Source organism: Misgurnus anguillicaudatus, chromosome 22 (assembly GCF_027580225.2).
Source record: "Misgurnus anguillicaudatus chromosome 22, ASM2758022v2, whole genome shotgun sequence".
NCBI lineage: Eukaryota > Metazoa > Chordata > Actinopteri > Cypriniformes > Cobitidae > Misgurnus > Misgurnus anguillicaudatus.
Genome location: NC_073358.2, coordinates 13,775,736 through 13,847,824, shown reverse-complemented (window position 1 = coordinate 13,847,824; position 72,089 = coordinate 13,775,736). Strand labels below are relative to the sequence as shown.

At 39.0% G+C, this 72,089-nt stretch overlaps 1 long non-coding RNA gene across 4 annotated transcripts; it reads right to left on the bottom strand.

Annotated features, from left to right (window-relative positions):
- Nucleotides 1-48,708: 48,708 nt before the first annotated feature.
- On the bottom strand, nt 48,709-56,377 carry LOC129452087 (uncharacterized). 4 transcript variants are annotated; one of them, XR_012365529.1, is made up of 4 exons: nt 54,802-56,377; nt 51,674-51,695; nt 51,393-51,414; nt 48,709-49,743 (listed from the first exon to the last, which is right to left on the bottom strand). It is a non-coding gene; the product is annotated as an uncharacterized lncRNA (long non-coding RNA). The 4 variants fall into 4 exon arrangements; XR_012365528.1 differs by having other exon boundaries at nt 51,393-51,695; nt 54,802-54,906; nt 55,015-56,377; XR_012365530.1 differs by having other exon boundaries at nt 51,393-51,695; nt 54,802-55,557; nt 55,796-56,377.
- Nucleotides 56,378-72,089: the final 15,712 nt, after the last annotated feature.

Genomic DNA, 72,089 nt, shown 5'->3' with positions numbered 1-72,089 from the left:
CATCATGCTAGCTTCATGCTAATCATGCTAATATCATGCTAGCTTCATGCTAATCATGCTAGCATCATGCTAGCTTCATGCTAATCATGCTAGCATCATGCTAGCTTCATGCTAATCATGCTAGCATCATGCTAGCTTCATGCTAATCATGCTAGCATCATGCTAGCTTCATGCTAATCATGCTAGCATCATGCTAGCTTCATGCTAATCATGCTAGCATCATGCTAGCTTCATGCTAATCATGCTAGCATCATGCTAGCTTCATGCTAATCATGCTAACATCAGGCTAACTTCATGCTAATCATGCTACCTTCATACTTAAACATTCTAACAGCCAGATAGCCTACTAAACTAAACTTCTGTCAAACCATTTTAAACGTTCAAGCTACGCTTTTTCAAGCCAACATAAAGTTTGTCTTCAAACTTTAATATCTAGTTATTATTATGTTGGCTTTGAAAAAGCCAATATATTGTTATTGCTATTAAACTTATATCTTATTATTATTCTACCCCAAATTTCTGACACTAACTCGTCCTAGGGCTTTCAAGCTACATGCACCAAATTTTCCACAGACCTTCAGACTGGTCTGACTTAGTGTGCTATATCTTTTCTAACTGATGGGACCTTCCGAATTCCTAAACGGGGGGCTCGAACACCCCAAAATTTCCATTGACTTAACATTGAGACAAACTTTGACGGGTCATAACTGTGAGTGAGAAACTTGTAGAAACTTGTGGCTTACCACATTTAAGGAGGCTGACAGGCTCTATAAGAACATACCTCACAATGGGGTGTAAGCTATACCCCTGGGGTGTAAGAGGCCCCCAAAATTTCCCATTGACTTATAATGGGGCAGGAAACATGCCCATATAAGGGAATAAAAGCGTCCCAGATAGAATATCTTTACTTTAGAGTGTCGTAGAGACATGGGGGTGGGCTCATTTTACTCAGTCATCCTATCAGTCTCTTAGGATCGCCCCAAAGCTATTTAGCCACGCCCCTAGCAACAATTTTGGGTACCCTAGCAACATCTCCCATAGACTACCATTATAAAAAGCCCAGATGGATATCTTTGCACCAGAGTGTCATAGAGACATAGGGGTGGGCTCATTTTACTCAGGCATCCAATCAGTCTTAATAGGATTCTTATTGAGGTATTAAGCCACGCCCCTAGCAACCAAATATGAGCACCCTAGCAACATAATAAACAAAGCCTTATATCTCTGGATCTGAACATCATAGAGACATGGGGTTGGGTCTTTGGGTCATGTTAGCTTCATGCTAGCTCCATGCTAAGTCATACTAGGTTCATGCTAGTTTCATGCTAGCTTTATGCTAATTTCATAATATAGCTTGCTAACTTCATGGTAGATCATGCTAGCTTCATGTTAAATCTTGTTAGCTTCACGGTAAATAGTGCTAGCTTCATGCTAATCATGCTAACATCATGCTAATCATGCTAACTTCACGTTAAATCATGTTAGCTTCACGTTAATCATGCTAACCTCATGTTTACTTCATGCTAATCATGCTAGCTTCATGCTAGCTTCATGCTAATCATATTAGCATTATGCTAGCTTCATGCTAATCATGCTAGCTTCATGCTAGCTTCATGCTAATCATGCTAGCTTCATGCTAATCATGTTAGCATCATGCTAGCTTCATGCTAATCATGCTAACATTATGCTAGCTTCATGCTAATCATGCTAGCTTCATGCTAACTTCATGCTAATCATGCTAGCATCATGCTAGCTTCATGCTAATCATGCTAGCATCATGTTAGCTTCATGCTTATCATGCTAGCATCATGCTAATCGTGCTAACATCATGCTAGCTTCATGCTAATCATGCTAACATCATGTTATCTTCACGCTAATTATGCTAGCTTCATGCTAATCATGCTAACATAATGCTAGCTTCATGCTAATCATGCTAATCATGCTAGCTTCATGCGAATCATGCTAGCTTCATGCGAATCATGCTAGCTTCATGCAAATCATGCTAGCTTCATGCTAATCATGCAACTTCATGCTAGCTTCATGCTTATCATGCTAACATCATGCTAGCTTCATGCTAATCATGTTAGCATCATGCTTATCATGCTAGCATCATGCTAATCATGCTAACATCATGCTAATTATGCTAGCATCATGCTAATCAAGATAGCATCATGCTAGCTTCATGCTAATCATGCTAGCATCATGCTAGCTTCATGCTAATCATGCTAGCATCATGCTAGCTTCATGCTAATCATGCTAGCTTCATGCTAGCTTCATGCTAATCATGCTAGCATCATGTTAATCATGCTAGCATCATGTGGCTTACCACATTTAAGGAGGCTAATCAAGATAGCATCATGCTAGCTTCATGCTAATCATGCTAGCATCATGCTAGCTTCTGGCTAATCATGCTAGCATCATGCTAGCTTCATGCTAATCATGCTAACTTCATGTTAGCTGCATGTTAATCATGTTAGCATCATGCTAGCTTCATGCTAATCATGTTAGCTTCATGCTAATCATGCTAGCATCGTACTAGCTTCATGCTAATCATGCTAGCTTCATTCTAATCATGCTAGCTTCATGCTAATCATGCTAACTTCATTCCAATCATTTTGTCTTCATGATAAATCAAGCTGTATTCATTCTTAATCATGCAAACAACCAGCTAGACTAAATTGACGGTCTAAACTTTACGTTTATCCTGTGAAACTGTTCAGGCCACGCTTTTTCAAGCCAACATAAAGTTTGTTTTCAAACTTTAATATCTAGTTATTATTCTTTTTCTGAGACCAAAATTACGAACAGTAACTCGTCCTAGAGCTTTCAAGCTACATGCACCAAATTTTCCACGGACCTTCAGACTGGTCTGACGGAGTGTGCTATATCTTTTCTAACTGATGGGACCTTCCAAATTCCTAAACGGGGGGCTCGAACACCCCAAAATTTCCATTGACTTAACATTGAGACAAACTTTGACGGGTCATAGCTGCGAGTGAGAAACTTGTAGAAACTTGTGGCTTACCACATTTAAGGAGGCTGACAGGCTGTGTAAGAACATACCTCACAATGGGGTGTAAGCTGTACCCCTGGGGTGTAAGAGGCCCCCAAAATTTCCCATTGACTTATAATGGGGCAGGAAACATGCCCATATAAGGGAATAAAAGCGTCCCAGATGGAATATCTTTACTTTAGAGTGTCGTAGAGACATGGGGGTGGGCTCATTTTACTCAGTCATCCAATCAGTCTCTTAGGATCGCCCCAAAGCTATTTTGCCACGCCCCTAGCAACAATTTTGGGTACCCTAGCAACATCTTCCATAAACTACCATTATAAAAAGCCCACATGGATATCTTTGGACCAGAGTGTCATAGAGACATAGGGGTGGGCTCATTTTACTCAGGCATCCAATCAGTCTTAATAGAATTCTTATTGAGGTGTTAAGCCACGCCCCTAGCAACCAAATATGAGCACCCTAGCAACATAATAAACAAAGCCTTATATCTTTGGATCTGAACATCATAGAGACAAGGGGGTTGGGTCTTTGGGTCATGTTAGCTTCATGCTAGCTCCATGCTAAGTCATACTAGCTTCATGCTAGTTTCATGCTAGCTTTATGCTAATTTCATAATATAGCTTGCGAACTTCATGCTAAATCATGCTAGCTTCATGTTAAATCTTGTTAGCTTCACGCTAAATAGTGCTAGCTTCATGCTAATCATGCTAGCATCATGCTAATCATGCTAACTTCACTTTAAATCATGCTAGCTTCATGCTAATCATGCTAGCATCATGCTAGCATCATGCTAGCTTCATGCTAATCATGCTAGCTTCATGCTAATCATGCTAGCTTCATGCTAGCTTCATGCTAGCTTCATGCTAATCATGCTAGCTTCATGCTAGCTTCATGCTAATCATGCTACCATCATGCTAGCTTCATGCTAATCATGCTAGCATCATGCTAGCTTCATGCTAATTATGCTAACGTCATGTTAGCTTCATGCTAATAATGCTAGCATCATGGTAGCTTCATGCTAATCATGCTAGCTTCATGCTAATCATGCTAGCATCATGCTAGCTTCATGCTAATCATGCTAGCATCATGCTAGCTTCATGCTAATCATGCTAGCTTCATGCTAATCATGCTAGCATCATGCTAGCTTCATGCTAATCATGCTAACATCATGCTAGCTTCATGCTAATCATGATTGCATCATGCTAGCTTCATGGTAATCATGTTAGCATCATGTTAGCTTCATGCTAATCATGCTAGCATCATGCTAGCTTCATGCTAATCATGCTAGCATCATGCTAGCTTCATGCTAATCATGCTAGCTTCATGCTAGCTTCATGCTAATCATGCTAGCATCATGCTGGCTTCATGTTAGCTTCATGTTAGCTTCATGTTAGCTTCATGCTAATCATGCTAGCTTCATGCTAATCATGCTAGCATCATGCTAGCTTCATGCTAATCATGCTAGCTTCATGCTAATCATGCTAGCTTCATGTTAGCTTCATGCTAATCATGCTAGCATCATGCTAGCTTCATGCTAATCATGCTAGCATCATGCTAGCTTCATGCTAATCATGCTAGCATCATGCTAGCTTCATGCTAATCATGCTAGCTTCACGCTAAATAGTGCTAGCTTCATGCTAATCATGCTAACATCATGCTAATCATGCTAACTTCACTTTAAATCATGCTAGCTTCATGCTAATCATGCTAGCATCATGCTAACTTCATGTTAATCATGCTAGCTTCATGCTAATCATGCTAACTTCATGCTAGCTTCATGCTAATCATGCTACCATCATGCTAGCTTCATGCTAATCATGCTAGCATCATGCTAGCTTCATGCTTATGATGCTAACGTCATGTTAGCTTCATGCTAATCATGCTAGCATCATGCTAGCTTCATGCTAATCATGCTAACATCATGCTAGCTTCATGCTAATCATGATAGCATCATGCTAACTTCACGCTAATCATGCTAGCTTCATGCTAGCTTCATGCTAATCATGCTAGCTTCATGTTAGCTTCATGCTAATCATGCTAGCATCATGCTAGCTTCATGCTAATCATGCTAGCATCATGCTAGCTTCATGCTAATCATGCTAGCTTCATGCTAATCATGCTAGCTTCATGCTAACTTCATGCTAATCATGCTAGCTTCATGCTAGCTTCATGCTAATCATGCTAGCTTCATGTTAGCTTCATGCTAATCATGCTAGCATCATGCTAGCTTCATGCTAATCATGCTAGCATCATGCTAGCTTCATGCTAATCATGCTAGCTTCATGCTAATCATGCTAGCTTCATGCTAATTATGTTAGCCTCATGCTAGCTTCATGCTTATCATGTTAGCATCATGCTAAATCATGTTACCTTCATACTTAAACATATTAACAGCCAGATAGCCTACTAAACTAAACTTCTGTCAAACCGTTTTAAACGTTCATGCTTTGTCCTCAAACTTTAATATCTAGTTATTATGTTGGCTTTGAAAAAGCCAACATATTGTTATTGCTTTTAAACTTATTATTATTATGTTGGCTTTGAAAAAGCCAATATATTGTTATTGCTATTAAACTTATATTTTATTATTATTCTTTTTCTGAGACCAAAATTTCTGACACTAACTCGTCCTAGAGCTTTCAAGCTACATGCACCAAATTTTCCACGGACCTTCAGACTGGTCTGACGGAGTGTGCTATATCTTTTCTAACTGATGGGACCTTCCGAATTCCTAAACGGGGGGCTCAAACACCCCAAAATTCCCATTGACTTAACATTGAGACAAACTTTGACGGGTCATAGCTGCGAGTGTGAAACTTGTAGAAACTTGTGGCTTACCACATTTAAGGAGGCTGACAGGCTCTGTAAGAACATACCTCACAATGGGGTGTAAGCTGTACCCCTGGGGTGTAAGAGGCCCCCAAAATTTCCCATTGACTTATAATGGGGCAGGAAACATGCCCATAAAAGGGAATAAAAAGCGTCCCAGATGGAATATCTTCACTTTAGAGTGTCGTAGAGACATGGGGCTGGGCTCATCTTACTCAGTCATCCAATCAGTCTCTTAGGATCGCCCCAGAGCTATTAAGCCACGCCCCTAGCAACAATTTTGGGTACCTTAGCAACATCTCCCATAGACTACCATTATAAAAAGCCCAGATGGATATCTTTGCACCAGAGTGTCATAGAGACATAGGGGTGGGCTCATTTTACTCAGGCATCCAATCAGTCTTAATAGGATTCTTATTGAGGTATTAAGCCACGCCCCTAGCAACCAAATATGAGCACCCTAGCAACATAATAAACAAAGCCTTATATCTCTGGATCTGAACATCATAGAGACATGGGGGTTGTGTCTTTGGGTCATGTTAGCTACATGCTAGCTTTATGCTAAGTCATACTAGCTTCATGCTAGTTTCATGTTAGCTTTATGCTAATTTCATAATATAGCTTGCTAACTTCATGTTAAATCATGCTACCTTCATGTTAAATCTTGTTAGCTTCACGCTAAATAGTGCTAGCTTCATGCTAATCATGCTAGCATCATGCTAATCATGCTAACTTCATGTTAAATCATGTTAGCTTCATGCTAATCATGCTAACCTCATGCGTACTTCATGTTAATCATGCTAACCTCATGCTAGCTTCATGCTAATCATGCTAGCATCATGCTAGCATAATGCTAATCATGCTAAAATCATGCTAATCATGCTATAATCATGCTAGCTTCATGCTAATCATGCTAGTATCATACTAGCTTCGTGCTAATAATGCTAGCATCATGCTAGCTTCATGCTAATCATGGTAGCATCATGCTAGCTTCATGCTAATCATGCTAACATCATGCTAGCTTCATGCTCATCATGCTAGTATCATACTAGCTTCGTGCTAATAATGCTAGCATCATGCTAGCTTCATGCTAATCATGGTAGCATCATGCTAGCTTCATGCTAATCATGCTAACATCATGCTAGCTTCATGCTAATCATGCTAACATCATGCTAGCTTCATGCTAATCATGTTAACATCATGCTAGCTTCATGCTAATCATGCTAGCTTCATGCTAACATCATGCTAGCTTCATGCTAATCATGCTAGCTTCATGCTAATCATGTTAGCATCATGCTAGCTTCATGCTAATCATGCTAACATTATGCTAGCTTCATGCTAATCATGCTAGCTTCATGCTAACTTCATGCTAATCATGCTAGCATCATGCTAGCTTCATGCTAATCATGCTAGCATCATGTTAGCTTCATGCTTATCATGCTAGCATCATGCTAATCGTGCTAACATCATGCTAGCTTCATGCTAATCATGCTAACATCATGTTATCTTCACGCTAATTATGCTAGCTTCATGCTAATCATGCTAACATAATGCTAGCTTCATGCTAATCATGCTAATCATGCTAGCTTCATGCGAATCATGCTAGCTTCATGCGAATCATGCTAGCTTCATGCAAATCATGCTAGCTTCATGCTAATCATGCAACTTCATGCTAGCTTCATGCTTATCATGCTAACATCATGCTAGCTTCATGCTAATCATGTTAGCATCATGCTTATCATGCTAGCATCATGCTAATCATGCTAGCATCATGCTAATTATGCTAGCATCATGCTAATCAAGATAGCATCATGCTAGCTTCATGCTAATCATGCTAGCATCATGCTAGCTTCATGCTAATCATGCTAGCATCATGCTAGCTTCATGCTAATCATGCTAGCTTCATGCTAGCTTCATGCTAATCATGCTAGCATCATGTTAATCATGCTAGCATCATGTGGCTTACCACATTTAAGGAGGCTAATCAAGATAGCATCATGCTAGCTTCATGCTAATCATGCTAGCATCATGCTAGCTTCTGGCTAATCATGCTAGCATCATGCTAGCTTCATGCTAATCATGCTAACTTCATGTTAGCTGCATGTTAATCATGTTAGCATCATGCTAGCTTCATGCTAATCATGTTAGCTTCATGCTAATCATGCTAGCATCGTACTAGCTTCATGCTAATCATGCTAGCTTCATTCTAATCATGCTAGCTTCATGCTAATCATGCTAACTTCATTCCAATCATTTTGTCTTCATGATAAATCAAGCTGTATTCATTCTTAATCATGCAAACAACCAGCTAGACTAAATTGACGGTCTAAACTTTACGTTTATCCTGTGAAACTGTTCAGGCCACGCTTTTTCAAGCCAACATAAAGTTTGTTTTCAAACTTTAATATCTAGTTATTATTCTTTTTCTGAGACCAAAATTACGAACAGTAACTCGTCCTAGAGCTTTCAAGCTACATGCACCAAATTTTCCACGGACCTTCAGACTGGTCTGACGGAGTGTGCTATATCTTTTCTAACTGATGGGACCTTCCAAATTCCTAAACGGGGGGCTCGAACACCCCAAAATTTCCATTGACTTAACATTGAGACAAACTTTGACGGGTCATAGCTGCGAGTGAGAAACTTGTAGAAACTTGTGGCTTACCACATTTAAGGAGGCTGACAGGCTGTGTAAGAACATACCTCACAATGGGGTGTAAGCTGTACCCCTGGGGTGTAAGAGGCCCCCAAAATTTCCCATTGACTTATAATGGGGCAGGAAACATGCCCATATAAGGGAATAAAAGCGTCCCAGATGGAATATCTTTACTTTAGAGTGTCGTAGAGACATGGGGGTGGGCTCATTTTACTCAGTCATCCAATCAGTCTCTTAGGATCGCCCCAAAGCTATTTTGCCACGCCCCTAGCAACAATTTTGGGTACCCTAGCAACATCTTCCATAAACTACCATTATAAAAAGCCCACATGGATATCTTTGGACCAGAGTGTCATAGAGACATAGGGGTGGGCTCATTTTACTCAGGCATCCAATCAGTCTTAATAGAATTCTTATTGAGGTGTTAAGCCACGCCCCTAGCAACCAAATATGAGCACCCTAGCAACATAATAAACAAAGCCTTATATCTTTGGATCTGAACATCATAGAGACAAGGGGGTTGGGTCTTTGGGTCATGTTAGCTTCATGCTAGCTCCATGCTAAGTCATACTAGCTTCATGCTAGTTTCATGCTAGCTTTATGCTAATTTCATAATATAGCTTGCGAACTTCATGCTAAATCATGCTAGCTTCATGTTAAATCTTGTTAGCTTCACGCTAAATAGTGCTAGCTTCATGCTAATCATGCTAGCATCATGCTAATCATGCTAACTTCACTTTAAATCATGCTAGCTTCATGCTAATCATGCTAGCATCATGCTAGCATCATGCTAGCTTCATGCTAATCATGCTAGCTTCATGCTAATCATGCTAGCTTCATGCTAGCTTCATGCTAGCTTCATGCTAATCATGCTAGCTTCATGCTAGCTTCATGCTAATCATGCTACCATCATGCTAGCTTCTTGCTAATCATGCTAGCATCATGCTAGCTTCATGCTAATTATGCTAACGTCATGTTAGCTTCATGCTAATAATGCTAGCATCATGGTAGCTTCATGCTAATCATGCTAGCTTCATGCTAATCATGCTAGCATCATGCTAGCTTCATGCTAATAATGCTAGCATCATGCTAGCTTCATGCTAATCATGCTAGCTTCATGCTAATCATGCTAGCATCATGCTAGCTTCATGCTAATCATGCTAACATCATGCTAGCTTCATGCTAATCATGATTGCATCATGCTAGCTTCATGGTAATCATGTTAGCATCATGTTAGCTTCATGCTAATCATGCTAGCATCATGCTAGCTTCATGCTAATCATGCTAGCATCATGCTAGCTTCATGCTAATCATGCTAGCTTCATGCTAATCATGCTACCATCATGCTAGCTTCTTGCTAATCATGCTAGCATCATGCTAGCTTCATGCTAATTATGCTAACGTCATGTTAGCTTCATGCTAATAATGCTAGCATCATGGTAGCTTCATGCTAATCATGCTAGCTTCATGCTAATCATGCTAGCATCATGCTAGCTTCATGCTAATAATGCTAGCATCATGCTAGCTTCATGCTAATCATGCTAGCTTCATGCTAATCATGCTAGCATCATGCTAGCTTCATGCTAATCATGCTAACATCATGCTAGCTTCATGCTAATCATGATTGCATCATGCTAGCTTCATGGTAATCATGTTAGCATCATGTTAGCTTCATGCTAATCATGCTAGCATCATGCTAGCTTCATGCTAATCATGCTAGCATCATGCTAGCTTCATGCTAATCATGCTAGCTTCATGCTAGCTTCATGCTAATCATGCTAGCATCATGCTAGCTTCATGCTAGCTTCATGCTAATCATGCTAGCATCATGCTAGCTTCATGCTAATGATGCTAACGTCATGTTAGCTTCATGCTAATCATGCTAGCATCATGCTAGCTTCATGCTAATCATGCTAGCTTCATGCTAATCATGCTAGCATCATGCTAGCTTCATGCTAATCATGCTAGCTTCATGCTAATCATGCTAGCTTCATGTTAGCTTCATGCTAATCATGCTAGCATCATGCTAGCTTCATGCTAATCATGCTAGCATCATGCTAGCTTCATGCTAATCATGCTAGCATCATGCTAGCTTCATGCTAATCATGCTAGCTTCACGCTAAATAGTGCTAGCTTCATGCTAATCATGCTAACATCATGCTAATCATGCTAACTTCACTTTAAATCATGCTAGCTTCATGCTAATCATGCTAGCATCATGCTAGCTTCATGTTAATCATGCTAGCTTCATGCTAATCATGCTAACTTCATGCTAGCTTCATGCTAATCATGCTACCATCATGCTAGCTTCATGCTAATCATGCTAGCATCATGCTAGCTTCATGCTTATGATGCTAACGTCATGTTAGCTTCATGCTAATCATGCTAGCATCATGCTAGCTTCATGCTAATCATGCTAACATCATGCTAGCTTCATGCTAATCATGATAGCATCATGCTAACTTCACGCTAATCATGCTAGCATCATGCTAGCTTTATGCTAATCATGCTAGCATCATGCTAGCTTCATGCTAATCATGCTAGCTTCATGCTAACTTCATGCTAATCATGCTAGCTTCATGCTAGCTTCATGCTAATCATGCTAGCTTCATGTTAGCTTCATGCTAATCATGCTAGCATCATGCTAGCTTCATGCTAATCATGCTAGCATCATGCTAGCTTCATGCTAATCATGCTAGCTTCATGCTAATCATGCTAGCTTCATGCTAATTATGTTAGCCTCATGCTAGCTTCATGCTTATCATGTTAGCATCATGCTAAATCATGTTACCTTCATACTTAAACATATTAACAGCCAGATAGCCTACTAAACTAAACTTCTGTCAAACCGTTTTAAACGTTCATGCTTTGTCCTCAAACTTTAATATCTAGTTATTATGTTGGCTTTGAAAAAGCCAACATATTGTTATTGCTTTTAAACTTATTATTATTATGTTGGCTTTGAAAAAGCCAATATATTGTTATTGCTATTAAACTTATATTTTATTATTATTCTTTTTCTGAGACCAAAATTTCTGACACTAACTCGTCCTAGAGCTTTCAAGCTACATGCACCAAATTTTCCACGGACCTTCAGACTGGTCTGACTTAGTGTGCTATATCTTTTCTAACTGATGGGACCTTCCGAATTCCTAAACGGGGGGCTCAAACACCCCAAAATTCCCATTGACTTAACATTGAGACAAACTTTGACGGGTCATAGCTGCGAGTGTGAAACTTGTAGAAACTTGTGGCTTACCACATTTAAGGAGGCTGACAGGCTCTGTAAGAACATACCTCACAATGGGGTGTAAGCTGTACCCCTGGGGTGTAAGAGGCCCCCAAAATTTCCCATTGACTTATAATGGGGCAGGAAACATGCCCATAAAAGGGAATAAAAAGCGTCCCAGATGGAATATCTTCACTTTAGAGTGTCGTAGAGACATGGGGCTGGGCTCATCTTACTCAGTCATCCAATCAGTCTCTTAGGATCGCCCCAGAGCTATTAAGCCACGCCCCTAGCAACAATTTTGGGTACCTTAGCAACATCTCCCATAGACTACCATTATAAAAAGCCCAGATGGATATCTTTGCACCAGAGTGTCATAGAGACATAGGGGTGGGCTCATTTTACTCAGGCATCCAATCAGTCTTAATAGGATTCTTATTGAGGTATTAAGCCACGCCCCTAGCAACCAAATATGAGCACCCTAGCAACATAATAAACAAAGCCTTATATCTCTGGATCTGAACATCATAGAGACATGGGGGTTGTGTCTTTGGGTCATGTTAGCTACATGCTAGCTTTATGCTAAGTCATACTAGCTTCATGCTAGTTTCATGTTAGCTTTATGCTAATTTCATAATATAGCTTGCTAACTTCATGTTAAATCATGCTACCTTCATGTTAAATCTTGTTAGCTTCACGCTAAATAGTGCTAGCTTCATGCTAATCATGCTAGCATCATGCTAATCATGCTAACTTCATGTTAAATCATGTTAGCTTCATGCTAATCATGCTAACCTCATGCGTACTTCATGTTAATCATGCTAACCTCATGCTAGCTTCATGCTAATCATGCTAGCATCATGCTAGCATAATGCTAATCATGCTAAAATCATGCTAATCATGCTATAATCATGCTAGCTTCATGCTAATCATGCTAGTATCATACTAGCTTCGTGCTAATAATGCTAGCATCATGCTAGCTTCATGCTAATCATGGTAGCATCATGCTAGCTTCATGCTAATCATGCTAACATCATGCTAGCTTCATGCTCATCATGCTAGTATCATACTAGCTTCGTGCTAATAATGCTAGCATCATGCTAGCTTCATGCTAATCATGGTAGCATCATGCTAGCTTCATGCTAATCATGCTAACATCATGCTAGCTTCATGGTAATCATGCTAACATCATGCTAGCTTCATGCTAATCATGTTAACATCATGCTAGCTTCATGCTAATCATGCTAGCTTCATGCTAACATCATGCTAGCTTCATGCTAATCATGTTAACATCATGCTAGCTTCATGCTAATCATGCTAGCTTCATGCTAATCATGCTAGCATCATGCTAGCTTCATGCTAATCATGCTAGCATCATGCTAGCTTCATGCTAATCATGCTAGCTTCATGCTAGCTTCATGCTTATCATTCTAGCTTCATGCTAATCATGTTAGCATCATGCTAGCTTTATGATAACATCATGCTAGCTTCATGCTGATCATGTTAGCTTCATGCTAACTTAATGCTAATCATGCTAGCTTCATGCTAATCATGTTAGCATCATGCTGGCTTCATGTTAATCATGTTAGCATCATGCTAGCATCATGCTTATCATGATAGCATCATGCTAATCATGCTAGCTTCATGCTAGCTTCATGCTAGCTTCATGCTAATCATGCTAACATCATGCTAGCTTCATGCTTATCATGTTAGCATCATGCTAGCTTCATGCTAATCATGCTAGCATGATGCTAGCTTCATGCTAATCATGCTAACATCATGCTAGCTTCATGCTAATCATGTTAGCTTCATGCTAACTTCATGCTAATCATGCTAGCTTCATGCTAGCTTCATGCTAATCATGCTAGCTTCATGCTAATCATGTTACCATCATGCTAGCTTCATGCTAATCATGCTAGCATCATGCTAGCTTCATGTTAATTATGCTAGCTTCATGCTAACTTCATGCTAATCATGTTAGCATTATGCTAGCTTCATGCTAATCATGTTAACATCATGTTAGCTTCATGCTAACCATGTTAGCTTCATGCTAGCTTTATGCTAATCATGCTAGCTTCATGCTAGCTTCATGCTAATCATGTTAGTTTCATGCTTATCATGTTAGCATCATGCTAAATCATGTTAAATCATGCTACCTTCATACTTAAACATACTAACAGCCAGATAGCCTACTAAACAAATCTTCTGTCAAACCGTTATAAACGTCAGGCTACGCTTTTTCAAGCCAACATAAAGTTTGTCTTCAAACTTTAATATCTAGTTATTATTATTCTTTTTCTGAGACCAAAATTACGAACAGTAACTCGTCCTAGAGCTTTCAAGCTACATGCACCAAATTTTCCACGGACTTTCAGACTGGTCTGACGGAGTGTGCTATATCTTTTCTAACTGATGGGACCTTCCAAATTCCTAAACGGGGGGCTCGAACACCCCAAAATTTCCATTGACTTAACATTGAGACAAACTTTGACGTGTCATAGCTGCGAGTGAGAAACTTGTAGAAACTTGTGGCTTACCACATTTAAGGAGGCTGACAGGCTGTTTAAGAACATACCTCACAATGGGGTGTAAGCTATACCCCTGGGGTGTAAGAGGCCCCCAAAATTTCCCATTGACTTATAATGGGGCAGGAAACATGCCCATATAAGGGAATAAAAGCGTCCCAGATGGAATATCTTTACTTTAGAGTGTCGTAGAGACATGGGGGTGGGCTCATTTTACTCAGTCATCCAATCAGTCTCTTAGGATCGCCCCAAAGCTATTTTGCCACGCCCCTAGCAACAATTTTGGGTACCCTAGCAACATCTTCCATAGACTACCATTATAAAAAGCCCACATGGATATCTTTGGACCAGAGTGTCATAGAGACATAGGGGTGGGCTCATTTTACTCAGGCATCCAATCAGTCTTAATAGGATTCTTATTGAGGTGTTAAGCCACGCCCCTAGCAACCAAATATGAGCACCCTAGCAACATAATAAACAAAGCCTTATATCTTTGGATCTGAACATCATAGAGACAAGGGAGTTGGGTCTTTGGGTCATGTTAGCTTCATGCTAGCTCCATGCTAAGTCATACTAGCTTCATGCTAGTTTCATGCTAGCTTTATGCTAATTTCATAATATAGCTTGCGAACTTCATGCTAAATCATGCTAGCTTCATGTTAAAACTTGTTAGCTTCACGCTAAATAGTGCTAGCTTCATGCTAATCATGCTAACATCATGCTAATCATGCTAACTTCACGTTAAATCATGTTAGCTTCACGTTAATCATGCTAACCTCATGTTTACTTCATGCTAATCATGCTAACATCATGCTAGCTTCATGCTAATCATGCTAGCATTATGCTAGCTTCATGCTAATCATGCTAGCTTCATGCTAATCATGCTAGCTTCATGCTAGCTTCATGCTAATCATGCAACATCATGCTAGCTTCATGCTAATCATGCTACCATCATGCTAGCTTCATGCTAATCATGCTAGCATCATGCTAGCTTCATGCTAATGATGCTAACATCATGCTAGCTTCATGCTAATGATGCTAACATCATGCTAGCTTCATGCTAATCATGCTAGCATCATGCTAGCTTCATGCTAATCATGCTAGCTTCATGCTAATCATGCTAGCATCATGCTAGCTTCATGCTAATCATGCTAGCTTCATGCTAATCATGCTAGCATCATGCTAATCATGCTAGCATCATGCTAGCTTCATGCTAATCATGCTAGCATCATGCTAGCTTCATGCTAATCATGCTAGCTTCATGCTAATCATGCTAGCTTCATGCTAATCATGCTAGCATCATGGTAGCTTCATGCTAATCATGCTAGCATAATGCTAGCTTCATGCTAATCATGCTAATCATGCTAGCATCATGCTAGCTTCATGCTAATAATGCTAGCATCATGCTAGCTTCATGCTTATCATGCTAGCTTCATGCTAATCATGCTAGCATCATGCTAGCTTCATGCTAATCATGCTAGCATCATGCTAGCTTCATGCTAATCTTGTTAGCATCATGTTAACTTCATGCTAATCATGCTAACATCATGCTAGCTTCATGCTAATCATGCTAGCATCATGCTAGCTTCATGCTAATCATACTAGCTTCATGCTAATTATGCTAGCATCATGCTAGCTTCATGCTAATCATGCTAGCATCATGCTAGCTTCATGCTAATCATGCTAGCATCATGCTAGCTTCATGCTAATCATGCTAACATCATGCTAGCTTCATGCTAATCATGCTAGCATCATGCTAGCTTCATGCTAATCATGCTAGCATCATGCTAGCTTCATGCTAATCATGCTAGAATCATGCTAGCTTCATGCAAATCTTGTTAGCATCATGTTAACTTCATGCTAATCATGCTAACATCATGTTAGCATCATGCTAGCTTCATGCTAATCATGCTAGCTTCATGTTAGCTTCATGCTAATCATGTTAGCTTCATGCTAATCATGCTAGCCTCATGCTAGCTTCATGCTAATCATGCTAGCCTCATGCTAGCTTCATGCTTATCATGTTAGCATCATGCTAAATCATGTTACCTTCATACTTAAACATACCAACAGCCTACTAAACTAAACTTCTGTCAAACCGTTTTAAACGTTCATGCTACGCTTTTTCAAGCCAACATAAAGTTTGTCCTCAAACTTTAATATCTAGTTTTTCAAAGCCAACATACTGTTATTGCTTTTAAACTTATTATGTTGGCTTGACAGAGCCAACATACTGATATTGTATTTAAACTTATTATTAGTGGTGCTTGCATTTATGCAAGGCATCACTATTACTATTCCCCATACTTATTATAATTATTATTCTTATGTCTGGACACTTTTTCGGCGCGTAACTCGTCCCGCACGGTTTGCCGTAGTCCCATGAAAGAGGGCTCAAATTGACCGGTTTATTGAGGAGAGGTGTGCTATGACTTTTATAAGGGATCGGGTGCACGATTTTCGAAAGGGGGGCGAAAAACCACCAAAAAAATCCCATTGACTTAACATTGCGCCCAACTTTGACGGGTCATATCTCCGTTCGAGGATTTTGTAAAAACATGTGGGTTACAACATTTGAAGAGGGTGGTAGACTCTGTAAGAACATACATCACATTGGGGTGTAAGTTGTACCCCTGGGGTGTAAGAGGCACCCAAAATTCCCCATTGACTTATAATGGGGCAGGAAACATGCCCATATAAGGGAATAAAATCGTTCCTGATGGGATATCTTTGCTTTACAGTGTCGTAGAGATAAGTGGGTGGGCTCATTTTACTCGGGCATCCAATCAGTGTCTCAGGATCATCTCAGAGCTATTAAGCCACGCCCCTAGCAACCACTTTTGAGCACCCTAGCAACATCTCCCATAGACTGCCATTATAAAATGCCCAGATGGATATCTTTGCACCACAGTGTCATAGAGACATGGGGGTGGGCTCATTTTACTCAGGCATCCAATCAGTCTCTCAGGATACTTACATAGGTATAAGCCACGCCCCTAGCAACCACTTTTGAGCACCCTAGCAACATAAAATTCAAACAGTTATATCTCGGCATCCGAAGATCGTAGAGATACGGGGGTTGGACCGTTTGACTCGTGACTTAGAGTGTAATCATTATGGGATGCCAATTTTTTCCCTAGCAACCAAATACAGTACCCTAGCAACAGAGTAAACAAAGCCTTATATCTCAGCATCAGAACATCGTAGAGACACGGGGGTTGGACCGTTTGACTCGTGACTCGGAGTGTAATCATTATGGGATGTCAATTTTTTCCCTAGCAACCAAATACAGTACCCTAGCAACAGAGTAAACAAAGCCTTATATCTCAGCATCAGAACATTGTAGAGACACGGGGGTTGGACCGTTTGACTCGTGACTCAGAGTGTAATCATTATGGGATGCCAATTTTTTCCCTAGCAACCAAATACAGTACCCTAGCAACAGAGTAAACAAAGCCTTATATCTCCTCATCAGAACATCGTAGAGACACGGGGGTTGGACCGTTTGACTTGTGACTCGGAGGGTAATCACTAGTGGATGCAATTTTTTTCCCTAGCAACCAAATACAGTACCCTAGCAACAGAGTAAACAAAGCCTTATATCTCTGCATCAGAACATCGTAGAGACATGGGGGTTGGACCGTTTGACTCGTGACTCGGAGGGTAATCACTAGTGGATGCCATTTTTTTCCCTAGCAACCAAATACAGTACCCTAGCAACAGAGTAAACAAAGCCTTATATCTCCACATCAGAACATGGTAGAGACACGGGGGTTGGACCGTTTGACTCGTGACTTGGAGGGTAATCACTAGTGGATGGCATTTTTTTCCCTAGCAACCAAATACAGTACCCTAGCAACAGAGTAAACAAAGCCTTATATCTCCGCATCAGAAGATCGTAGAGACACGGGGGTTGGACCGTTTGACTTGTGACTCGGAGTGTAATCATTATGGGATGCCAATTTTTTCCCTAGCAACCAAATACAGTACCCTAGCAACAGAGTAAACAAAGCCTTATATCTCCGCATCAGAACATCGTAGAGACACGGGGGTTGGACCGTTTGACTTGTGACTCGGAGGGTAATCACTAGTGGATGCCATTTTTTTCCCTAGCAACCAAATACAGTACCCTAGCAACAGAGTAAACAAAGCCTTATATCTCCGCATCAGAACATCGTAGAGACATGGGGGTTGGACCGTTTGACTCGTGACTCGGAGGGTAATCACTAGTGGATGCCATTTTTTCCCTAGCAACCAAATACAGTACCCTAGCAACAGAGTAAACAAAGCCTTATATCTCCGCATCAGAACATCGTAGAGACACGGGGTTTGGATCGTTTTACTCGTGACTGGACATATAATCATATATTGCCCCCCGAAATTTGCCACAGCAAGCACCACTTCACATTTTCTTCAGGAAATGTTTCTATCTAGTTATTATTATTCTTCTTCTTCTTCTTCTGAGACTAAAATTTCTGCGGCTAACTCGTCCGACAGCTTTCAAGCTACATCCACGAAATTTTCCACGGACATTCTGACTGGTCTAAAGAAGTGTGCTATATCTTTTTGACGGGATCCGACTTACAGAATTCCTAAAACGGGACATAAAACTTCCGAAAAGTCCCATTTACTTAACATTGCGACAAACTTTGACAGGTCATAGCTGCGAGCGAGAAATTTGTAGAAACTTGTGGGTTACCACATTTGAAGAGGCTGGCAGGCACTGTGAGAACATACCTCACATTGGGGTGTAAGTTTCACCCCTGGGGTGTAAGAGGCCCCCAAAATTCCCCATTGACTTATAACGGGGCAGGAAACACGCCCATATAAGGGAATAAAAACGTTCCAGATGGAATATCTTCGCTTTACAGTGTCATAGAGACATGGGGGTGGGCTCATTTTACTCAGGCATCCAATCAGTCTCTCTGGATCGTCCCATAGCTATTAAGCCACGCCCCTAGCAACCATTTTTGAGTACCCTAGCAACATCTCCCATAGACTGCCATTATAAAATGCCCAAATGGATATCTTTGGAGCACAGTGTCACAGAGACATGGGGGTGGGCTCATTTTACTCAGGCATCCAATCAGTCTCTAAGGATTCTTATTGAGGTATTAAGCCACGCCCCTAGCAACCAAATATGAGCACCCTAGCAACATAATAAACAAAGCCTTATATCTCTGGATCCGAACATCATAGAGACATGGGGGTTGGGTCTTTTGGTCATGTTAGCCTTATGCTAGCTTCATGCTAAGTCTTACTAGCTTCATGCTAGTTTCATGCTAGCTTTATGCTAATTTCATAATAAATCTTGCTAACTTCATGCTTATTCATGTTAGCATCATGCTAGCTTCATGCTAATTCATGTTAGCATCATGCTAGCTTCATGCTAATTCATGTTAGCATCATGCTAGCTTCATGCTAATTCATGTTAGCATCATGCTAGCTTCATGCTAATTCATGTTAGCATCATGCTAGCTTCATGCTAATTCATGTTAGCATCATGCTAGCTTCATGCTAATTCATGTTAACATCATGCTAGCTTCATGCTAATTCATGTTAACATCATGCTAGCTTCATGCTAATTCATGTTAGCATCATGCTAGCTTCATGCTAATTCATGTTAGCATCATATTAGCTTCATGTTAATTCATGTTAGCATCATGCTAGCTTCATGCTAATTCATGTTAGCATCATGCTAGCTTCATGCTAATTCATGTTAGCATCATGCTAACTTCATGTTAGCATCATGCTAGCTTCATGTTAATTCATGTTAGCATCATGCTAGCTTCATGCTAATTCATGTTAGCATCATGCTAGCTTCATGCTATTTCATGTTAGCATCATGCTAGCTTCAAGCTAATTCATGTTAGCATCATGCTAGCTTCATGCTATTTCATGTTAGCATCATGCTAGCTTCATGCTAATCATGTTAGCTTCATGCTAATTCATGTTAGCATCATGCTAGCTTCATGCTAATTCATGTTAGCATCATGTTAACTTCATGCTAATTCATGTTAGCATCATGCTAGCTTCATGCTAATTCATGTTAACATCATGCTAGCTTCATGCTAATTCATGTTAGCATCATGCTAGCTTCATGCTAATTCATGTTAGCATCATGCTAGCTTCATGCTAATCATGCTAACTTGATGCTAGCTTCATGCTAATCATGTTAGCTTCATGCTAGCTAAAATTTCCATTGACTTGCTAAAATCTTGCTAACTTCATGCTTATTCATGTTAGCATCATGCTAGCTTCATGCTAATTCATGTTAGCATCATGCTAGCTTCATGCTAATTCATGTTAGCATCATGCTAGCTTCATGCTAATTCATGTTAGCATCATGCTAGCTTCATGCTAATTCATGTTAGCATCATGCTAGCTTCATGCTAATTCATGTTAGCATCATGCTAGCTTCATGCTAATTCATGTTAACATCATGCTAGCTTCATGCTAATTCATGTTAACATCATGCTAGCTTCATGCTAATTCATGTTAGCATCATGCTAGCTTCATGCTAATTCATGTTAGCATCATATTAGCTTCATGTTAATTCATGTTAGCATCATGCTAGCTTCATGCTAATTCATGTTAGCATCATGCTAGCTTCATGCTAATTCATGTTAGCATCATGCTAACTTCATGTTAGCATCATGCTAGCTTCATGTTAATTCATGTTAGCATCATGCTAGCTTCATGCTAATTCATGTTAGCATCATGCTAGCTTCATGCTATTTCATGTTAGCATCATGCTAGCTTCAAGCTAATTCATGTTAGCATCATGCTAGCTTCATGCTATTTCATGTTAGCATCATGCTAGCTTCATGCTAATCATGTTAGCTTCATGCTAATTCATGTTAGCATCATGCTAGCTTCATGCTAATTCATGTTAGCATCATGTTAACTTCATGCTAATTCATGTTAGCATCATGCTAGCTTCATGCTAATTCATGTTAACATCATGCTAGCTTCATGCTAATTCATGTTAGCATCATGCTAGCTTCATGCTAATTCATGTTAGCATCATGCTAGCTTCATGCTAATCATGCTAACTTGATGCTAGCTTCATGCTAATCATGTTAGCTTCATGCTAGCTAAAATTTCCATTGACTTAACATTGAGACAAACTTTGACGGGTCATAGCTGTGAGTAAGAAACTTGTAGAAACTTGTGGCTTACCACATTTAAGGTGGCTGACAGGCTCTGTAAGAACATACATCACAATGGGGTGTAAGCTGTACCCCTGGGGTGTAAGAGGCCCCCAAAATTTCCCATTGACTTATAATGGGGCAGGAAGCATGCCCATATAAGGGAATAAACGCGTCCCAGATGGAATATCTTTACTTTAGAGTGTCGTAGAGACATGGGGGTGGGCTCATTTTACTCAGTCATCCTATCAGTCTCTTAGGATCGCCCCAAAGCTATTTAGCCACGCCCCTAGCAACAATTTTGGGTACCCTAGCAACATCTCCCATAGACTACCATTATAAAAAGCCCAGATGGATATCTTTACACCAGAGTGTCATAGAGACATAGGGGTGGGCTCATTTTACTCAGGCATCCAATCAGTCTTAATAGGATTCTTATTGAGGCATTAAGCCACGCCCCTAGCAACCAAATTTGAGCACCCTAGCAACATAATAAACAAAGCCTTATATCTCTTGGTCTGAACATCATAGAGGCATGGGGGTTGGGTCTTTGGGTCATGTTAGCTTCATGCTAGCTCCATGCTAAGTCATACTAGCTTCATGCTAGTTTAATGCTAGCTTTATGCTAATTTCATAATAAATCTTGCTAACTTCATGCTAAATCATGCTAACTTCATGTTAAATCTTGTTAGCTGCACGCTAAATAGTGCTAGCGTCATGCTAATCATGTTAGCATCATGCTAATCATGCTAGCTTTACGTTAAATCATGCTAGCTTCATGCTAATCATGCTAACCTTATGCTTACTGCATGTTAATCATGGTAGCCTCATGCTAGCTTCATGCTAATCATGCTAGCATCATGCTAGCTTCATGCTAATCATGCTAGAATCATGCTAGCTTCATGCTAATCATGCTAGCTTCATGCTAATCATGCTAGAATCAAGCTAGTTTCATGCTAACATCATGCTAGCTTCATGCTAATCATATTAACATCATGCTAGCTTCATGCTAATCATGCTAACATCATGCTAGCTTCATGCTAATCATGCTAACATCATGTTAATCATTCTAGCATCATGCTAGCTTCATGCTAATCATGCTAGCATCATGCTAGCTTCATGCTAATCATGCTAGCATCATGCTAGCTTCATGCTAATCATGCTAGCATCATGCTAGCTTCATGCTAATCATGCTAGCATAATGCTAGCTTCATGCTAATCATGCTAAGATCATGCTAGCTTCATGCTAATCATGCTAGCATCATGCTAGCTTCATGCTAATCATGCTAGCATCATGCTAGCTTCATGCTAATCATGCTAGCATCATGCTAGCTTCATGCTAATCATGCTAGCATCATGCTAGCTTCATGCTAATCATGCTAACATCATGCTATCTTCATGCTAATCATGCTAGCATCATGCTAGCTTCATGCTAATCATGCTAGCATCATGCTATCTTCATGCTAATCATGCTAGCATCATGCTATCTTCATGCTAATCATGCTAGCATCATGCTAGCTTCATGCTAATCATGCTAATATCATGCTAGCTTCATGCTAATCATGCTAGCATCATGCTAGCTTCATGCTAATCATGCTAACATCATGCTAGCTTCATGCTAATCATGCTAGCATCATGCTAGCTTCATGCTAATCATGCTAGCATCATGCTAGCTTCATGCTAATCATGCTAGCATCATGCTAGCTTCATGCTAATCATGCTAGCATCATGCTAGCTTCATGCTAATCATGCTAACATCAGGCTAACTTCATGCTAATCATGCTACCTTCATACTTAAACATTCTAACAGCCAGATAGCCTACTAAACTAAACTTCTGTCAAACCGTTTTAAACGTTCAAGCTACGCTTTTTCAAGCCAACATAAAGTTTGTCTTCAAACTTTAATATCTAGTTATTATGTTGGCTTTGAAAAAGCCAACATATTGTTATTGCTTTTAAACTTATTATTATTATGTTGGCTTTGAAAAAGCCAACATATTGTTATTGCTTTTAAACTTATTATTATTATTATTATTATTATTCTTTCTTATCCCCCCAAAATTTCTGACACTAACTCGTCCTAGGGCTTTCAAGCTACATGCACCAAATTTTCCACAGACCTTCAGACTGGTCTGACTTAGTGTGCTATATCTTTTCTAACTGATGGGACCTTCCGAATTCCTAAACGGGGGTCTCGAACACCCCAAAATTTCCATTGACTTAACATTGAGACAAACTTTGAGTAAGAAACTTGTAGAAACTTGTGGCTTACCACATTTAAGGTGGCTGACAGGCTCTGTAAGAACATACATCACAATGGGGTGTAAGCTGTACCCCTGGGGTGTAAGAGGCCCCCAAAATTTCCCATTGACTTATAATGGGGCAGGAAGCATGCCCATATAAGGGAATAAACGCGTCCCAGATGGAATATCTTTACTTTAGAGTGTCGTAGAGACATGGGGGTGGGCTCATTTTACTCAGTCATCCAATCAGTCTCTTAGGATCGCCCCAAAGCTATTTAGCCACGCCCCTAGCAACAATTTTGGGTACCCTAGCAACATCTCCCATAGACTACCATTATAAAAAGCCCAGATGGATATCTTTACACCAGAGTGTCATAGAGACATAGGGGTGGGCTCATTTTACTCAGGCATCCAATCAGTCTTAATAGGATTCTTATTGAGGCATTAAGCCACGCCCCTAGCAACCAAATTTGAGCACCCTAGCAACATAATAAACAAAGCCTTATATCTCTTGGTCTGAACATCATAGAGGCATGGGGGTTGGGTCTTTGGGTCATGTTAGCTTCATGCTAGCTCCATGCTAAGTCATACTAGCTTCATGCTAGTTTAATGCTAGCTTTATGCTAATTTCATAATAAATCTTGCTAACTTCATGCTAAATCATGCTAACTTCATGTTAAATCTTGTTAGCTGCACGCTAAATAGTGCTAGCGTCATGCTAATCATGTTAGCATCATGCTAATCATGCTAGCTTTACGTTAAATCATGCTAGCTTCATGCTAATCATGCTAACCTTATGCTTACTGCATGTTAATCATGGTAGCCTCATGCTAGCTTCATGCTAATCATGCTAACATCATGCTAGCTTCATGCTAATCATGCTAGAATCATGCTAGCTTCATGCTAATCATGCTAGCTTCATGCTAATCATGCTAGAATCAAGCTAGTTTCATGCTAACATCATGCTAGCTTCATGCTAATCATATTAACATCATGCTAGCTTCATGCTAATCATGCTAACATCATGCTAGCTTCATGCTAATCATGCTAACATCATGTTAATCATTCTAGCATCATGCTAGCTTCATGCTAATCATGCTAGCATCATGCTAGCTTCATGCTAATCATGCTAGCATCATGCTAGCTTCATGCTAATCATGCTAGCATCATGCTAGCTTCATGCTAATCATGCTAGCATCATGCTAGCTTCATGCTAATCATGCTAGCATCATGCTAGCTTCATGCTAATCATGCTAGCATCATGCTAGCTTCATGCTAATCATGCTAGAATCATGCTAGCTTCATGCTAATCATGCTAGCTTCATGCTAATCATGCTAGAATCATGCTAGTTTCATGCTAACATCATGCTAGCTTCATGCTAATCATGCTAGCATCATGCTAGCTTCATGCTAATCATGCTAGCATCATGCTAATCATGCTAGCATCATGCTAGCTTCATGCTAATCATGCTAGCATCATGCTAGCTTCATGTTAATCATGTTAGCATCATGCTAGCTTCATGCTAATCATGCTAAGATCATGCTAGCTTCACGTTAAATCATGCTAGCATCATGCTAGCTTCATGCTAATCATGCTAGCATCATGCTAGCTTCATGCTAATCATGCTAGCATCATGCTAGCATCATGCTATCTTCATGCTAATCATGTTAGCATCATGCTAGCTTCATGCTAATCATGCTAATATCATGTTAGCTTCATGCTAATCATGCTAGCATCATGCTAGCTTCATGCTAATCATGCTAACATCATGCTAGCTTCATGCTAATCATGCTAGCATCATGCTATCTTCATGCTAATCATGCTAGCATCATGCTATCTTCATGCTAATCATGTTAGCATCATGCTAGCTTCATGCTAATCATGCTAATATCATGTTAGCTTCATGCTAATCATGCTAGCATCATGCTAGCTTCATGCTAATCATGCTAACATCATGCTAGCTTCATGCTAATCATGCTAGCATCATGCTAGCTTCATGCTAATCATGCTAGCATCATGCTAGCTTCATGCTAATCATGCTAGCATCATGCTAGCTTCATGCTAATCATGCTAGCATCATGCTAGCTTCATGCTAATCATGCTAGCTTCATGCTAATCATGCTAGCATCATGCTAGCTTCATGCTAATCATGCTAACATCAGGCTAACTTCATGCTAATCATGCTACCTTCATACTTAAACATTCTAACAGCCAGATAGCCTACTAAACTAAACTTCTGTCAAACCGTTTTAAACGTTCAAGCTACGCTTTTTCAAGCCAACATAAAGTTTGTCTTCAAACTTTAATATCTAGTTATGTTGGCTTTGAAAAAGCCAATATATTGTTATTGCTATTAAACTTATATCTTATTATTATTATTATTATTCTACCCCAAATTTCTGACACTAACTCGTCCTAGGGCTTTCAAGCTACATGCACCAAATTTTCCACAGACCTTCAGACTGGTCTGACTTAGTGTGCTATATCTTTTCTAACTGATGGGACCTTCCGAATTCCTAAACGGGGGGCTCGAACACCCCAAAATTTCCATTGACTTAACATTGAGACAAACTTTGACGGGTCATAGCTGTGAGTGAGAAACTTGTAGAAACTTGTGGCTTACCACATTTAAGGAGGCTGACAGGCTGTGTAAGAACATACCTCACAATGGGGTGTAAGCTGTACCCCTGGGGTGTAAGAGGCCCCCAAAATTTCCCATTGACTTATAATGGGGCAGGAAACATGCCCATAAAAGGGAATAAAAACGTCCCAGATGGAATTTCTTCACTTTAGAGTGTCGTAGAGACATGGGTGTGGGCTCATTTTACTCAGGCAACCAATCAGTCTCTTAGGATCACCACAGAGCTATTAAGCCACGCCCCTAGCAACAATTTTGGGTACCCTAGCAACATCTCCCATAGACTACCATTATAAAAAGCCCAGATGGATATCTTTGCACCAGCGTGTCATAGAGACATAGGGGTGGGCTCATATTACTCAGGCATCCAATCAGTCTCAATGGGATTCTTATTGAGGTATTAAGCCACGCCCCTAGCAACCAAATATGAGCACCCTAGCAACATAATAAACAAAGCCTTATATCTCTGGATCTGAACATCATAGAGACATGGGGGTTGGGTCTTTGGGTCATGCTAGCTTCATGCTAGCTTCATGCTAAGTCATACTAGCTTCATGCTAGTTTCATGCTAGCCTTATGCTAATTTCATGATATAGCTTGCAAACTTCATGCTAATCATGTTAACTTGATGTTAAATCTTGTTAGCTTCATGCTAAATAGTGCTAGCTTCATGCTAATCATGCTAGCATCATGCTAATCATGCTAACTTCACGTTAAATCATGTTACCATCATGCTAATCATGCTAACCTCATGCTTACTTCATGTTAATCATGCTAGCCTCATGCTAGCTTCTTGCTAATCATGCTAGCATCATGCTAGCTTCATGCTAATCATGCTAACCTCATGCTTACTTCATGCTAATCATGCTAGCCTCATGCTAACTTCATGCTAATCATGCTAGCATCATGCTAGCTTCATGTTAATCATGCTAGCATCATGCTAGCTTCATGCTAATCATGCTAGCATCATGTTAGCTTCATGCTAATCATGCTAGCATCATGCTAGCTTCATGCTAATCATGTTAGCATCATGTTAGCTTCATGCTAATCATGTTAGCATCATGCTAGCCTAATGCTTATCATGCTAGCTTCATGCTAATCATGCTAGCTTCATGCTAATCATGCTAGCATCATGCTAGCGTCATGCTAATCATGCTAGCATCATGCTAGCTTCATGCTAATCATGCTAGCATCATGTTAGCTTCATGCTAATCATGCTAGCTTCATGCTAATCATGCTAGCTTCATGCTAATCATGCTAACATCATGTTAGCTTCATGCTAATCATGCTAGCTTCATGCTAATCATGCTAGCATTATGCTAGCTTCATGCTAATCATGCTAGTTTCATGTTAACTTCATGCTAGCTTCATGTTAGCTTCTTGCTAGCTTCATGCTAATCATGCTAGCTTCATGCTAATCATGCTAACATCATGCTAGCTTCATGCTAATCATGTTAGCTGCATGCTAATCATGATAGCTTCATGTTAGCTTCATGTTAGCTTCATGCTAATCATGCTAGCTTCATGCTAATCATGCTAACATCATGCTAACTTCATGCTAATCATGCTAGCATCATCTTAGCTTCATGCTAATCATGCTAGCATCATGCTAGCTTCATGCTAATCATGCTAGCATCATGCTAGCTTCATGCTAATCATGTTAACTTCATGCTAACTTCATGATAAATCAAGCTGTATTCATTCTTAATCATGCAAACAACCAGCTACACTAAATTGAACGTCTTAACTTTACGTTTATCCTGTGAAACTGTTCAGGCCACGCTTTTTCAAGCCAACATAAAGTTTGTCTTCAAACTTTAATATCTAGTTATTATTATTCTTTCTTATCCCCCCAAAATTTCTGACACTAACTCGTCCTAGGGCTTTCAAGCTACATGCACCAAATTTTCCACAGACCTTCAGACTGGTCTGACTTAGTGTGCTATATCTTTTCTAACTGATGGGACCTTCCGAATTCCTAAACGGGGGTCTCGAACACCCCAAAATTTCCATTGACTTAACATTGAGACAAACTTTGAGTAAGAAACTTGTAGAAACTTGTGGCTTACCACATTTAAGGTGGCTGACAGGCTCTGTAAGAACATACATCACAATGGGGTGTAAGCTGTACCCCTGGGGTGTAAGAGGCCCCCAAAATTTCCCATTGACTTATAATGGGGCAGGAAGCATGCCCATATAAGGGAATAAACGCGTCCCAGATGGAATATCTTTACTTTAGAGTGTCGTAGAGACATGGGGGTGGGCTCATTTTACTCAGTCATCCAATCAGTCTCTTAGGATCGCCCCAAAGCTATTTAGCCACGCCCCTAGCAACAATTTTGGGTACCCTAGCAACATCTCCCATAGACTACCATTATAAAAAGCCCAGATGGATATCTTTACACCAGAGTGTCATAGAGACATAGGGGTGGGCTCATTTTACTCAGGCATCCAATCAGTCTTAATAGGATTCTTATTGAGGCATTAAGCCACGCCCCTAGCAACCAAATTTGAGCACCCTAGCAACATAATAAACAAAGCCTTATATCTCTTGGTCTGAACATCATAGAGGCATGGGGGTTGGGTCTTTGGGTCATGTTAGCTTCATGCTAGCTCCATGCTAAGTCATACTAGCTTCATGCTAGTTTAATGCTAGCTTTATGCTAATTTCATAATAAATCTTGCTAACTTCATGCTAAATCATGCTAACTTCATGTTAAATCTTGTTAGCTGCACGCTAAATAGTGCTAGCGTCATGCTAATCATGTTAGCATCATGCTAATCATGCTAGCTTTACGTTAAATCATGCTAGCTTCATGCTAATCATGCTAACCTTATGCTTACTGCATGTTAATCATGGTAGCCTCATGCTAGCTTCATGCTAATCATGCTAGCATCATGCTAGCTTCATGCTAATCATGCTAGAATCATGCTAGCTTCATGCTAATCATGCTAGCTTCATGCTAATCATGCTAGAATCAAGCTAGTTTCATGCTAACATCATGCTAGCTTCATGCTAATCATATTAACATCATGCTAGCTTCATGCTAATCATGCTAACATCATGCTAGCTTCATGCTAATCATGCTAACATCATGTTAATCATTCTAGCATCATGCTAGCTTCATGCTAATCATGCTAGCATCATGCTAGCTTCATGCTAATCATGCTAGCATCATGCTAGCTTCATGCTAATCATGCTAGCATCATGCTAGCTTCATGCTAATCATGCTAGCATCATGCTAGCTTCATGCTAATCATGCTAGCATCATACTAGCTTCATGCTAATCATGCTAGCTTCATGCTAATCATGCTAGCATCATGCTAGCTTCATGCTAATCATGCTAGAATCATGCTAGCTTCATGCTAATCATGCTAGCTTCATGCTAATCATGCTAGAATCATGCTAGTTTCATGCTAACATCATGCTAGCTTCATGCTAATCATGCTAGCATCATGCTAGCTTCATGCTAATCATGCTAGCATCATGCTAATCATGCTAGCATCATGCTAGCTTCATGCTAATCATGCTAGCATCATGCTAGCTTCATGCTAATCATGCTAACATCATGCTAGCTTCATGCTAATCATGCTAGCATCATGCTAGCTTCATGCTAATCATGCTAGCATCATGCTAGCTTCATGCTAATCATGCTAGCATCATGCTAGCTTCATGCTAATCATGCTAGCATCATGCTAGCTTCATACTAATCATGCTAGCATCATGCTAGCTTCATGCTAATCATGCTAACATCATGCTATCTTCATGCTAATCATGCTAGCATCATGCTAGCTTCATGCTAATCATGCTAGCATCATGCTATCTTCATGCTAATCATGCTAGCATCATGCTAGCTTCATGCTAATCATGTTAGCATCATGCTAGCTTCATGCTAATCATGCTAATATCATGCTAGCTTCATGCTAATCATGCTAGCATCATGCTAGCTTCATGCTAATCATGCTAACATCATGCTAGCTTCATGCTAATCATGCTAGCATCATGCTAGCTTCATGCTAATCATGCTAGCATCATGCTAGCTTCATGCTAATCATGCTAGCATCATGCTAGCTTCATGCTAATCATGCTAACATCAGGCTAACTTCATGCTAATCATGCTACCTTCATACTTAAACATTCTAACAGCCAGATAGCCTACTAAACTAAACTTCTGTCAAACCGTTTTAAACGTTCAAGCTACGCTTTTTCAAGCCAACATAAAGTTTGTCTTCAAACTTTAATATCTAGTTATTATTATTCTTTCTTATCCCCCCAAAATTTCTGACACTAACTCGTCCTAGGGCTTTCAAGCTACATGCACCAAATTTTCCACAGACCTTCAGACTGGTCTGACTTAGTGTGCTATATCTTTTCTAACTGATGGGACCTTCCGAATTCCTAAACGGGGGTCTCGAACACCCCAAAATTTCCATTGACTTAACATTGAGACAAACTTTGACGGGTCATAGCTGTGAGTAAGAAACTTGTAGAAACTTGTGGCTTACCACATTTAAGGTGGCTGACAGGCTCTGTAAGAACATACATCACAATGGGGTGTAAGCTGTACCCCTGGGGTGTAAGAGGCCCCCAAAATTTCCCATTGACTTATAATGGGGCAGGAAGCATGCCCATATAAGGGAATAAACGCGTCCCAGATGGAATATCTTTACTTTAGAGTGTCGTAGAGACATGGGGGTGGGCTCATTTTACTCAGTCATCCAATCAGTCTCTTAGGATCGCCCCAAAGCTATTTAGCCACGCCCCTAGCAACAATTTTGGGTACCCTAGCAACATCTCCCATAGACTACCATTATAAAAAGCCCAGATGGATATCTTTACACCAGAGTGTCATAGAGACATAGGGGTGGGCTCATTTTACTCAGGCATCCAATCAGTCTTAATAGGATTCTTATTGAGGCATTAAGCCACGCCCCTAGCAACCAAATTTGAGCACCCTAGCAACATAATAAACAAAGCCTTATATCTCTTGGTCTGAACATCATAGAGGCATGGGGGTTGGGTCTTTGGGTCATGTTAGCTTCATGCTAGCTCCATGCTAAGTCATACTAGCTTCATGCTAGTTTAATGCTAGCTTTATGCTAATTTCATAATAAATCTTGCTAACTTCATGCTAAATCATGCTAACTTCATGTTAAATCTTGTTAGCTGCACGCTAAATAGTGCTAGCGTCATGCTAATCATGTTAGCATCATGCTAATCATGCTAGCTTTACGTTAAATCATGCTAGCTTCATGCTAATCATGCTAACCTTATGCTTACTGCATGTTAATCATGGTAGCCTCATGCTAGCTTCATGCTAATCATGCTAGCATCATGCTAGCTTCATGCTAATCATGCTAGAATCATGCTAGCTTCATGCTAATCATGCTAGCTTCATGCTAATCATGCTAGAATCAAGCTAGTTTCATGCTAACATCATGCTAGCTTCATGCTAATCATATTAACATCATGCTAGCTTCATGCTAATCATGCTAACATCATGCTAGCTTCATGCTAATCATGCTAACATCATGTTAATCATTCTAGCATCATGCTAGCTTCATGCTAATCATGCTAGCATCATGCTAGCTTCATGCTAATCATGCTAGCATCATGCTAGCTTCATGCTAATCATGCTAGCATCATGCTAGCTTCATGCTAATCATGCTAGCATCATGCTAGCTTCATGCTAATCATGCTAAGATCATGCTAGCTTCATGCTAATCATGCTAGCATCATGCTAGCTTCATGCTAATCATGCTAGCATCATGCTAGCTTCATGCTAATCATGCTAGCATCATGCTAGCTTCATGCTAATCATGCTAGCATCATGCTAGCTTCATGCTAATCATGCTAACATCATGCTATCTTCATGCTAATCATGCTAGCATCATGCTAGCTTCATGCTAATCATGCTAGCATCATGCTATCTTCATGCTAATCATGCTAGCATCATGCTATCTTCATGCTAATCATGTTAGCATCATGCTAGCTTCATGCTAATCATGCTAATATCATGCTAGCTTCATGCTAATCATGCTAGCATCATGCTAGCTTCATGCTAATCATGCTAACATCATGCTAGCTTCAAGCTAATCCTGGTATCATCATGCTAGCTTCACGCTATTCATGCTAGCATCATGCTTGCTTCATGCTAATCATGCTAGCATCATGCTAGCTTCATGCTAATCATGCTAGCATCATGCTAGCTTCATGCTAATCATGCTAACATCAGGCTAACTTCATGCTAATCATGCTACCTTCATACTTAAACATTCTAACAGCCAGATAGCCTACTAAACTAAACTTCTGTCAAACCGTTTTAAACGTTCAAGCTACGCTTTTTCAAGCCAACATAAAGTTTGTCTTCAAACTTTAATATCTAGTTATTATTATTATTATTCTACCCCAAATTTCTGACACTAACTCGTCCTAGGGCTTTCAAGCTACATGCACCAAATTTTCCACAGACCTTCAGACTGGTCTGACTTAGTGTGCTATATCTTTTCAGACTGATGGGACCTTCCGAATTCCTAAACGGGGGGCTCGAACACCCCAAAATTTCCATTGACTTAACATTGAGACAAACTTTGACGGGTCATAGCTGTGAGTGAGAAACTTGTAGAAACTTGTGGCTTACCACATTTAAGGAGGCTGACAGGCTGTGTAAGAACATACCTCACAATGGGGTGTAAGCTGTACCCCTGGGGTGTAAGAGGCCCCCAAAATTTCCCATTGACTTATAATGGGGCAGGAAACATGCACATAAAAGGGAATAAAAACGTCCCAGATGGAATTTCTTCACTTTAGAGTGTCGTAGAGACATGGGGGTGGGCTCATTTTACTCAGACAACCAATCAGTCTCTTAGGATCACCACAGAGCTATTAAGCCACGCCCCTAGCAACAATTTTGGGTACCCTAGCAACATCTCCCATAGACTACCATTATAAAAAGCACAGATGCATATCTTTGCACCAGCGTGTCATAGAGACATAGGGGTGGGCTCATTTTACTCAGGCATCCAATCAGTCTCAATGGGATTCTTATTGAGGTATTAAGCCACGCCCCTAGCAACCAAATATGAGCACCCTAGCAACATAATAAACAAAGCCTTATATCTCTGGATCTGAACATCATAGAGACATGGGGGTTGGGTCTTTGGGTCATGTTAGCGTCATGCTAGCTCCATGCTAAGTCATATTAGCTTCATGCAAGTTTCATGCTAGCTTTATGCTAATTTCATAATAAATCTTGCTAACTTCATGCTAAATCATGCTAACTTCATGTTAAATCTTGTTAGCTTCACGTTAAATAGTGCTAGCTTCATGCTAATCATGCTAGCATCATGCTAATCATGCTAACTTCACGTTAAATCATGTTAGCTTCATGCTAATCATGCTAACCTTATGCTTACTTCATGTTAACTATGCTAGCCTCATGCTAGCTTCATGCTAATCATGCTAACACCATGCTAGCTTCATGCTAATCATGCTAACAACATGCTAGCTTCGTGCTAATCATGATAGTATCATGCTAGCTTCTTGCTAATCATGCTAGAATCATGCTAGCTTCATGCTAATCATGCTAGCATCATGCTAGCTTCATGCTAATCATGCTAACATCATGCTAGCTTCATGCTTATCATGCTAACATCATGCTAGCTTCATGCTAATCATGCTAGCATCATGCTAGCTTCATGCTAATCATGTTAGCTTCATGCTAGCTTCATGCTAATCATGCTAGCTTCATGCTAATCATGCTAACATCATGCTAGCTTCATGCTAATCATGTTAGCATCATGCTAGCTTCATGCTAATCATGTTAGCATCATGCTAGCTTCATGCTAATCATGCTAGCATCATGCTAGCTTCATGCTAATCATGCTAGCTTCATGCTAGCTTCATGCTAATCATGCTAGCTTCATGCTAATCATGTTAGCTTCATGCTAGCTTCATGCTAATCATGCTAGCTTCATGCTAATCATGTTAGCTTAATGCTAGCTTCATGCTAATCATGCTAGCTTCATGCTAATCATGTTAGCTTCATGTTAGCTTCATGCTAGCTTCATGCTAATCATACTTGCATCATGCTAACTTCATGCTAATCATGCTAGCTTCATGCTAGCTTCATGCTAATCATGCTAGCATCATGCTAGCTTCATGCTAAACATGCTAGCTTCATGCTAATCATCTTAGCTTCATGCTAGCTTCATGCTAATCATGGTAGCTTCATGCTAACTTCATGCTAATCATGCTAGCTTCACGCTAATCATGCTAGCTTCATGCTAGCTTCATGCTAATCATGCTAGCATCATGCTAGCTTCATGCTAATCATGCTAACTTCATGCTAGCTTCATGCTAATCATGCTAACATCATGCTAGCTTCATGCTAATCATGTTAGCTTCATGCTAACTTCATGCTAATCATGCTAGCTTCATGCTAGCTTCATGCTAATCATGCTAGCTTCATGCTAGCTTCATGCTAATCATGCTAGCTTCATGACAGCTTCATGCTAATCATGCTAGCATCATGCTAGCTTCATGCTAATCATGTTAACGTCATGTTAGCTTCATGCTAATCATGTTAATCATGCTAGCATCATGCTAATCATGTTAGCTTCATGCTTTTCATGTTAACATCATGCTAAATCATGCTACCTTCATACTTAAACTAACAGCCAGATACTAAACTTCTGTCAAACCGTTTTAAACGTTCAGGCTACGCTTTTTCAAGCCAACATAAAGTTTGTCTTCAAACTTTAATATCTAGTTCTTATTATTATTCTTCTTAGCACCCCAAAATTATCGACACTAACTCGTCCTAGAGCTTTCAAGCTACATGCACCAAATTTTCCACGGACCTTAAGACTGGTCTGACTTAGTGTGCTATATCTTTTCTAACTGATGGGACCTTCCGAATTCCTAAACGGGGGGCTCAAACACCCCAAAACTCCCATTTACTTAACATGGAGACAAACTTTGACGGGTCATAGCTACGAGTGAGAAACTTGTAGAAACTTGTGGCTTACCACATTTAAGGAGGCTGACAGGCTCTGTAAGAACATACATCAAAATGGGGTGTAAGCTATACCCCTGGGGTGTAAGAGGCCCCCAAAATTTCCCATTGACTTATAATGGGGCAGGAAACATGCCCATATAAGGGAATAAAAGCGTCCCAGATGGAATATCTTTACTTTAGAGTGTCGTAGAGACATGGGGGTGGGTTCATTTTACTCAGTCATCCAATTAGTCTCTTAGGATCGCCCCAGAGCTATTAAGCCACGCCCCTAGCAACAATTTTGGGTACCCTAGCAACATCTCCCATAGACTACCATTATAAAAAGCCCAGATGGATATCTTTACACCAGAGTGTCATAGAGACATAGGGGTGGGCTCATTTTACTCAGGCATCCAATCAGTCTTAATAGGATTCTTATTGAGGCATTAAGCCACGCCCCTAGCAACCAAATATGAACACCCTAGCAACATAATAAACAAAGCATTATATCTCTGGATCTGAACATCATAGAGACATGGGGGTTGGGTCTTTTGGCTGTGTTAGCTTCATGCTAGCTTCATGCTAAGTCATACTAGCTTCATGCTAGTTTCATGCTAGCTTTATGCTAATTTCATAATATAGCTTGCTAACTTCATGCTAAATCATGCTAGCTTCATGTTAAATCTTGTTAGCTTCACATTAAATAGTGCTAGCTTCATGCTAATCATGCTAGCATCATGCTAATCATGCTAGCATCATGCTAATCATGCTAGCTTCACGTTAAATCATGCTAGCTTCATGCTAATCATGCTAACCTCATGCTTACTTCATGCTAATCATGCTAACCTCATGCTTACTTCATGCTAATCATGCTAGCCTCATGCTAGCTTCATGCTAATCATGCTACCATCATGCTAGCTTCATGCTAATCATGCTAGAATCATGATAGCTTCATGGTAATCATGCTAGAATCATGCTAGCTTCATGCTAATCATGCTAGCATCATGTTAGCTTCATGCTAATCATGCTAGCATCATGCTAGCTTCATGCTAACATCATGCTAGCTTCATGCTAATCATGCTAGAATCATGCTAGCTTCATGCTAATCATGTTACCATCATGCTAGCTTCATGCTAATCATGCTAGCATCATGCTAGCTTATGCTAATCATGCTAGCATCATGCTAGCTTCATGCTAATCATGCTAGCATCATGCTAGCTTCATGCTAACATCATGCTAGCTTCATGCTAATCATGCTAGCTTCATGCTATCTTCATGCTAATCATGCTAACTTCATGCTAACTTCATGCTAACTTCATGCTAATCATGCTAACATCATGCTAGCTTCATGCTAATCATGCTAGCATCATGCTAGCTTCATGCTAATCATGCTAGCTTCATGCTAATCATGCTAGCATCATGCTAGCTTCATGCTAATCATGCTAGCTTCATGCCAACTTCATGCTAATCATGCTAGCTTCATGTTAGCTTCATGTTAATCATGCTAGCATCATGCTAGCTTCATGCTAATCATGCTAGCTTCATGCTAATCATGCAAGCATCATGCTAGCTTCATGCTAATCATGCTAGCATCATGCTAGCTTCATGCTAATCATGCTATCATCATGCTAGCTTCATGCTTATCATGCTAGCTTCATGTTAATCATGCTAACATCATGCTAGCTTCATGCTAATTCATGTTAGCTTCATGCTAATTCATGTTAACATCATACTAACTTCATGTTAATTCATGTTAGCATCATGTTAGCTTCATGTTATGTCATGTTAGCATCATGCTAACGTCATGCTAATTCATGTTAGCATCATGCCAATTTCATGCTAGTCATGCTATCATCATGCTAACTTCATGCTAGCATCATGCTAACTTCATGCTAATCATGTTAGCTTCATCTTAACGTCATGCTAATCATGCTAAAATCATGTTAACTTCATGTTAATCATGCTAGCGTTATGCTAATCATGCTAACATCATGTTAGCTTCATGTTAATCATGTTAGAATCATGTTAACTTCATTCTAATCATGTTGAAATCATACTAACTTTATGCTAATCATGCTAACATCATGCTTACTTAATGTTAGTCATGCTAACGTCATGTTAACTTCATTCTTATCATGTTAGCATCATGCTAGCTTTATGCTAATCATGCTAACTCCATGCTAACTTCATGTTAACTTCATACTTATCATGTTAGCATCATGCTAAGTTCATGCTAAATCATCTTAGCTTCATGCTAACTTTAGGTTAAATCATGCTAACTTCATGATTAATCATGTTAACTTCATTGTATATCATGTTAACATCATGTTAGCATAATGTTACTTTCATGATAAATCATGCTAACTCATGTTAAATCATGTTAGCTTCATGTTACCTTCATGTTAAATCATACTAGCTTCATGATAAATCATGCGAACATCATGTTAACCTCATGTTAGGTTCATGCTAACTCATGTTAAATCATGTTAGCTTCATGCTAAATCATGTTAGCTTTATGTTAGCTTCATACTAAATCATGCTAGCTTCATGCTATCATGATAACTTCATGTTAAAACATACTAGCTTCATGCTAACTTTATGCTAGATTATGATAGTATCATGCTAACGTCATGCTAAATCATGCTAGCTTCATGATAAATCATGCTAACATCTTTGGTTTCATTAGTGTCAAACTTTTGTAAAGTCAGGTAGTCCTTTATGCCCAAGTTTTATGCCTAATTACATATGTAGCTGCAGTCATGTTCTTTTTGTCCATGGGATTGCATCTTCAATATATGGTTTAGTGGAGTCTTCAATTTATTTACCTCTAATATTTTACAAGGATAAAAACTTAAACATATATTGACTCAAGCAACAATTATTCACAATAACGGTTTTCTTTAAAATATAATTATATATATATATATATGATATTTAAATTTACATGTGTTGTTGCTGCATACTACAGTAGCACTTCCAGTTTTACTATTGAAAAGTATCCGGTGTCATGAGCATTTCTGTCCCCCCTTGCAATTCTGGCCCCTTTGATTCCTTTGGCTGAAAAGACTCCTCATGGGTAGTTTTTTAGCGCCTTATTACAATTCCTTCAAAATTGTGTTATGTTTTATGTCGTTAGAACGTTGTTAAAATTAGAATTTATGTAAATTATATGTTTCATGTAGTATATAAATGAGGCTATAGGTGGTGAGATCTACAAATTGCTTGTGTCATTTTATTGTTTAAATATTATATACTATACCCTTTCCACTTTTGCACTGTATAAAGTTAATAAATTACTTATACAGAACATGGTTACTACATAGTTGAATCACAATTAAAATTATAATTTATAAGCCATGATTACTAAACTTTTACTATGAAAACATATGTATGTTAGAAATGTTGAATATTGATTATTTTAAGGCAGATGATGACACTTAACTACTGACATGTCTGCAACATGAATATTAGTTTATTATATTATTTTTGTAGTTTTTATTTAAGAAGTATTTTGTATGCCTTTATTTTGTACAAAGTAATTCGTTTGCTAGAATGCTATATGATATCAGGCAATAGTGTTAGATACCAGTGGGGGGGGGGCTTGGGGAGCAAAATTGTAAGGGGGGACTAAATTGCTCATGACACCAGACATCTTTTCACAAGCGGTTGCCATAGTGAATCATAATATATGAGCTCCTTTGATAATGAATTTTCATAGACTCAGAGTTGCTTAAACTAACTCTTTTCAGCTGTTATGAAACCGAAAACGTAGAGTTTCCAATCTCAGGGTAAATCAACTTGGAGTTCAAGTTTTAACTCAGAGCAGGTTGAACCACTTTATTAAAATGGGCCCCTGGTATTTTGGTGCATTTTAGAGTAAATTTTAAAATATTGTTACTTGTCTACAAACCTTTAAATAGCTTAGCACAAACCTATCTCTCTGAACTACTGACTGGATATCAACCTTCAAGATCTCTTCGTTCATCAAATCAGGCTTTATTGTGTACTCCTAAATCGAGGCTTAAGTAAAGGGGAGATTAAGCTTCTTACATTGCAGCTCCCAGGCTTTGGAATGCCTTTCCAATTAGCATAAGACAAGCTCCACCTCCACCTTTCAAAAGCTTTTGATTGACATTGTGTCATGCATATTAATCATGTGATTGTGTGATTTTATGTTCATTTCTGTTTTTTTTTGTTATTTGTATTGTTTGTTTGTTTTTTTCAGTATGAATTTGATTACATTGTCAATGGCACATCAGTCGACAGCCATTGTTTTTAATTGTGCTATACAAATAAATTGTCATCTTAGCAACCACATAGCAAGACTATAACAACCAGCCAGCGTTCCCTTAGAAACTACTAAGCAGGACCCTAGCAACAACCTTTAAAACCACATAACAACTGTATCATGCTAAAACATGTTATCATTATTGTAAAACAAGCTAACAAACAACATGATAAAATATGTTGCCCTTATTCAAGGTGTTTCATGTTGTTATTATGCTAAAACACAAATGTTAAAACATTTTAGCTTAATATTTAAATGTGTTTAAATCATTGCTTAAACATACAGTTTTATTGTATGAGAGGTTTAGATATGCTGTAATGAAATGAAAGAACCACACGAAGTAAGTTTTTTTAAACAGTGATTTATTTGTATTGATACACACACACACACAGAAATTTGTATATGTATATTTGTGTATATTAAAGTGAATCATTTGGCTTGCTGTATGTTTTCTATAAAATGTAGCCTTACAAATTTAGAGATGATTCTCAAGTGACCCACAGATTGTCCAGAATTGTTTTATCTCACACTCAAGTAGTGTGGCAACAAAAATCAGAATTGCCTGTCAGGATGATGTGGTCGAGGAGCTGGTCGGGATGATCTGGTGGATTTTTGATTGAGGCAGCTTGTAATGTCTTACAGCCCCTCCTATTTGATGCTTTTGGCCCAAAAAGCATCATATCCACTCTCTTGATCCATTTCACACCTGCCTGCTCGGGCAGGTGCCCAGGGCGGTGATGTCCTGCCTTAGGTTGCCCTCCGCTGGCCAAAAGAGAGTCTTACCCGTCATTGGATCATCACCTCATGCACCTGGTTCATGCTCCATCCCATTTGGCAACTCTTATCATGTAGGTGTTTTTTGGGTTGGTAGTGGGGCACTTGAGAACCAGCACAGCAAATCTGTCTTAACCAAATACAAAAAAATTCAGATGCATGAGTCTTTTTTCCATTTACATTTTTTAATGTTTTAATGTGTTTATCATGTTTAAAAACATTATAGTATATGTTGCTGTTTAAATGTTTAAATCATGAATAGTATATGAAAACTGGAAGAGTATGAAAAGTGTGTGTGTGTGTGTGTGTGTGTGTGTGTGTGTGCGTCTGTGTACGCACATGCACATACCTAGTTTTTATTATGTTAAGAGGACCAAATGTCCCCATAAAGGGGACCAAATGTCCCCATAAAAAATGTGTGTGTGTGTGTGTGTGCACACACCTGGTATTTACGTTGTGGGGACCAAATGTCCCCACGGAGATAAGAATGAATCAAATGGAATGTGTGTTTGTTTTTGTGTGTGTGTATGTGCATTTAAATAGCAGGATTGCATCATCCCTGATAGTAAATGTGATAAATTGGATTCATCTACATTTATGGAATATGATAGCATCATAATATATATCTTGTTCATGTGACAGATTGTTGTTAATGGACTCTGATGTGGGTATATTTTATTGTAACCTTTTTAACCTGTAATGTTTTAAAAGCAATGTTAATCCTAATGTGTGCTATGTTGATCACGATGAAATGTTACAGCTGATAATTTCTTACAGTATCTATTCCAAAATACAGTAGACAGGATCGTGATAACTGTAGTATGTTTGCAGTACTCCTGCACTGACATGTGAGTGTGTGCTACTAATAAACACAGGATCCAGAAGGGTGTTGTTTTCAGTAGTCCCAGTGTGGATCAGTTGTGTATATCCTTTGTCATTAAACAGTTTCAAAATGGGTTTGTTCCCATGGGACAGCTGGTCTTCATTGAAGTCTCCTAAAATTATAACAGGGTTGATGTTTATGATTTCTAGGGATGTCAAAAGGGCATTTAGGTTAGTCAAAAACACTCCTAGGTTGTATTTAGGTGGTCTGTAGATTACTGTGACCAGTGCTTCTTTGGGGACTTCTATTTTTAAAACCAAATATTCCAGGTCTGTCACGTTCTGTATGTACATCAGAGGATGAGCTTGTAAGCTATTTCTCACATAAATGGCCACTCCACCACCATTTCTGTTTGCCAACTGTAGATTATTTGTGTAGGATGTATGTCTGTTGCGATTATAAATTCTGTATCCTTCCAGCTGGAGACACTCATGAGCAGATGAGCCAGACAGGTGTGTTTCAGTGAGACACAAAACATCAGCCAACAAAAGCTCATGATGACTTTTTAAATCATCCATATGACACTGTAGTCCCTCTATGTTATGATGAATGATAGTAAGAGGAGAATTGACATCATACTCAGTGTGTAGAAGAGGTTGGACATGTTGAAAGTCAGCTTTTGGCATGTTCTCCAAAGAGGCATTTATTTCTGGATCACAGTAAATTTTTTTTTCATCAAAGTCTATGATGTGCAATCCACTAAGCGCTGTGGTTCTGCTTAGTGCAACATATGCCATGCCTGGTTCAAAAATATGCTTCAGAGATACAACAGCACGATCAGTTGTCATTCCTTGAACTTTGTGTATAGTGCATGCAAAAGCAAGTTTCATGGGAAATTGCCTTCGAACTGTTCCCTTTTTTTTTAGCGGCTCCTCTGACCTCTCAATATAAACAATGTTGTCATCTCCACCAGGTGCTTTGTTACGATGTTTATGTCCAGCATTTACATCATCCAGGTAAAGACCAATTAACAGCACACATGGAACACCATCTCGTTCCTGAGTTGTAATTTTTGCCACTTTACCAAAAGTACCATTAACCAGTCCATCTTCCACATCAATATTTCTGGTAAGCATTACTCGTGCACCAATTGCAATCTGTAGTTTGTCAATAAGATCACCTTTGTCTCCTTTAAATGGTGCAACTTGCTTTTTCATTTCACCTGTTCGGGGATCTTTTTTGTAGTCATTGGCATCAATAGTAATAATATTTGAAAATTGAGAGAATATGGCTGCAGTGTTGTGATTGTCTACCTCTTTATTGGTTGCAAAAATGTGTAATGCATCAGTGGGACACTCTTCGGGAGACAAACGTATGACAGTTTGTAACATGCACTGGTCTGCAGCTGTGAGCCTGTCATGCTTCTGTTTTACTCTTAGTCTGTTGAGCAGCTCAGCATATTCAAGATCCTCTCTCTGTCTCATAATCTGTGTCAGTGTTATGATCTGAAATTGATCTTTCCAGAAGTCCAACACATGATTCTCATACACACAGAGTGGGCGTGCTCTGCCTAGGGGAGGCAACTGTAAAAAATCTCCAACAGCAAGAACAGACAATCCACCAAAAGGTTTCTGGTTTCCTTTAATCTGTTGCAGTCTCCAGTTAACATACGCAAACAACTGTTTTGATACCATAGATATTTCATCTATTATTATAATGTGTACGTTAGAAAAATCTGCCCTGATTTCATCCAAGCTGTTTCCTAGGCCTTGGTATGGAGGTTTTAAGCTTCTTGGGAGTTTTAAAAGACAGTGCAATGTTTTACCAGAAATGTTAAAAGCAGCAGTACCCGTAAATGCTGTTAAAAGAACTGTTGGTTTGGAAATGTCAGTGTGCTCTCTGACGCATGGAAGTTTGCGCAATATTTTAGATGCTTCTGCATGAATAGATTTAATAACATGTGATTTTCCAACTCCTGCTCCTCCATTCAAAAAATATAGAAACTGTTGTGGGTTTTCACCAGAAACACATCTTTTGCACCAGTCTCGCACAGCATAAAATACAGAAGCTTGTGTTTGATTCAAGCTTTGAAACATTTTGCGAATTTGTGCAGAATTGAGCTGGGGAACTTCTATTACTGGCATAGCTGTATTATTGACAGAAGAAGATGCTGTATATTCAGGAATATCATCTTGTTCATCGTTTGCATCAGATGGTTCACGTTCCATTATGCATTCCAGCCTGATCAGCTCAGTTGCCGGTGCTAATGTAGTCCATGCATCCTCAACTGGACCATTCTGTTCAAAATCCTCAATTGCTTGTTCTATTGCCTCATTATGCTTCTCATACTTTTCACGGTTTCCATTTACAATCATGCACACGCGTTGCAGTTCATCAGTGCCTGGAAGGTTTACTGAAGCAAATTTGTAAAATGATTCATATGTTGGGAATCTTGGAGACTTAAGCTGTTCATCTGTGCGATATGGTAGGTAGAGTTTTAACAATGTTCCAAAGTATTTTTCTGGGGTTTTTTGTTGTGAGAAACGAGCAAATCTAATAACAGCAGGTTTACCCCGTGTTCTTTTTTGAATGTGTCCTACATTTTTTTGGAGTGCCAAGACATTTTTACCATTTTTCTGTCTTCCATAAACAATGCGGTATTCACTTGCAAATTCTGCCATGCACATGTTATCAAATTCGGGTCTGTTTGGTCTGGCCTTGTACTTTTCTGGCAGTCCAGTCATCCACACATTCTCTAAGTCAGGGTCCATTGTCTGTAAATACTTCATTGGTAAACTCATCTTTACAGCATTGTCCTCCGTGGGTATGAATATGACAGCTCGTGATGATGATTTCAGTTTTAGACTGCATGTGCGAGCAACTGCTTCTTGAGCAGAAACTTCCCTAGATTTGGCATAGCAATTCATGACCTGCTTCATGCTTTCACAGTCAGACATGTTATCATGACTTGAGTCTTTTATTACTTTTTTTAAATAATCACTCATCTCGTGTTCAGATTTTGAAATGTATGAGAGAATGTACATGATACAACTGTATGGATTGATAATGAACTGTATGTCCATGTTTGCATTCCAGGCTCTTAACAGCATTGGATTATAGCCATTAACCCAGCAGTCACGTGGCCGTCTCTCCATGACAATTACATTTGATGTTGACAGACATTGAAAATATTTTTTATATTCTTCATAAGTCATGTTTGCTTTTTGAAGCAGCTGCGCTGTGGTTTCAAAACTCTGTGTTGTGTCATTCAGCAGATCCCACACTTTTTGAAGTTGTGCTTTTGCTTGTGCAGTACTGTCATTTTCTCTCTCCTCTGTTGCTTCATTTTCTTCATCAGACTGATCTATTGGAGGAGGCCTGGGACGAGTTATCATGGTCGTGTTCATAGGTGGTTTGGGGAATCCAAATCTACAGTGCTTATTGTTTTTTCTACAGGATTTGGAGTGGTTACGACTGTGCATCTGTACTTCACTTACAATTCTATGCAGTTCTGGGTCTTTGTTTGGGTCTGGTAGTTTACATGAGATATATTTATCAATGAAATTGCACACATCTTCATCTTCATCTTTTTCAAATTCTGGAGAATCTTTCACCCAAAATAGGCAGTGAATGTGTGGAGAGCCACGCTGTTGAAATTCTACTCTATAAAAAAAGTCAATGACCTCACCGATGGGTTGAGCAGGTGACATTATTAGATCTCTTATCAAGGCTTCAACTCGTTTTTCAAACATGCGCATGGCTGTGACTGGGTTGCTTTTAAGAATTTCACATTTCTCTGTCCAGTCTAATTCAGAAAAGTTCACTGTTTCACCTTGTTGTGCTTTAATAGCAGTAATAACTTCTGGCCATCTCATCTCAGCAGCACTAAATGTACAGAAAAATGTAGGTGTGCCCAGTTGTCTTAGCATAGAGAACAAATCACGCAGAGTTTTCTCCCAGTAAGCTGGTGTTCCTCTTAGTGGCTGCATGAAACGTGTTGCCTCTTTGTTGTGTACAAGTTTTTCTAACTCAGATTTATCCTGCAGCAGTGAACAGTTTATTCTACGACCATCACGTGTCATAGGTTTTGCTTTTCTCAACTGAATGGACATACTAGATGTGGCCATGTGCATTTCTGTGACAAACAAATGTAGTTTGTGTCCTTTGCACAACGGTTATCTACAGAGAATAACCTGGTGTTAAAGTATCTGCTGGGGGAGACACATTTCACTCTGTCAGGCTCATCAAAAGTGTTTTTACCATCAGGAAACTGCACTGGAAATGCCATAGACTCAAGCTTAGGAATTTTAAAAATGCTTACAGGACTGTTTTTTTCTGCAGGGGCAATACAAAATATTCCATCATCATAAGACAACAAATGTTGACCAGGATCTGGGGGCTGTAGACATGTGTCCAAGACAAGACCCGATTGTTGTTCATTATTAGATTCAGGGTCATCACTTGAATTGTCAAGTTCATTTTCATTGCTCTGTTGTTCTGTGTTTTCACTTTGGCTGTTGTTGTCAATGTCCATTGGCTCATCGTGTGCACTGCTGTCATTTAAAGACTGATTATACTCATTCAGCATTTCATCTGTCTGGGGAGATGGATTTATAACAATATTTTTATATTCTGAATGCATATCTTTAAGTTTTCCTAAAGCAGATAAAACCTTGTGCATATTCATAGTCTGATACTGATAATGACCTTGGTAACAAAGACGTCTTTTCAGTTTCACTGTAAGCAGCTGCGATTCACTTCTTGGCCTAGGTAAACAATTAACTGTTGTTTCCACTTCAGATGCAACTGAAATCACAGCACCCTTTATAGCTCTCTGTTGGCCTTTAGGAAGTGTTAAGATTTTAGCAAAAGGAATGTACTTTGCAATAACATGTCTTTCTAGAATATTCAAATTGCATAGCTCTGGAGGAATGGGAGTAAACTGAAGCTTATTGGCTACAGCAATGTCTGGCATTGCACCTCTCAAAAGTGTTGAATGGCAGCTGTGACAGATCCATTCTGTGTTCCTCATACAGTGATCAGTACAATCAGAACAGATGTGAACATAGTTACCTGTCAAACATAGTGAAACAACTGTTGGATTCTTTTGATAGCTTTCATGATTACAGGTGCGCACTTGATTTGAGAAGAGTGCTCTTGCACAGCATGTGCATATATATGTTGGTCCCTGTTTTATAATGTCTCTGAAAGTTTGCAATGCCTTTAATATCACTGGATTCTGTATTTCAACAGGTTGGTTATTTCTAAACACTTGTGTTGCCTGGCGCACACAGTCAATTACTTTATATTTGTGCTGTATGTCTTGTGCACAGTTTATCTTATGAAGTATTTTGAGTGCTGACATTCTGTCTTTAGCTTTGAATAAATGATATGATTTCTGGCGACACCTGAAGAGTGAGTCGTGTTGATAACGTTTTTTAAACGCGTCCTTTCTTTGTTCATAGAATTTTGAATCTATTTTGCACCGGTTTATGTAATAGTCTTTTTGCCTTTGCCTGAAAATTGCATCTCTTGAATATCTATCAGTTATGTACCTCTTTTGCTTTTCTTTAAATCTATCACTATTCCTGTAATTTCTTATGATATAGGATTTTTTTCTCTCTCTAAACTGCTGATCCATTCTGTAATTTCTTATGAAATAGGATTTTTGTCTCTCTCTAAAATGCTGATCCATTCTATAATTTCTTATGACATAGGATTTTTGTCTCTCTCTAAAATGCTGATCCATTATGTAATTTCTAATGACATAGTTTTTTTGTCTCTCTCTGAATCGTGCATTACTACTGTAACTGCTGATTATTGTTCTCTTTTTTTTATTTCTGTATTCCTCATTATTCCTGTAATTCATAATAGCACCAATTTTTTTTTTATTCTTATATTCTTCAGATTTTTTATATTTGTTTTTAATGGCTTGTTTGTGCTTTTCCTTGTAAAACATATTAGTTTGATAACGGTTCTTCTTTGCTTGGTTATGTCTTTCCTTGTATTCTGTACTTGTTTTGTAATGCTCAGGTTTTTTTGTCTGTTTCCTATCTCGTTTTAAATCCATTTTTTTGTGCCATTTTATCCGGTAATCCTTGCGCCTTCTGGATTTGTTAAGCTTTTTTGATTGTTGATTCAAGTCGGATGTTTCCAAACAGTGATCATTTGGATCTGACAATATAATTTGAATTGAGGAATCTTTTGAGATGTTATGAGAAAGTTTATTTAATTGAACATTTTTGTCCCTGTCCAAATTGTCAGTAACAGTAGTTTGAATCTCCATTTCAACTTCATCTGTTATGTTGATTGGCCACTGAACTGGATTTATTACCTGACTTTGCTGTTGTGACGATGCAGCAGGTGCACATTGGTCATTAGTGGACAGAAATTGTTTTTCAGATATTTGAGATGCTACACACGGCTCAAGGTACTCCATGGAGACATCAGTACATTGTGTTGTGCTTATGAATGATACTGGCAGCAGATCAAATTGCACGTTATCGCTTAACTGGAAACACCCTTGAAACAACAGCAACAGTCTCTCTATCATGTCTTCTAAACGTGAAAATGTCAACATTACAGCAGTACCCGTGCCATCATTAGTAGACATGCCATCTGGTGTTCTGCAGTGTGAATCAAAAAATCCAAACCTCCCTGAGCGATCTCTAAACAAAGCAACACAATAAAGTCCACACAAAAACAGGCAGTTGCTGATTTCACTTCTGAGACATTGCAGAGTATTCTCGAGGTTGTCATAGCTGCCTAGTGCAGGTGCATCTCTTAGTAATCCAAACCTCTGGCCATGTTTAATGATGTTGTAAGAGCACAAGTTTGTCTCAAGTTTATCCGGTACCTCATCAAAATCAAGGAAATTACTCCGAAATTGTCCTTTACTCTGTAGTGTTTGCTTGACAAGAGTGTACAAAGCATCACCTTTCTTTAAAATGTCATCTAATTCCAAACTGTTCAGCTCATTACGTTCGTTGTGCACCGCGAGAAACATTAAGGAATTGCACGTGCATTGTTGCCCTCTCGAAAAAATACCGTACCTCGGGTCACTTTGACAGTGGGACGCCGTAACAGAGAGCACGTCTGGGCTTACGTCACTCGCACTTGACACGGAGTTAATGCACAGTGAAGCTTCTACCTTTCTGCGCTGCTTCTGGGCTTCACTTCGTTTACCTTTACGTGGCATGACGATGGAACAGGTGTTAGAAATCTAAAGATCTGTTTATAGCAAAGTACCTTTCGTATGTTAAACAAGTGCAAATTTTCCGGATAAAACCTTAATAACAAATACAAAGACCCACTCAATGAATATTAATGCTTATTATACGTTATGCTAGTATACCACAGTAACAAGTGTCAACCTACTGTATTTACATACACACAATGTAACTGTTATACCGTCAAGCCTTTGTATTTCACTGAATTATAAAATGTTAACTAAAGGCAATGCCAGTAATGCAACCAATTAGTAAAGGCAAATGTTACAACGTGGTAAGATTCAAATATGAACTTGCCAAACCAAAATACTTTACTGATATTTTAATTACCTTTAAATGTACTGCACTCAAATAACAATTACAACAAGAGTCAAACTGTAAATATAATACTGATATATTAATTAGCTTTTAAAGTACAGGACTGAAATTTTAGTAACAAGTCAACAAATTAAATATACAAACACACAAAACTATAGCAATTGAACTGTTATACTGTCAAACACTGTCAACCCCAATATTGTACAAAAATGTTAACCAAAAGCAATATCAGAAATGCAACCAATTAATAAAGGTAAATGTTACAATGTGGTAAGATTCAAAGAGGAACTTGGCAAACCAAAATATTTTAATGACCTTTAAATGTAGTCTATTCAAATAGCAGTTACAACAACAGTCAAACTTAGAATATTTTACTGATATATTAAAGTACTGTACTAAAATTTCACCGTTAAAACAGTCAAGAAATTAGATATACAAACACACAAGACTATAGCAATGGAACTGTTGAACTGTTAACCCCAATATTGTACAGAAATGATAACCAAAGGCAATATTACTAATGCAATTAATTAGTAGAGTATAAGCAAATGTGAAAAGACTCAGATATAAATGTAATACGTTTCAAAGATGAACTTCAAAAACAATTTTTTTTTTACTGATATATTAATGACTTTTAAAAGTACTGTAATGTGTATTATCTATTATAAGCAGTCTAAAAGACTATAGGAAATTATGTAATTTTAAAACTATAGTAAATTATTGTGTGTGTTGATGGTGTTGATTTCCCAACGCAGTCCTCTAATCAACGTTGCTTTGTGAAGACACTCAAGGCAGCAGGGCACACTGGAGCTGTAGGTAGTTCTGTTCTCACTTTTTCTGTCAAAGCAAAAAGTTAAAGGGACGTTCTGTTTTGGGGAAAGTCGGTGTATGGGGGTTAGGGCAACAGATTGGTTGGGTGGGGTAAAAAATTGGGTCGTTTTTTTGGGTAGAAATTGTAGGCTTTGTTTTTTTAGTTGAATCGGTGATTTTTTTGGTTTCCTGGCAGTTTTTAAGAGGCAAGCTGCTTGGGTATGCATGGCATGTTTTGCAGTGTTAAAATGCGGTTTGGATGCGTTTGAAGAGGAAGCAAGCAAGCAAAGCAGCAACGTTTTGAAATGCGCAGCCAGGTGTTTGTGAAGTAAAAGTACAGAATAGAAGAGAAGCAATGATTTTAGCAAGATAAAAGTTTGAAAGAAAATGTATATAAAGGTCAGGACAGGACATGACAAACAAACACAACACAAAGAGAAAAAAAACAAGTTAGTTACATTCTAAAGTCAAAATAGCACGCATATCACAGAATGATTAACAGTACATACTTAATTGTACAAAACATATTGCAGGACAAAAATAAAAAATTTTTGTTTAAACTCAAAGTATTAAGATCATATTAAAACTACACTCTAATATCAGTTTTTGAAAAGGCTGAATTATCTTGGTTACACAGAATATAGGTCCAGTCTGTATGTCCATTCTGTTAAGGGTGGGGCAGTCAAAAGCTGATGCTCTGTACAGTGTTAAGTGTATGACACAAACTGACTCTGATTTCTTCTTTTAAAATCATATAATATTTTTCATTTTCCATGCAAACTGCTGATTAAATTTAATAGTGTATGTTCCTTCATGAGGTCATAAAGTAACCAGGCAGTGAAAATCAATTGTGCATTGCAGTTACTAGATGCTACCTTTAAACCATATTGGCTTTGCCATTTTGGCAGAAACAAGGATGTGACTACACATGGGTTTGTTGTGTTCAGATTGACTAGACAGCAGGACGATGTATGATCTTATGTTTTGGGCATGTAATGCGCAATATTCTGACAGCCAGGTATGTGATATGTAGTAATTTTTTAATCTGTACAAATTTTATGTTGAGTAATATTATTCAGCCTTAGGAAAATTATTTTAATAAAATCCCAGTCATCTCTCCCCCATTGTTAAAGCAATAGTTTGTCTAAAAATTAAATTTTTATGTTTATCAGCTTACCATCAGGCCATCCGAACTGCAGGCGACCCCGTTTCTTCAGCAAAACACAAACGCAGATCCCCAACTCCAACCCTTCAGTCTCTCAGTGAATATGCATGTGGATGGTATTAAAATTTGATAGAGAAAAATAACTCTGCGGCTCGTGACGACACATCAATGTCCTAAGAGATAAAACTGAACCAACAGGTTGCGAACCAACTTCACAGGTGCATACCGCCACCCACTGTATCGGGTGTACTGCATGAGGGTGCATAAGCACTATACGGGGCACCGATACAGTAGGTGGCGGCATGCTCCTATGAAGTTGGTTCGCAACCCACCCTTAAACACCAAGAAGAAGATGTGTACACACGTACTCCTTTAGGCATAGTGCTGTATTGAAGGTAAAAAAATTATATAAATACTTTTCGGTTTCTTGCACAAACCGATCGTTTCGTATCTTAGGACATTGAGTTGTCGTCACGAGCCGCAGAGTTTAATTTGGATTTGTCTGTACATTCCTCTAAGTTTTGTTACCACCCACATGCATTATACATCTGACAGACTGAAACAGTTGGGAGTTAAAAATCTACACTTGTGCTCCACTGAAGAAACAAATTCACCTACATCTTGGATGGCCTGGGGGTAAGCTGATAAACATAAGATGAATTATTGCTTTAAATGTGAAATATGTAACTGTTACTTACAAAGATGAATTAGATGTCCAATCTAGGAAAAACAAAATCAACAAAAACGACAAATTAGTTCAAAGTAGGCATGACCACATTTACAGTGTATTTAGAAAGTACTTAAACCCCTTTACTTTATTTGCAAATTTGTTATGTTTGCATTAATCCTTTTTATAATTTATATATACCTCAAGAATTTAAAATTACAAATTCACCTACATCTTGGACGGCCTGGGGGTAAGCTGATAAACATAAGATGAACTAATGCTTTAAATGTGAAATATGTAACTGTTACTTACAAAGATGAATTAGATGTCCAATCTAGGAAAAACAAAATCAACAAAAACGACAAATTAGTTCAAAGTAGGCATGACCACATTTACAGTGTATTTAGAAAGTACTTAAACCCCTTTACTTTATTTGCAAATTTGTTATGTTTGCATTAATCCTTTTAATAATTTATATATACCTCAAGAATTTAAACTTATATTACTTTCCAAAGATAATGCAGTTGTCACAATATTAAACACTGTGGACTGGTTTCACAGACAAGCCTATTAAGCATCTTTAAAAAGCACTCCTTTGAAGAAGACATTACTGGTGTGTATCATAAGACAAATCAATGGCACTGGCATATCTTAAGATGTGTTTTACTAAACCTTGTCTGTGAACCTGGGGGTGTGTTAATAAAAGTCCCATGTCAGATGCAGCTTTTCAATGCCTAATTAAAATGTTCTGACTCAAAAAAAAAAATTTTTTTTAAATCATTCTCATTAATCAACATCTAGTACCCCATAATGACAAAGTGAAAACTGAATTTAAGACATTTCTGTAAAATGTTTTAAATGAAAAAAAATAATTTCACATTTACTTAAGTATTCAGACCCTTTGCGATAACACTAGAAATTTTGTTTAGGTGCCATTTATTTGTGTTGATCAATGCCGAGATTTTCTACACCTTGACTCGAGTCCACTGAGATATCCTCACTAAAACCTTATGAAAATGACCCTAAGCAAAGAACAAGGACAACACAGTAGTGGTTTAGGGACAACTATGTGAGAAGTGGACCAACCAATGCCCTGACTTCAACCTCACCAAGCATCTCTGGAGAGACCTGAAAACGGCTGTCAGCCGACAGTTCACATCCAAACTCACTGAGCTTGAAAGGATTTAAAAAGGAAGAATGGCAGAAATTCCTTCAATCCAGATGTGCCAAGCTTGTTGCGTCATTCCCAAAAAGACTCGAGGCTGTACTTGCTGCAAAAAGTGCTTCAACTAACTACCAAGTAAAGTGTCTGAATAATTTCATTTTTTTTTTCTTCTTTTAAATACATTTAGACATTTCCAAAATCCTGTTTTCAGTTTCTCATAATGGGGTACTGAGTGCAGATTAATAATAAGAGGGGCGGGGGGGGGGGGGATTATTGTAGTATCAGATTGAGACCTAACAAAATTGAACTGTGTAGGGGGTCTAAATAGTTTCTAAATACAAAGGTCCACAATGTGCAGTATTATGTCATTCAAACTTCAGTGTTTCTGCTGTCCTATAATAATTGGTAAAAATTAAGTCTTGATCTTATTTAGTCGTACCCAAAATGATCTAGTTAGTCAAATATGCTTCAGAATAAACAAGTAATTATATGATATTCCTGTTCAAAATGTTCCCTTTCCTGTGGTATTAATGTAAAGATTGTTAATTTAATAAATTATCGCATCAGGCAACACAATAGAACCTAAACTGTAAAATGCCATCTTCAGAATTAAATTTTTTTTTTAACTCACCCCCTTGTCATCCAAGATGTCTGTCCTTCTTTGTTCAGCTGAACACAACCAGACCCATACTAAACAATACCCCGGCTGTTCCCTGCCCTGCAACGGCTCCGATCAGAGACCAAACGTTTAAAAGCCCCAAAAACTGCATCCATCCATTATTAAAGTAATCAAAATTTAATGTATCCAGTGGGTTAATAAAAAAACAATTCATATTTTGACCTTTTAGTTACAAAACATACCTTAAATAAACAGACAATAAAACATTTAGTGTCTAACGACTGTCAGTTTTGTCACAACTCATGATGAAACACAAGAACCAATAAGATTTTACATACCACTATATTTAAATCTATAGTTGATTTTGTTTTATAAAATTACGTATATGTAACTAATCACTAAAAGTGCTCAGAACTAAACTTTTTCTTATAAACCTTATACTTTGCTTCTAAATACATTTATTAAACCACTGGGTTGTATATGGATTACTTTAATGATGGATGGATGGACCTTTTTGAGATCGTAAACGTTTGGACCATGATCAAACCCACCACAAAGCAAAAAGGAGCCAGGATATTAATAATTAGAACTCTGATTGTGTTCAGCTGATGAAAAAAAGGCATAAACACCTTAGATGACTTAGATGGGGCTAAGTAAAAAAATCTATCATTTTTATTTCTGAAGGTGGAGTACATCTTCAATAAAGTCAGTTTTACTTTCAAACTAGGAGTGTAACGGTTCTCGGTAAAGAATCGAATCGTCCTGTTTTCCGCCCACAGTTTGGGACGCACGTGCACCGTGTTTAATTCGACCACACATTTCTATTATAGTTTGGTGAAAAAACGATGCATAAAAAAGCTAATGTATGGTTCTGAATAATCTCTGCATGTGTTAAGGTGAGAGTACCTGTCCAATCAACTCGAAGTATGCAAATTTGTTGTCAACCTCACAGTTCATCCTCGCGTGTTTGTGTGTTTCACAGACCGTTTAGCACAGCAAACGAAGGAGAAAAGACGCTAACAGAGTGATGCCCAGCTGCATTTAAGTCTACTGCAGCAGCGATGCTCAAGAAAATGTGGACAAAACTGTAAAATTCGGAAGTGCTGTATGCCTAAGGCAATACATCTAATATGACGAGTCGCTTTACACGTCATCACCAGGGTTTTGTTGATAGCACACGATCGCAGGTGAGACAGAAACAGCACAAATTGCCTTCTGTGTTTGAATTTTAACAAACCTATCTTCTTGCAAAAAAAAAACTTGAAGATAGCGGCATAGAATATAAAAAGTAACCCAGTGTTCTAAGCTATTTTATGTTCATATTGAATTGCACAGTAAAGCTGGTATAGTATAATAATACAAGTGCTCTTAAGTGAAAATGTTGATTTTGGCAGAGGTTAAAAACGGCTTAGGTTTTTATTTTTGTAAAGCAGCCTGTTGTGACCAATGTGTACTGAAACTGTGACCCTAAGCCGTGATACGCACCGAAACGTGAGTAATTTGAACCGTTACACCCCTATTTCAAACATGCTGAAATGGCCAAAACTGACAAACAACAATAAACATTGGTAAACAATATCTGTTACATTAACAGAAAAACAATGTTATAATGTCATTAGGCAATTACTGATTCAAAAGTAATTGAAAATGACTTACCAGTGACGCAATGTGGATGGCTCTGAAAAGAGCCTTTGGGTTCGCTATAAAAAATTTTATTAAATAGGTGCTGTTGCACAGCAAAACCAGGAATTTGGCTGAGGTCTAGAGAAAATCAAACAGAAGAAAAAGAAATGGTCACTAAATATCTAAATAAAATATGTCACAGCTTGTACATTTAGTAAGAATTTGACATTCAAAAATAATACTTACTTAGCTAAAGCAGTTAAAGTTTTCAAAAGAGCAAAAGAAAGAAAAATTAAACATTACTACTTAAATATCATGTGCAAGGTTAACTGTTCAGAAAAAAAGTATTATGTTGCAACAGAGATTGTTATATAAAATGACTTACCACAAAAATGTCTAGACAGCAAAAAAATGATGTAACAAAAGTACAGGGGAAAGAGAAAAAAAAAACATACATTATTATCAAATCATAAGGGTTGATATACCAACCATATTCTTTTTACAATAGTATATTTTATAAAGTATATTTTGAGGAATTGTCTCCAACATATTAATAAACGTTACACTAGAAAAAAACGCATGTATTTTGTGTACTTCCCCCTACCTAGGCTCTTTATTCAAACATTTTTCGTCTATCGCAAATAACAGTGAAGCTAACTATAGTGTTCTCGTGCAGTGTGTTGAAACTCTGACTAAACACCAAGTTAAACCACAGCCAATGAAGACAGAGTCGTAGTAAGGTTGATCATTTACTGTCACTCTCTTTTCATAAACATGTTGCGGTGAAAACTGTAATAAAACAATACAACAATATTCAATGTACATGTCTCCATCAATCATACAATTATAAATGTCTCAACAATGTGTACAATCACAATCACAGCTGTTCTCACTGTAGTAGCAGCTATAATGGCTATTAGCATCACTGTTAGCTTGTTTTTAATAACATATCAAACATCACCTTTTTAACAAAATCTTTACAAATATATAATCCTTAACATGTCTAACATCACATAGATGAACTTACGGCATTGCCTCTATGAAGTATTAAAGTGGATGCAATAGATTGAAAGTGAGAGCACACGATGACTGTCTCATGTTTTCAAGTAGGACCAGGAACAACTGACAGGAAGTGACCAAACAGGAAGTGACATCATCATGTAACAAATAATATAAATTTTTACAAATGAGGTAGATAAACCAAAAAGTAATTATGAACTTCTAATTTTATCTGAGAATATGTATCAACAAAAATAAACCAGATGTTTAAAAGTTAAATTTCTTAAAGGGCAACACACTCCCCGCCTGACCTAAGTGAGGTCACTATGAACTTGTTAGAGTGTTGAACCTTAACCTCTAGATCAGTCTTTGGGTAGAAGTAGAACAACTTCTGCAATTGGCCTTAGAAAGGTTTTTATATTGCCTTGGTCACTTGTAGTTACCTCAACTTTTCTTACATGACCATCCAGTCCAGGGAATATGGCAGTAATTCTAGCCATAGGCCAGCAGTTGCGGGCTATCTGCTTGTCCCTGAGCAGAACTACATCTCCAACTTGAAGGTTTTTGCGAGGTACTGTCCACTTCTGTCTTTGCTGCAAGCAAGGTAAGTATTCACGGCTCCAGTGTTAATAATGCGGAAGCTCAAGCTGGGCGCGACCTCCCGGGTTCGCGCCTACCAAACGTATCTTAAACAAATAAGTTAAGTTACCATAACTTCAAAATGAACGTAAAAAACTATGATAAAATATGAAACACGTCAAAAACTCATGAACAAACAAGGCATTTAAGTAAAGCCTCGCCTGCAGATGTCACTGTAGCTTCGAGTAACGTAACGTTATGTTATTCTTCTATAGACGATACCATGCATTTATTATATATAATTGCATATGTTAGTCCACAACTTAAGTGGTTGTTCCTACCATCCATATAACCTCGGTTAAGCTGATTTTTGTTACCAAAAACAGGCAGACGCCTGAGTGTCTGACAACCACTTAAGTTAACGGTTACCTTTCCCTCACTGAAATTGTTCGGTCGGTCCGTCCGTTTAACGGTTCACATTAACAATATATCAAACTAAAATCATATAAACAATAAAAATGGGCTTTAGCCACAATTTCTTAGGCTACAATTATTTGAACTATCCGTTTGTTTTTTTTCCAACGCATAATTTACCTCAGAAAACAATGATAGCAGAAGATAATCCGTTATATTTTTTTATTGTTTAAACGTAAGTAATATTACACTCATCTAAATTAACAATCGACATATTTAAAATCATCAAATTGATTAATCCACCGTCTGTCTGTGAAATTTTAAGACTTTTATGAGGAAATTTGACCTACCTCAAGAGATAGCTCAGAAAGTGGCGCTCGCTCAGTGAAGGTAAAACCAGTGAGAACCGGAAGCAAGCTCATTAGCTATACAGACTCTCGTCCAAAGCTGTCGTCTCATTGGTTTGAATTAATCACGTGATGTTACCTAATACCAGAATACTAGTCGTGTAACAAAAGTATTTAAAAAATATATATAAAATATTATCACATTTGAGCTTTGGATACGGGGCAGACAATATTAAACCATAATATTAAAAATAATAAAACAAGAAAACCTTCCTTAAACAGTAATATAAATGAAAATAAAATAAATATAATGCTATCAATGGCCATATGAACTCATTTGCTCTTATATATATAAAATGCTTATCATTTTGTTCGTTATTTTATTTAATTGATTAACTTTGAGAAATGCCCAAAATGGACAATTCTACAATAAATTGATAAATTCTTTGCCTTAAACAGTGCTTCCCAAACTGTGGGCCGCTGCCCCCCAGTGGGCCGTCGCAGTACTGCGGGGGACCTTGACTAGGCTAAATAAAAAAATCATGTGATTTTAAAGCGTATTTATGTATATATTTATATTTATTTATATTTATTTCATTTTTTTATTATACTGAGGTGAGATACATTGCTTAAACGTTTTTATATTTTTTTTAAATATTTTTTAACATAGTTATGTAATTAATTGCAATAGATTTATGAACTATTTGTGAGCTATGTAGCTTCTGTTACACACTTTTGGGTGGTTTCCCAGACTGGGATTAGTTTAAGACAGGACAAGGCCTTAGTTTAATTATGAAATATAACTAGTTTGAATAAACATGCCTTACTAAAAACATACTGGCGTGCATTTTAAGGAAAAACAAAGGGCACTGATGTATTTTAAGATATGTCAGTGCATGTTGTTTTCAGTTTGGACAGCTCTTATATTTATTTTAGTCTAGGACTAGTCTAATCCTTGTCCGGGAAACCACCCCTTTGTGTTATAATGGTAAATACTATGCAGAAAGTATGTAGGGTTATGGTTTTATATATGAAGAGTTTCGTTGCAAAACGAGATAACCACCATTTTTTTAAATGTTCAGAAATCTTGTTTTTTGGTTGTGCATTCCAATTAATTTCAATTCAACTGCAGTTGTTTTGTTTTGATTTAAACCTTCATAACTTAAAACATACAGCTAAGTAGCACCATAAAACAAAATAATAACATGATAACATAATAATAAACATATTTTCACAAAAATGTAAAAAAATGGATTTATCTCGTTTTGCAACGAAACTCTTCATTTATTTGTAAAGAATTTTTACGTCATCTTTCAACAGAATATAAAATACTTTCCATAGTTCTCATGATTCACGTGAGATTCTTAAAAACTGGTTATTAAATGTTGGTAATGTGCAAAGAGACAATCGGCTTTATTAAAAAGATATGTTATACTACAAATGGGGGGGGGGGGGGGGTCGTGGAGCTTTTGCTATGTTTTTGGGGGGGCTTACCAGTGTTAAGTTTGGGAAGCTCTGGCCTAAAATATTACACAGTGATAAGATGGCACTGATAGGTACAGACACACTATCATCAGTGTCATTATCCTAGTGACTATTTGTGAACCTCTTAAATGGCAAACAATTCACATAGATGTTGCAGTAAAGCACCAGCTGGGAAAAATCAAAGGTCAACATCCTATTTATCTGGTCTAAAACATAGATAAAGGAAAAGATGCATCAATATTCACATACAAACAACAGCAGTGTGCATTAAAGTATACTGTGTATCAGTTCCCAGACGTAAAAAAACATGAATATCATTATGCATTACATTATTGTCCGAAAAATGCTGCATAAATGTTTTCCCAACTAATAATGAATTTAAATATATTGAAGTTTCAAGCATCAAGACCTTCATGTTTACTGCATACTCTGATCTTGTAGCTTACAATTACATAGCAACTGCATAGCAGCATCCTAGCTAATCATCCTAGCTAGCCTCATATTAAATCAAGCTAGCCCTGCTGAACAAAGCAGCATAGCCTACCAGCAAGACCAGCATATGTTGTGTTTTGGTGCTGGTTAGCTACTGAACACAAGCTAAACCAGCATCAGCACCAGCATTAGCACAAGCTAAACCAGCACCAAACAAGCAGTAGCACCAGCATCCCATGCTGGTCATACCAGCAAGACCAGCATATGTTGTGTTTTGGTGCTTGTAACCACCAGCTAAACCAGCATCAAACCAGCATAATTTCCACGCTGATCCATGCTGGTGTGATGCAGTTTTTTTCAGCAGGGAGCTTCATGCTAAACTATAGGCTATAGCTTTGTATTAAATCATGCTAACTTTATGCTAAATCATGCTAACTTCATTCTAAATTATGCTAACATACTGTTAACTTTGTTAAATGATGTTAAATGGTGTTAGCTTCATGTTAAGTCATTGTAACTTTGTTTAATCATGCTAGCATCATACTAAAACATGCAAACAGCTAGACTAAACTAAACTTCTCAAGTAAACGTTTATCCTGTGAAATTGTTAAAAATGTTCAGACTCGCTTTTTCAAGCCAACATAAAGTTTGCCTTCAAACTTTAATATCTAGTTAGTGGTGCTTGCATTTATGCAAAGCATCACTATTACTATTCCTCAGGGATATTATTATTATGTTGGCTTGAGAAAGCCAACATACTGTTGTTGCACTTAAACTTATTTTTATTTTTATTCTTCTTTTTCTTCTGACCTAAAAATTTCTAACTCTAACTCCTCCTAGAGCTTTCAAGCTACAGCCACCAAACTTTGCACAGACCTTCAGTGTGATCTGACTTGAGTTGCTATATCTTTTCTAAGAGATCGGACTTACGGTTCTCCTAAACCGTCCGATCAAACATCCCAAAAAAGTCCCATAGACTTACATTCATAGAATGTTTAGGCTGAGTGTTTATTTTCAAATTCTAACTGTCTTCTCATTCATACAAATACATTACATCATCTCTCAACCTCTCTCAGTCTATCTCTGTCTCACAAAACTCACTCAATAGCACAGACAAACTCAACTACACACACACACAGACACACACACACACACACAAACACACAGACACACAATCACACACAACTACACACAGACACACAACTACACACAGACACACACACAAATACACACACAAACACAAAAATATATATAACATACTGTCACAAAAACACAGACATGCACACACACAAACACACACAGACACACAACCACACACAAATACACATAGACACACAACTACACACAGACACACAATTACAGACACAAACACAAAATTATATATAACATACTGTCACAAAAACACAGACACACAGACACACAATCACACACAACTACACACAGACACACACACAATTACACACACAAACACAAAATTATATATAACATACTGTCACAAAAACACAGACATGCACACACACAAACACACACAGACACACAACCACACACAAATACACATAGACACACAACTACACACAGACACACAATTACAGACACAAACACAAAATTATATATAACATACTGTCACAAAAACACAGACACACAGACACACACACACACACACAAACACACACACACACACACACACACACACACAAACAGAAACACAACCACACACAACTACCCACACACACACAGACACACAACCACGAAATTGCACACACAAACACACACATAAATGTCTCAACTGCCCTAAATGCCCCATCTGCCCCATTCTGCCCCAAATGTCTCAAATAACCCAACCGCCCCATTTTGCCCCATTTGCCCCAACTGGCCAATTCTGCTCCAAATGCCTCATCTGCCCTAAATTCCCCATCTGCCCCAAACACCCAATTCTCCCCCAACTGCCCTAAATGCCCCATCTGCCCCAAATGCCCCAACTACCCAATTCTGCCTCAACTGCCCCATTCTGCCCCAACTGCCCTAAATGCCCCATCTGCCCCATCTGCCCCATTCTGCCCTAAATGCCCCAACTGCCCTAAATGCCTCAAATGCCCCAACTGCCTCATCTGCCCCATTTTGCCCCAAATGCCTTAAATGCCCCAACTGCCCAAAATGCCCCATCTGCCCTAAATGCCCCATCTGCCCTATTCTGCCCAAACTGCCCTAAATGCCTCAAATGCCACAACTGCCCCATTCTGCCCTAAATGCCCCATCTGCCCTAAATGCCCCATCTGCCCTAAATGCCCCATTCTGCCCAAATTGCCCTAAATGCCTCAAATGCCCCAACTGCCTCATCTGCCCCATTCTGCCCCAACTGCTCTAAATGCCCCAACTGCTCTAAATGCCCCATCTGCCCCAAGTGCCCCGTCTGCCCCAATTATCCAATTCTGCCCCAAATGCCCCAACTACCCTAAATGCCCCATCTGCCACAAATACCCCATCTGCCCCATTCTGCCCCAACTGCCCAATTCTGCCCCAACTAACCCATCTGCCCCAACTAACTTAACTGCCCCAACTGCAGCTCCATCTATTACTCTCAGACTAGGCTTTCTCAAGCCAACATAAAGTTTGTTCACAAACTTTAACCTCATCTAGTTATTATGTTGGCTTGAGAAAGCCAACATACTGTTGTTGCACTTAAACTTATTTTTATTTTTATTCTTCTTTTTCTTCTGACCTAAAAATTTCTAACTCTAACTCCTCCTAGAGCTTTCAAGCTACAGCCACCAAACTTTGCACAGACCTTCAGTCTGATCTGACTTGAGTTGCTATATCTTTTCTAAGAGATCGGACTTACGGTTCTCCTAAACCGTCCGATCAAACATCCCAAAAAAGTCCCATAGACTTACATTCATAGAATGTTTAGGCTGAGTGTTTATTTTCAAATTCTAACTGTCTTCTCATTCATACAAATACATTACATCATCTCTCAACCTCTCTCAGTCTATCTCTGTCTCACAAAACTCACTCAATAGCACAGACAAACTCAACTACACACACACACAGACACACACACACACAACCACACAGACACACAATCACACACAACTACACACAGACACACAACTACACACAGACACACACACAATTACACACACAAACACAAAATTATATATAACATACTGTCACAAAAACACAGACATGCACACACACAAACACACACAGACACACAACCACACACAAATACACATAGACACACAACTACACACACACACACAATTACAGACACAAACAAAAAATTATATATAACATACTGTCACAAAAACACAGACACACAATCACACACAACTACACACAGACACACAACTACACACAGACACACACACAATTACACACACAAACACAAAATTATATATAACATACTGTCACAAAAACACAGACATGCACACACACAAACACACACAGACACACAACCACACACAAATACACATAGACACACAACTACACACAGACACACAATTACAGACACAAACACAAAATTATATATAACATACTGTCACAAAAACACAGACACACACACACACACACACACACACACACACACACACACACACACACAAACAGAAACACAACCACACACAACTACACACACACACACACAGACACACAACACAAAATTGCACACACAAACACACACATAAATGTCTCAACTGCCCTAAATGCCCCATCTGCCCCATTCTGCCCCAAATGTCTCAAATAACCCAACCGCCCCATTTTGCCCCATTTGCCCCAACTGGCCAATTCTGCTCCAAATGCCTCATCTGCCCTAAATTCCCCATCTGCCCCAAATGCCCCGTCTGCCCCAACTACCCAATTCTGCCCCAAATGCCCCAACTACCCTAAATGCCACATCTGCCCCAAACACCCAATTCTGCCCCAACTGCCCTAAATGCCCCATCTGCCCCAAATGCCCCAACAACCCAATTCTGCCACAACAGCCCCATTCTGCCCCAACTGCCCTAAATGCCCCATCTGCCCTAAATGCCCCATCTGGCCCATTCTGACCTAAATGCCCCAACTGCCCTTAATGCCTCAAATGCCCCAACTGCCTCATCTGCCCCATTTTGCCCCAAATGCCCTAAACGCCCCAACTGCCCAAAATGCCCCATCTGCCCTAAATGCCCCATCTGCCCTATTCTGCCTAAACTGCCCTAAATGCCTCAAATACCACAACTGCCCCATTCTGCCCAAAATGCCCCATCTGCCCTAAATGCCCCATTCCGCCCAAACTGCCCTAAATGCCTCAAATGCCCCAACTGCCTCATCTGCCCCATTCTGCCCCAACTGCTCTAAATGCCCCAACTGCTCTAAATGCCCCATCTGCCCCAAGTGCCCCGTCTGCCCCAATTATCCAATTCTGCCCCAAATGCCCCAACTACCCTAAATGCCCCATATGCCACAAATACCCCATCTGCCCCATTCTGCCCCAACTGCCCAATTCTGCCCCAACTAACCCATCTGCCCCAACTAACTTAACTGCCCCAACTGCAGCTCCATCTATTACTCTCAGACTAGGCTTTCTCAAGCCAACATAAAGTTTGTTCACAAACTTTAACCTCATCTAGTTATGTTGGCTTGAAAAAGCCAACATATTGTTATTGCTTTTAAACTTATATTTTATTATGTTGGCTTTGAAAAAGCCAATATATTGTTATTGCTATTAAACTTATATCTTATTATTATTAGTGGTGCTTGCATTTATGCAAAGCATCACTATTACTATTGCTCAGGGATATTATTATTATTATTATTATTATTCTTATGTCTGCACGTTTTTTCGGCGCGTAACTCGTCCCGCACGGTTTGCCGTAGTCCCATGAAAGAGGGCTCAAATCGACCGGTTTTTTGAAGAGATGGTGGCTATGACTTTTATAAGCGGTCGGGTGCAGAATTTCCGAAAGGGGGGCGAAAAACCACCCGAAAAATCCCATTGACTTAACATTGCGCCCAACTTTGACGGGTCATAGCTCCGCTCGAGGATTTTGTAGAAACATGTGGGTTACAACATTTGAAGAGGGTGGTAGGCTCTGTAAGAACATGGATAACAATGGGGTGTAAGTTGTACCCCTGGGGTGTAAGAGGTGCCCAAAAATGCCCAATGAAAAGCCAATGGGGCAAAATCCCATTGACTTACCATTGCAAAAATTTTGACGGGTCATAGGTACGAGTGAGGATTCCTTAGAAACATGTGGGTTACTAAATTTAAAGAGGGTGGTAGACTATGTAAGAACATACATGACATTGGGGTTTAAGTTGTACCCCTGGGGTGTAAGAGGCACCCGAAAATTCCCATTGAGGAAACATGCCCATATAAGGGAATAAAACAGTTCCAGATGGGATATCTTTGCTTTACAGTGTCGTAGAGATAAGTGGGTGGGCTCATTTCACTCAGGCATCCAATCAGTCTCTCAGGATCATCCCAGAGCTATTAAGCCACGCCCCTAGCAACCACTTTTGGGCACCCTAGCAACATCTTCCATAGACTGCCATTATAAAATGCCCAGATGGATATCTTTGCACCACAGTGTCATAGAGACATGGTGGTGGGCTCATTTTACTCAGGCATCCAATCAGTCTCTCAGGATCCTTACATAGGTATTAAGCCACGCCCCTAGCAACCACTTTTGAGAACCCTAGCAACATAAAATTCAAACAGTTATATCTCGGCATCCGAACATCGTAGAGACACTGGGGTTGGGCCATTTGACTCGTGACTTAGAGTGTAATCATTATGGGATGCCAATTTTTTCCCTAGCAACCAAATACAGTACCCTAGCAACAGAGTAAACAAAGCCTTATATCTCCGCATCAGAACATCGTAGAGACACGGGGTTTGGACCGTTTGACTTGTGACTCGGAGTGTAATCATTATGGGATGCCAATTTTTTCCCTAGCAACCAAATACATTACCCTAGCAACAGAGTAAACAAAGCCTTATATCTCCGCATCAGAACATCGTAGAGACACGGGGGTTGGACCGTTTGACTTGTGACTCGGAGTGTAATCATTATGGGATGCCGATTTTTTCCCTAGCAACCAAATACAGTACCCTAGCAACAGAGTAAACAAAGCCTTATATCTCCGCATCAGAACATCGTAGAGACACGGGGGTTGGACCGTTTGACTCGTGACTCGGAGGTTAATCACTAGTGGATGCCAATTTTTTCCCTAGCAACCAAATACAGTACCCTAGCAACAGAGTAAACAAAGCCTTATATCTCCGCATCAAAACATCGTAGAGACACGGGGGTTGGACCGTTTTACTTGTGACTCGGAGTGTAATCATTATGGGATGCCAATTTTTTCCCTAGCAACCAAATACATTACCCTAGCAACAGAGTAAACAAAGCCTTATATCTCCGCATCAGAACATCGTAGAGACACGGGGGTTGGACCGTTTGACTCGTGACTCGGAGGGTAATCACTAGTGGATGCCATTTTTTTCCCTAGCAACCAAATACAGTACCCTAGCAACAGAGTAAACAAAGCCTTATATCTCCGCATCAGAACATCGTAGAGACACGGGGGTTGGACCGTTTGACTTGTGACTCGGCGGGTAATCACTAGTGGATGCCAATTTTTTCCCTAGCAACCAAATACAGTACCCTAGCAACAGAGTAAACAAAGCCTTATATCTCCGCATCAGAACATTGTACAGACACGGGGGTTGGACCGTTTGACTCGTGACTCGGAGGGTAATCACTAGTGGATGTCATTTTTTTCCCTAGCAACCAAATACAGTACCCTAGCAACCAGATAAACATAGCCTTATATCTCAGCATCAGAACATCGTAGAGGCACGGGAGTTGGATCGTTTTACTTTTGGCTTGGAGTATAATCATATATGTTACCCAGAAATTTGCCACGGCAAGCACCACTCACATTTTCTTCAGGAAATGTACCTATCTAGTTATTATTATTATTCTACCCCAAATTTCTGACACTAACTCGTCCTAGGGCTTTCAAGCTACATGCAACAAATTTTCCACAGACCTTCAGACTGGTCTGACTTAGTGTGCTATATCTTTTCTAACTGATGGGACCTTCCGAATTCCTAAACGGGGGGCTCGAACACCCCAAAATTTCCATTGACTTAACATTGAGACAAACTTTGACGAGTCATAGCTGTGAGTGAGAAACTTGTAGAAACTTGTGGCTTACCACATTTAAGGAGGCTGACAGGCTGTGTAAGAACATACCTCACAATGGGGTGTAAGCTGTACCCCTGGGGTGTAAGAGGCCCCCAAAATTTCCCATTGACTTATAATGGGGCAGGAAACATGCCCATAAAAGGGAATAAAAACGTCCCAGATGGAATTTCTTCACTTTAGAGTGTCGTAGAGACATGGGTGTGGGCTCATTTTACTCAGGCAACCAATCAGTCTCTTAGGATCACCACAGAGCTATTAAGCCACGCCCCTAGCAACAATTTTGGGTACCCTAGCAACATCTCCCATAGACTACCATTATAAAAAGCACAGATGCATATCTTTGCACCAGCGTGTCATAGAGACATAGGGGTGGGCTCATATTACTCAGGCATCCAATCAGTCTCAATGGGATTCTTATTGAGGTATTAAGCCACGCCCCTAGCAACCAAATATGAGCACCCTAGCAACATAATAAACAAAGCCTTATATCTCTGGATCTGAACATCATAGAGACATGGGGGTTGGGTCTTTGGGTCATGCTAGCTTCATGCTAGCTTCATGCTAAGTCATACTAGCTTCATGCTAGTTTCATGCTAGCCTTATGCTAATTTCATGATATAGCTTGCTAACTTCATGCTAAATCATGTTAGCTTCATGTTAAATCTTGTTAGCTTCATGCTAATCATGCTAGCATCATGCTAATCATGCTAACTTCATGTTAAATCATGTTAGCTTTATGCTAATCATGCTAACCTCATGCTTACTTCATGCTAATCATGCTAGCCTCATGCTAGCTTCATGCTAATCATGCTAGCATCATGTTAGCTTCATGCTAATCATGCTAGCATCATGCCAGCTTCATGCTAATCATGTTAGCATCATGCTAGCTTCATGCTAATAATGTTAGCATCATGCTTCATGCTAATCATGCTAGCATCATGCTAGCTTCATGCTAATCATGCTAGCATCATGTTAGCTTCATGCTAATCATGCTAGCATCATGCTAGCTTCATGCTAATCATGCTAGCATCATGCTAGCTTCATGCTAATCATGCTAGCTTCATGCTAATCATGCTAGCTTCATGCTAATCATGCTAGCTTCATGCTAATCATGCTAGCTTCATGCTAATCATGCTAACATCATGCTAGCTTCATGCTAATCATGCTAGCTTCATGCTAGCATCATGTTAGCTTCAAGCTAATCATGCTAGCATCATGCTAGCTTCATGTTAATCATGTTAGCATCATGCTAGCTTCATGCTAATCATGCTAGCTTCATGCTAATCATGCTAACATCATGCTAGCTTCATGCTAATCATGCTAGCTTCATGCTAGCATCATGTTAGCTTCAAGCTAATCATGCTAGCATCATGCTAGCTTCATGCTAATCATGTTAGCATCATGCTAGCTTCATGCTAATCATGCTAGCTGCATGCTAATCATGCTAGCTGCATGCTAATCATGCTAGCTTCATGCTAATCATGCTAGCATCATGTTAGCTTCATGCTAATCATGCTAGCATCATCTTAGCTTCATGCTAATCATGCTAGCATCATGTTAGCTTCATGCTAATCATGCTAGCATCATGCTAGCTTCATCCTAATCATGCTAGCATCATGCTAGCTTCATGCTAATCATGCTAGCATCATGCTAGCTTCATGATAATCATGCTAGGATCATGCTAGCTTCATGCTAATCATGTTAACTTCATGCTAACTTCATGATAAATCAAGCTGTATTCATTCTTAATCATGCATACAACCAGCTACACTAAATTGAACGTCTTAACTTTACGATTATCCTGTGAAACTGTTCAGGCCACGCTTTTTCAAGCCAACATAAAGTTTGTCTTCAAACTTTAATATCTAGTTATTATTATGTTGGCTTTGAAAAAGCCAATATATTGTTATTGCTTTTAAACTTATTATTATGTTGGCTTTGAAAAAGCCAACATATTGTTATTGCTTTTAAACTTATTATTATTATGTTGGCTTTGAAAAAGCCAACATATTGTTATTGCTTTTAAACTTATTATTATTATTATTATTCTTTCTTATCCCCCAAAATTTCTGACACTAACTCGTCCTAGAGCTTTCAAGCTACATGCACCAAATTTTCCACAGACCTTCAGACTGGTCTGACTTAGTGTGCTATATCTTTTCTAACTGATGGGACCTTCCGAATTCCTAAAGGGGGTGCTTGAACACCCCAAAATTTCCATTGACTTAACATTGAGACAAACTTTGACGGGTCATAGCTGTGAGTGAGAAACTTGTAGAAACTTGTGGCTTACCACATTTAAGGTGGCTGACAGGCTCTGTAAGAACATACATCACAATGGGGTGTAAGCTGTACCCCTGGGGTGTAAGAGACCCCCAAAATTTCCCATTGACTTATAATGGGGCAGGAAACATGCCCATATAAGGGAATAAAAGCGTCCCAGATGGAATATCTTTACTTTGGAGTGTCGTAGAGACATGGGGGTGGGCTCATTTTACTCAGTCATCCAATCAGTCTCTTAGGATTGCCCCAAAGCTATTTAGCCACGCCCCTAGCAACAATTTTGGGTACCCTAGCAACATCTCCCATAGACTACCATTATAAAAAGCCCAGATGGATATCTTTACACCAGAGTGTCATAGAGACATAGGGGTGGGCTCATTTTACTCAGGCATCCAATCAGTCTTAATAGGATTCTTATTGAGGAATTAAGCCACGCCCCTAGCAACCAAATATGAGCACCCTAGCAACATAATAAACAAAGCCTTATATCTCTTGGTCTGAACATCATAGAGACATGGGGGTTGGGTCTTTGGGTCATGTTAGCTTCATGCTAGCTCCATGTTAAGTCATACTAGCTTCATGCTAGTTTCATGCTAGCTTTATGCTAATTTCATAATAAATCTTGCTAACTTCATGCTAAATCATGTTAGCTTCATGTTAAATCTTGTGAGCTGCACGCCAAATAGTGCTACCGTCATGCTAATCATGTTAGCATCATGCTAATCATGCTAGCTTCACGTTAAATCATGCTAGCTTCATGCTAATCATGCTAACCTTATGCTTACTTCATGCTAATCATGCTAGCATCATGCTAGCATCATGCTAGCTTCATGCTAATCATGCTAGAATCATGCTAGCTTCATGTTAATCATGCTAGAATCATGTTAGCTTCATGCTAATCATGCTAGAATCATGCTAGTTTCATGCTAATCATGCTAGAATCATGCTAGTTTCATGCTAACATCATGCTAGCTTCATGCTAATCATATTAACATCATGCTAGCTTCATGCTTATCATGCTAGCATCATGCTAGCTTCATGCTAATCATGCTAGCATCATGCTAGCTTCATGCTAATCATGCTAGCATCATGCTAACTTCATGCTAATCATGCTAACATCATGTTAGCTTCATGCTAATCATGCTAGCATCATGCTAGCTTCATGCTAATCATGCTAGCATCATGCTAGCTTCATGCTAATCATGCTAGCATCATGCTAGCTTCATGCTAATCATGCTAACATCATGCTAGCTTCATGCTAATCATGCTAGCATCATGCTAGCTTCATGCTAGTTTCATGCTAGCATCATGCTAACTTCATGCTAATCATGCTAGCATCATGCTAATCATACTAGCATCATGCTAATCATGCTAGCATCATGCTAATCATACTAGCATCATGCTAATCATGCTAGCATCATGCTAATCATGCTAGCATCATGCTAGCTTCATGCTAATCATGTTAGCATCATGCTAACTTCATGCTAATCATGTTAGCATCATGCTAGCTTCATGCTAATCATGTTAACATCATGCTAGCTTCATGCTAATCATGCTAACATCATGCTAGCTTCATGCTAACATCATGCTAATCATGCTAGCATCATGCTAACTTCATGCTAATCATGCTAACATCATGCTAGCTTAATGGTAATCATGCTAGCATCATGCTAGCTTCATGCTAATCATGCTAGCTTCATGCTAATCATGCTAACATCATGCTAGCTTCATGCTAATCATGCTAGCATCATGTTAGCTTCATGCTTATCATGCTAGCTTCATGCTAATCATGCTAGCATCATGCTAGCTTCATGCTAATCATGCTAGCATCATGCTAGCTTCATGTTAATCATGCTAGCATCATGCTAGCTTCATGCTAATCATGCTAGCATCATGCTAGCTTCATGCTAATCATGCTATCATCATGCTAGCTTCATGCTAACATCAGGCTAACTTCATGCTAATCATGCTACCTTCATACTTAAACATTCTAACAGCCAGATAGCCTACTAAACTAAACTTCTGTCAAACCGTTTTAAACGTTCAAGCTACGCTTTTTCAAGCCAACATAAAGTTTGTCTTCAAACTTTAATATCTAGTTATTATGTTGGCTTTGAAAAAGCCAACATACTGTTATTGCTATTAAACTTATTATTATTCTTTCTTATCCCCCCAAAATTTCTGACACTAACTCGTCCTAGAGCTTTCAAGCTACATGCACCAAATTTTCCACAGACCTTCAGACTGGTCTGACTTAGTGTGCTATATCTTTTCTAACTGATGGGACCTTCCGAAATCCTAAACGGGGCGCTCAAACACCCCAAAATTCCCATTGACTTAACATGGAGACAAACTTTGACGGGTCATAGCTGCGAGTGAGAAACTTGTAGAAACTTGTGGCTTACCACATTTAAGGAGGCTGACAGGCTGTGTAAAAACATACCTCACAATGGGGTGTAAGCTGTACCCCTGGGGTGTAAGAGGCCCCCAAAATTTCCCATTGACTTATAATGGGGCAGGAAACATGCCCATAAAAGGGAATAAAAACGTCCCAGATGGAATATCTTCACTTTAGAGTGTCGTAGAGACATGGGGGTGGGCTCATTTTACTCAGGCAACCAATCAGTCTCTTAGGATCACCACAGAGTTATTAAGCCACGCCCCTAGCAACAATTTTGGGTACCCTAGCAACATCTCCCATAGACTACCATTATAAAAAGCCCAGATGGATATCTTTGCACCAGAGTGTCATAGAGACATAGGGGTGGGCTCATTTTACTCAGGCATCCAATCAGTCTCTTAGGATTCTTATTGAGGTATTAAGCCACGCCCCTAGCAACCAAATATGAACACCCTAGCAACATAATAAACGAAGCCTTATATCTCTGGATCTGAACATCATAGAGACATGGGGGTTGGGTCTTTGGGTCATGTTAGCGTCATGCTAGCTCCATGCTAAGTCATACTAGCTTCATGCTAGTTTCATGCTAGCTTTATGCTAATTTCATAATAAATCTTGCTAACTTCATGCTAAATCATGCTAGCTTCATGTTAAATCTTGTTAGCTTCACGCTAAATAGTGTTAGCTTCATGCTAATCATGCTAGCATCATGCTAATCATGCTAACTTCACGTTAAATCATGTTAGCTTCATGATAATCATGCTAACCTTATGCTTACTTCATGCTAATTATGCTAGCCTCATGCTAGCTTCATGCTAATCATGCTAACATCATGCTAGCTTCATGCTAATCATGCTAACATCATGCTAGCTTCATGCTAACTTCATGTTAAATCTTGTTAGCTTCACGCTAAATAGTGCTAGCTTCATGCTAATCATGCTAGCATCATGCTAATCATGCTAACTTCACCTTAAATCATGTTAGCTTCATGCTAATCATGGTAACCTTATGCTTAATTCATGTTAATTATGCTAGCCTCATGCTAGCTTCATGCTAATCATGCTAACATCATGCTAGCTTCATGCTAATCCTGCTAACATCATGCTAGCTTCATGGTAATCATGCTAATCATGCTAGCTTCATGGTAATCATGCTAACATCATGCTAGCTTCATGCTTATCATGCTTA